Below are 72089 nucleotides of genomic sequence, written 5' to 3'. Positions count from 1 at the left end.
CCAAGGAGTAAGCGTCTTTTAATTTCATGGCTGCAGTCACCATCTGCAGTGATTTTGGAGCCCACAAAAATAAAGTCTGACACCATTTCCACTGTTTCCCTGTTTATTTCCCATGAAGTGATGGGACCGAATGCCATGATCTTCATTTTCTGAATGTGGAGCTTTAAGCCAACTTTTTCACTCACCTCTTTCACTTTCATCAAGAGGCTTTTTAGTTCCTCTTCACTTTCTGCCATAAGGGTGGTGTCATCTGCATATCTGAGGTGATTGATATTTCTCCCGGCAATCTTGATTCCAGCTTGTGTTTCTTCCCGTCCAGCGTTTCTCATGATGTACTCTGCATATAAGTCAAATAAGCAGGGTGACAATATACAGCCTTGACGTACACCTTTTCCTATTTGGAACCAGTCTGTTGTTCCATGTCCACTTCTAACTGTTGCTTCCTGACCTGCATACAGATTTCTCAAGAGGCAGGTCAGGTGGTCTGCTATTCCCATCTCTTTCAGAATTTTCCACAGTTTTTTGTGATCCACACAGTCAAAAGCTTTGGCATAGTCACTAAAGCAGAAGCAGATGTTTTTCTGGAATTCTCTTGCTTTTTCCATGATCCAGTGGCTTTTGGCAATTTGATCTCTGGTTCCTCTGACTTTACTAAATCCAGCTTGAACATCTGGTAGTTCACGGTTCCCGTAGTGTTGAAGCCTGGCTTGGAGAATTTTAAGCATTACTTTGCTAGTGTGTGAGATTAGTGCAATTGTACAGTAGTTTAAGCATTCTTTGACATTGCCTTTCTTAGGGATTGGAATGAAAACTGACCTTTTCCAGTCCTGTGGCCACTGCTGAGTTTTCCAAATTTGCTGGAATACTGAGTGCAGTGCTTTCACAGCATCATCTTTCAGGGTTTGAAATAGCTCAACTGGAATTTCATCACTTCCACTAGCTTTGTTCATAGTGATGCTTCCTAAGGTTCACTTGACTTCACATTCCAGGATATCTGGCTCTAGGTGGGTGATCACACCATTGTGGTTATCTGGGTCTTGGAGTTCTTTTATACACAAAGAACTTTTGTATAATTCTTTTGTGTGTTCTTGTCACCTCTTCTTAATGTCTTCTGCTTCTGTTAGGTCCATACCATTTCTGCCCACAATAAATTGTGCCCATTTTTGCAAGAAATGTTCCGTTGGTATCTCTAATTTTCTTGAAGAGATATCTAGTCTTTCCCATTCCATTGTTTCCCTCTATTTCTTTGCACTGATCACTGAGGAAGACTTTCTTATCTCTCCTTGATATTCTTTGGAACTCTGCATTCAAATGGGTGTATCTTTCCTTTTTACCTTTGCCTTTCACTTCTCTTCTTTTCTCAGCTATTTCTAAGCCCTCCTCAGACAACCAATTTGCCTTTTTGCATTTCTTTTTCTTGGGGATGGTCTTGATTGCTGCCTCCTGTCCATAGTTCTTCAGGCACTCTGTCAGATCTAATCCCCTGAATCTATTTGTCACTTCCACTGTGACTTAGGTCATATCTGAATGGTCTAGCTTTCTTCAATTTAAGTCTTTCCGTACTTTCTTTAATTTAAGTCTGAATTTGGCAATAAGGAGTTCATGATTTGAGCCACAGTCAGCTCCAGGTCTTGTTTTTGCTGACTGTATACAGCTTCTCCATTTTGGCTGCAAAGAGTATAATCCATCTGATTGTGGTATTGACCATCTGGTGATGTTCATTTGTAGTAGGGTCTTCTATTGTGTTGTTGGAAGAGGGTGTTTGCTATAACCAGTGAATTCTCTTTGCAAAACTCTATTAGTCTTTGCCCTGCTTCATGCTGTACTCCAAGGCCAAATTTGCCTGTTACTCCAGGTGTTTCTTGCCTTCCTAGTTTTGCATCCCAGTCCACTATAATGAAAAGGACATCTTTTTTGGGTGTTAGTTCTAGAAGGCTTTGTAGGTCTTCATAGAACCATTCAACTTCAGCTTCTTCAGCATTACTGGTCAGGGCATAGACTTGGATTACTGTGATACTGAATGGTTTGCCTTGGAAACTAGCAAAGATCATTCTGTAATTTTTGAGATTGCATCCAAGCACTGCATTTTGGACTCTTTTGTTGACTATGAGGGCTACTCCATTTCTTCTAAGGGATTCCTGCCCACAGTAGCAGATATAAAGTTCATCTGAGTTAAATTCACCCATTCCAGTCCATTTTAGTTTGCTGATTCCTACAATGTTGATGTTCACTCTTGCCATTTTCTGTTTGACCACTTCCAACTTGCCTTGATTCATGGACCTAACATTCCAGATTCCTATGCTACATTGCTCTTACAGCATCAGACTTTACTTCCATCACCAGTCACATTCACAGCTTTCTTTTTTTTGTGTATTGTTTTTGCTTTGGCTCCATCTCTTCATTATTTCTGGTTATTTCTCCACTGATCTCCAGTAGTATATTGGGTACCTACCGACCTGGGGAGTTCATCTTTCAGTGTCCTATCTTTTTGCCTTTTCATACTGTTCATGGAGCTTTCAGGCAAAAACACCTGGTCATTTGCCATTCCCTTCTCCAGTGGAACATGTTTTATCAGAACTCTCCACCATGACCCATCTGTCTTGGGTGGCCCTACATGGCATGGCTCATAGTTTCATTGAATTGGACAAGGCTGTGGTCCATGTGATCAGATTGGTTAGTTTTCTGTGATTGTGGTTATCAGTTTGTCTGCCCTCTGATGGAGAAGGATAAGAAGCTTATGGAAGCTTCCTGATGGGGAAACTTGGTCTTGTTCTGATGGGCGGGGCCATGCCCAGTTAATCTTGAGTCTAATTTTCTGTTGATGGGTGGTGCTGTGTTCCTTCCCTGTTATTTACGTGGGGCCAAACTATGGTGGAGGTAATAAAGATAATTGTGACCTCCTTTAAAAGGTACCATACAGGCACTGCTGCATTCAGTGCCCCTTATATTGCACCAGGCCACTGCCAACCCACACTCTGTCGGAGACTCCTGGACACTCCTGGGCAAGTCAGGGTCAGTCTCTTGTGGGGTCACTGCTCCTTTCTCCTGGGTCCTAGTGCACACAATGTTTTGTTTATAACCACCAAGAGTCTGTTTCCTCAGTCCTGTGTACATTCTGGCAGCTCTGTGGTAGAATTAATGGCAACATCCTCCAAGAGGGCTTATGCTACACCCTGGTCTACTGCACCCAGACCCCCTTCCCCTGAAGCAGACCACCACTGACCCATGCCTCCACAGGAGACACTCAAACACAATTATGTCTCAGTCTCTGAAGGATCTCTGGGTCCTTGGCAAAGCTCAGTTCAGTTCACTTTAATCACTTATTCGTGTCCAGCTCTTTGCGACCCCATGGACTACAGCACGCCAGGCCTCCCTGTCCATCACCAACTCCTGTAGTTTACTCAGACTCATGTCAATTGAGTTGGTGATACCATCCACTATCTCATCCTCTGTCATTCCCTTCTCCTCCTGCCTTCAATCTTTCCTAGCATCAGGGTCTTTTCAAATGAGTCAGTTCTTCACATCAAGTGAGCAAAGTATTGGAGTTTCAGCTTCAACATCAGTACTTCCATGAACATTCAGCACTGATTTCCTTTAGGATGGACTGGTTGGATGTCCTTGCCATCCAAGGGACTCTCAAGAGTCATCTCCAACACCACAGTTCAAAAGCATCAGTTCTTCGGTGCTCAGCTTTCTTTATAGTCCAACTTTCTCATCTAACATGACTACTGGAAAAACCACAGCCTTGACTAAATAGACCTTTGTTGGTAAAGTAATGTCTCTCTTTTTAATATGCTGTCTAGGTTGGTCATAACTTTTCTTCCAAGGAGTAAGTGTCTTTTTATTTCATTGCTGCAGTCACCATCTGCAGTGATTTTGGAGCCCCCCAAAATAAAGTCTGACACTGTTTTCACTGTCTCCCCATCTATTTCCCATGATGTGATGGGACCAGATGCCATGATCTTAGTTTCTCAATGTTGAGCTCTAAGAGAACTTTTTCAGTCTCTGCTTTCACTTTCATCAAGAGGTTCTTCAGCTCTTCTTCATTTTCTGCCATAATGGTGGTGTCATCTGCACATCTGAGATTATTGATATTTCTCCCAGCAATCTTGATTCCAGCTTGTGCTTCTTCCAGCCCAGCATGTCTCATGATATACTCTGCATGTAAGTTAAATAAGCATGGTGACAATATACAGCCTTGGCGTGCTCCTTTTCCTATTTAGAATCAGGCTGTTGTTCCATGTCCAGTTCTAACTGTTGCTTCCTGACCTGCATACAGATTTCTCAAGAGGCAGGTCAGGTGGTCTGCTATTCCCATCTCTTTCAGAATTTTCCACAGTTTCCTGTGATCCACACAGTCAAAAGCTTTGGCATAGTCAATAAAGCAGAAATAGATGTTTTATTCTAGAACTCTCTTGCTTTTTCTATGATCCAGCAGATGTTGGCAATTTGATCTCTGGTTCCTCTGCCTTTTCTAAAACCAGCTTGAACATTTGGAAGTTCACGGTTCACATAGTGTTGAAGCCTGGCTTGGAGAATTTTGAGCATTACTTTGCTAGTGTGTAAGGTGAGTGCAATTGTACAGTAGTTTAAGCATTCTTTGACATTGCCTTTCTTAGGGATTGCAATGAAAACTGACCTTTTCCAGTCCTGTGGCCACTGCTGAATTTTCCAAATTTGCTGGAATACTGAGTGCAGCACTTTAATAGCATCATCTTTTAGGATTTGAAATAGCTCAACTGGAATTTCATCACATTCACTAGCTTTGTTCCTAATGATGCCTCCTAAGGCCCACTTGACTTCACATTTCAGGATGTCTGGCTCTAGGTGAGTGATCATACCTACGTGCTTATCTGGGTCATGAAGATCTTTTTTGGATAGCTCTTCTGTGTATTCTTGCCACCTCTTCTTAATGCCTTCTGGACCAAATGGTAGGTCCATACCATTTCTGTCCTTTATCAAGCCCATCTTTGCATGAAATGTTCCCTTGGTATATCTAATTTCTTTAAGAGATCTCTAGTTTTTCCCGTTCTATTGTTTCCCTCTATTTCTTTGCACTGATCACTGAGGAAGGCTTTCTTATCTCTCCTTGCTATTCTTTGGAACTCTGCATTCAAATGGGTATATCTTTCCTTTTCTCCTTTGCTTTTGGCTTCTCTTCTTCTCACAGCTATTTGAGAGGCCTCCTCAGACAACCATTTTGCCTTTTTGCATCTCTTTTTCTTGGGGATGGTCTTGATCCCTGTCTTCTGTACAATGTCAGGAACCTCTGCTCATAGTTCTTCAGGCACTCTGTCTATCAGATCTAGTGCCTTAAATCTATTTCTCACTTCCACTGTGTAATTGTTCAGTTCAGTTCAGTCACTCAGTCACGTCCTACTCTTTGCGATCCCATGAATTGCAGCATGCCAGGCCTCCTTGTCCATCACCAACTCCCGGAGTTCACTCAGACTCATGTCCATCGAGTCAGTGATGCCATCCAGCCATCTCATCCTCTGTCGTCCCTTCTCCTCCTGCCCCCAATCCCTCCCAGCATCAGAGTCTTTTCCAATGAGTCAACTCTTCGCATGAGGTGGCCAAAGTACTGGAATTTCAGCTTCAGCATCATTCCTTCCAAAGAATACCCAGGACCAATCTCCTTTAGAATGGACTGGTTGGATCTCTTTGCTGTCCAAGGGACTCTCAAGAGTCTTCTCCAAAACCACAGTTCAAAAGCATCAATTCTTCAGTGCTCAGCTTTCTTCACAGTCCAACTCTCACATCCATGCATGACCACTGGAGAAACCATAGCCTTGACTAGACAGACTTTTGTTGGCATAGTAATGCCTGTGCTTTTGAATATGCTATCTAGGTTGGTAGTAACTTTCCTTCCAAGGAGTAAGCGTCTTTTAATTTCATAGCTGCAGTCACCATCTGCAGTGATTTTGGAGCCCAAAAAATTAAAGTCTGACACTGTTTCCACTGTTTCCCCATCTATTTCCCATGAAGTGATGGGACCAGATGCCATGATCTTATTTTTCTGAATGTGGAGCTTTAAGCCAACTTTTTCACTCTCCTCTTTCACTTTCATCAAGAGGCTTTTAGTTGCTCTTCACTTTCTGCCATAAGGATGGTGTCATCTGCATATCTGAGGTTATTGATATTTCTCCCAGCAATCTTGATTCCAGCTTGAGGTCATACCTGAATGGTCTAGTGGTTTTCCCTACTTTCTTCAATATAAGTCTGAATTTGGCAATAAGGATTTCATGATCTGAGCCACAGTCAGCTTCTTCTTGTTTTTGCTGACTCTATAGAGCTTCTCCATCTTTGGCTGCAAGGGATATAATCCATCTGATTTTGTTATTGACCATCTAGTGATGTCCATGTGTAGAGTCTTCTCTTATGTTGTTGGAAGAGGGTGTTTGGTATGACCAGTGCATTCTCTTGGCAGAAGAGACCATGCTCAGTAAATCTTTAATACTCCTTTTGAAGCAGGTTGCCATTATCTTCATTACTTCCACCAGAGCTTGGTTCAGGTCAAACAACAGGGAAGGAACACAGCCCCACCCATGGGAGACAGAAAATTGTATTAAAGATTTACTGAGCATGGCCCCACCCATCAGAACAAGACTGTTTCCTCAGGGTAATGATTCACAAATGATTCCTAGGACCTGCAGCAGGAGAATTACCTGGAAACTGTTAGGCATGCAAATTCCCAGGACTTCTCTAACACTTCTCAATCAGAAACTGTGGAGTGGGGACAAGCAAGCCCCACAAGAGATGCTGGTGAAATCCTCAAGTTTCAGAGCCACTGCTCTTTTAGTATGTTGTCTCTCAAAAACTCTACTTGGAACATGTTATTAAAATACATACAATTTTACACTAAACTACTGCAGAGGGCAAAAGAACTTAGTGTATTACCCTTTATACCAGAATATCATGACACAGATAGCCTACCACAAAATTTTGCTTTGGATGTTACATGATCTAACTGATTGACACTGAATTTTTTTGTTGAGAAAAAAAGAAAATTGAGAGCTATTCTGAATAAACAAATATTGGCAGTAAGATTCTGAGGCTGTTTTCACCTTATATCCAAAATAAATAAGATTCTTGAAACAAAAATCTCTGCCTGTCTTACAAAGATCCACTGAAGTTAACAAATACCAGTGCCTGACTTTATTATTACTTGCCATAATTAAAACTAGGTATAGGAAACCCAAGTAGGAATTTAGTGAATTACCTTGTGCAAAGTTTCAATTTGGAGGGTTTTCTTTTCCACCGTTAAAATATTAGTATCATGAAGGAAATCGTGTCATCATCTGAGTATTTCTCTACTCCAAACCCCCATATGAAAAATAAAAATCATTTATGTTACAAAAATTCATAATGTTCTCACTGGAGATTTTTGCCATTTCATTTTAGCATTTTGGCAAATATGCCTAACCAGAGAATACTAATTTCTTTTCATATGCAATTTTCCCTTAAATATACATCAATGATTTTATTAGCTGTCATTCTAACGTGTATTTCATATAGGAAATTTTATAGGAAAATTGTTTTATAAATGCAATGACATTAAAAGATGCTTAATTTCTAAGATACATAAAGCACAATTTTTTCTTAGAAAACAAAGAAATCACAATGAAAATAAGGTAATCATTAAAATGAGTTAAAATTGAAAGAGATTTAAATTATCATGTAATCTCGGTGACTGATGGCCAAAAGAAAAAAGTTTCATGTAACTTTAACAATAAATTCTCAGTGGTCATTGTTTGCTTCAACTTTATAATGAACCCTTTTTCTATCTCCAGTTTTTTAAAGGTTCCCAATATTTAAAAGGAAATTTCCTATAGAGTACATATAGAGTATGAGCTATGAAATACTTATTATTAATTTTTCCACAGATGAATGAAACTAATAGTATAAAAAAAGAAATGACGTGGGCCTAAAAATTGCAAGTCTGTGTAAAAAAAGTACCTCAATTTATCTAAATGGATTCTTTGTTACATGACATACTAAAGTAGAACCCTATACCTTCAAATTCTGCATGTATGCCTCGTCACTACTGAAGAAAAGTCAGCACACAATTACATTAGCCATATAAGTTAAATCTGAGATGTCACAGGTAACAGTGATTTCTTAGTTTTTTTTCTCTTCCTATATTATTATTTAGTAATAACTATCTCAAAAAGAAAGTAGGCAGAAATGATGCAGGATTACAACAACTAGAATTGCTTGATATAAAAATAACATTTCACTTATTTGCTAATATGATTCTGGGAAATATATGTTAAAATTAATTCCTACTTTATCCTTCTGTAAGGACATTTTTCTTCTTCAACCAGCACACTGAGAATTAGTGTTATAGATCTGACCTAAGTGCCTGACAAAAAACCTTGGATTCCATAGAAGTCATACCTTGCAACCCCAAATTGGCTCTGCACGATTGACTATAAAGCAGCATTAGCATTCTTCCTGAAATATGACTGTATAACTCTTAGAACATTCATTTTACCTTGTGAGCTCACTTCTATAGAAACAACGAATTTTATTCGTTTCCTGCCAGTGGAAAAATCAGCTTAAGGGGTTAATCATGCTGATAGAAGTAAATTAAAAAATCAATTAAAAAAATCAAAATTTATTTACAGGAATAATTATAGGTGTCTTATGTACCCCTTGTGTTTCTTCCAGTCCAGAGTTTCTCATGATGTACTCTGCATATAAGTTAAATAAGCAGGGTGACAATATACAGCCTTGACATACTCCTTTTCCTATTTGGAACCAGTCTGTGGTTCCATGTCCAGGTCTAACTGTTGCTTCCTGACCTGCATACAGGATTCTCCAGAGGCAGGTCAGGTGGTCTGCTATTCCCATCTCTTTCAGAATTTTCCACAGTTTATTGTGATCCACACAGTCAAAGGCTTTGGCATAGTCAATAAAGCAGAAATAGATGTTTTTCTGGAACTCTCTTGCTTTTTCTATGATCCAGCAGATGTTGGCAATTTGATCTCTGGTTCCTCTGCCTTTCCTAAAACCAGCCTGAACATCAGGAAGTTCACGGTTCACGTATTGCTGAAGCCTGGCTTGGAGAATTTTGAGCATTACTTTACTAGCATGTGAGATGAGTGCAATTGTGCAGTAGTTTGAGCATTCTTTGGCACTGCCTTTCTTTGGGATTGGAATGAATAATCTCAGATATGCAGATGACACCACCCTTATGGCAGAAAGTGAAGAGGAACTAAAAAGCCTCTTGATGAAAGTGAAAGAGGAGAGTGAAAAAGTTGGCTTAAATCTCCACATTCAGAAAACGAAGATCATGGCATCTGGTCCCATCACTTCATGGGAAATAGATGGGCAAACAGTGGAAACAGTGTCAGACTTTATTTTGGGGGCTCTAAAATCAATGCAGATGGTGACTGCAGCCATGAAATTAAAAGACGCTTACTCTTTGGAAGAAAAGTTATGACCAACCTAGATAGCATCTTGAAAAGCAGAGACATTACTTCGCCGACTAAGGTCCATCTAGTCAAGGCTATGGTTTTTCCAGTAGTCATGTATGGATGTGAGAGCTGGACTGTGAAGGCTGAGCACCAAAGAATTGATGCTTTTGAACTGTGGTGTTGGAGAAGACTCTTGAGAGTCCCTTGGACTGCAAGGAGGTCCAACCAGTCCATTCTGAAGGAGATCAGCCCTGGGATTTCTTTGGAAGGAATGATGCTGAAGCTGAAACTCCAATACTTTGGCCACCTCATGCGAAAAGTTGACTCATTGGAAAAGACTCTGATGCTGGGAGGGATTGGGGGCAGGAGGAGAAGGGGACGACAGAAGATGAGATGGCTGGATGGCATCACTGACTCGATGGATTTGAGTCTGAGTGAACTCCGGGAGTGTGATGGATAGGGAGGCCTGGCATGCTGTGATTCATGGGGTCGCAAAGACACAACTGAGACACTACTGAGCAACTGAACTGAACTGAACTATGTACCCCTTAATGGCTTTTTTAAGTTTCAAAAGTGTTCACCTAAGCTTTTAAGGCTGCCTCGTTTTTCGGTTTTCAGTAGAGATTCTGATGTTCATTTAACAGAAAGTCTGACAAAACAGCAGACTCCCTTTCATCAAGGTCATAATTTGAAACATTATACAATAATGGGATTTAAATTATGTATGGGAAGAAAAGTAGAAGACTGAAACAAGGTATTAGAAATCTCTATTTGTGTCTTTAGATTCAGAAAAATATAATCACAGGCCAACACTGTTCCAACAGAGATGAAGGACGTTAGCAAATATTTCAATGTAGCCTCTCCCAGTATTTCCACAGGTCCACAATGTGACTGCCGTCACACTGTGACAGAGCCCTGATACCTAGATTTCTAGGTAATCACAGCATGGAAGTAATCTACCATGACTATTTCTTCAGAAGATGAACCCTCAACTACAGAGATGCAGGAAGGAAGTCCTCAACTGCTCATCTGCCATGGTTACAGTATTCAAATATAAAAATCATTAAGATAGATATAACCAGGAGAGAAGATAATACTGCAAAGCAGTAGTAATTCATACTTTCAGGTAAACAATAATACTGCTTCCTTCTAAATGGGAATTCTAACATGTATACTGTCATGTAAGAATTGAATCGCCAGTCCATGTCTGACGTAGGGTGCAGCTTGCTTGGGGCAGGTGCATGGGGATGACCCAGAGAGATGTTGTGGGGAGGGAGGTGGGAGGGGGGTTCATGTTTGGGAACGCATGTAAGAATTAAAGATTTTAAAATTTAAAATAAATAAATAAATAAATAAATTAATTAATTAAAAAAAAAATAAAGAGGCTGTTCATTGATAAAAAGCATAATAGCCAAGTGGAAGAAGACTTCCTCAAGATTTTTCCAATATATTAACAAGGCTTACTACTTCTGGAATCCTGAGTGACAACACATGATCTGTATGGCATATGAACACAGAGCACATGGACAACTAAAAACTTCTGACTTCAACTTCTTTTCCTACCATAATTAGAAAATAATTTAAAGTTTTAATTTCACCATCGCTGTTTCAACTATTTCATCCTATAATTGCCAAGAGGTACTGGCAAACTGTCAAAGCAGCAAAAATAGAAAGTAGAGAGGTATACCAACAATAAATTTCAACCAAACTTAGTCTTTGAGTAACTGAAATGTTACTTCAGTAGTTCTTTCCAGGATAAAATTTCTTAGAGGTCCACATTTTTTACATGCCTTTAACCTGTGTCAAGCTAACAAAATCAATTATGATTTTCAGCATAAGATTTATTGGTGGCACCAATAAAAAAATAGACTTTTTAAAAAAATTTAATGTTAGCAAGAAACAATCTTTTAAATTAATGTAATCTAAAAGTTCTCAGGACAAGCTAAACTTCACTTTAGACTTATAGTGACACCAAAGCAATTTTAAGATCGTGAATAAGAAAAACTGAAGCTAACCATAACAAAGGGAATTCTTAAAAATGATAATTTTTTGACTTGAATCATAATTCAATTCTTAAGAAATTTTAAAGAGAAATGAACTAGTCTCACAAAACTTGAGAAGGAAATGGGTTCTGATTAATCAAAAGACTGAATGGATCCTGGGACATACATTCATCCTCTGAGGTCTACAGTGAGTAAAGTCCAGGAGCAGCTGCACAATAAGGATGTAAGTCTAAGAGTTAAATCAGAAGTATTTTATATTTAATTTAATCTTGGTAGAGGAAAAGTTCAACTGTAATTTTTAAAGTAGAATTTCTTCTTGCCTCCCTTCTTTGCTTTTTAACCATAAAAATTTAGGAAAATTAACATTATTTTTAAAAGAGGCATCCAGTTCTAGAACAATGTCATGTATTTATATATGAAAAAATCAGAAACCAATTGGTAGATCTGTAATACACACACACACACATATATATATAAACATTTTATTTTAATAATACTTTATCACTTCAATTTATATCATTCCATTATGAAAATGTTTAATTGAAGAGAGGATATTTCTTCAAAACTCTAAATAAGCAGAGCTTTATCAATTAAATTTACAGCATTACAGCCTTTAGAAATACATAATTCTTCATTTTACAGTAATACTTCCCCTTTAAAAATTCACCATGGTTTGTCACAGATTTAAAGTACAAGGCACCTAATGCTATGAAAGGATAATACAGTATATGCAGTGTAAATGAAACAGATCTTCTGTCAAACATTGATTCTTTTTAAAGTCCTACCATATTTGTGTGAACATATTTGTTGCATAAATTAAACATTTTTTGTTTTGTTAATTTGTAATATTCTACAAAACTCAAAAATATAATTCGTACCTATTATAGGCAGCTTATTTTAGCATTTTACCTGTAGGAAACACTGATCTATATACTTGATTTCTGAAAACATTTTCCTAATATAGTCCAGCATTTAACAAATAATAAGTGAAAATAAAGTTTCCAGAACATTAAAATTTTATCCTTTGATTAGTTCAAATTATTTCATCAGTTGAATTCCTTGAGATGTATAAGGCAGGTTGGTCCTTTAGATGGACTGTAGACCGAAACTTCCTATAACTGTAGTGGTATGTACACAGCTACATAGCAAAGTACTTCATTATGAAAATGAAGACAAAAGATATGAGGAAAATATGTTTTAGAGTTCCAAAGAACTGAAACTGTTATTTTTCAGACTAGGCACTGAAACATTTTTCTACAAAAACTTGCCAGAGATTGTCTCTTCGCTGTATACTACTCCATCATCAAGCTAAAAATAAAAACAAACACATAATAATCATTAGATTACAACTGTCAGCTTTAATTTTCTAATTTATGTTTTAAAAAGCAAATTATGTTAACATTGAAATATATATCAAACACAGTAAAACTGGATACTAGAACTTGAGGTGAGTACTAAGAACTGATGTAAGTGAGTTCTACATGTTGACTGACATCTAATGGCTATTTTAAGATCACAAAATAACAGTTTTATTCATAATACATCCTACTGTTATCCCTGTGGAGATAAAGACTCCTGCCTAACCCAGCCTACCTTATTCTACTCTATTGTAGTCTATCTTCTTTAGCCTTCACTATCTTCCCTTTATCCCACTCTCAGTTCCAAAAATTTCTGGCTGAGAGTGGGTATGAATGTGAATATGAAAATGATGCATAGCATACCAGGGAGGGAAAATGCATAAAATAAAGCATTAAAAAGATTTAAAGAGGGACTTCCCTGATGGTTCAGTGGTTAAGAATCCACCTTCCAATGTAGGGGATGCAGGTTCAATTCGTGGTCAAGGAACTAAGATCCCACATGCTGCGGGGCAACTAAGCCTGTGCCCTGCAACTAGACAGCCTGCACACTCTAGAGTCCATGCACCGTATCTAGAGAGAAGCACACATGTCTCAGCGATAGATTCCATGTGTAGCAACTAAGACCCAACATAGTGAAATAAATAAATAAATAAAATATTTTCTAAACAAGCTTTAAATAACTATTTGCAGTTTTTACAAAATTTAAATATGGCAAAATACATATTTAGTTCTACCGTCTCCAAAACCTCAGGAGAAAGACAATAAAGGGATTTTTTTTTAAAGGTTTAAACCACATGGACAAAGAACAGAGACAAGAATATAGCAGCTAATTCTTGGTTAGAATGAAGAAATACCATCAGGTATCTCTGTAGGGAGAGGTAAAGAAACAACCAAAAATAGGCAGACTAAAAATTTACAACTAAAAAACTAAAAAAATGTACAACTAAAAATGTACTAAGATTGGTACAAAGTTTATAGAAAAAGGCAATTAGATACTCAGATGCCCTCCCCTCACTTTTCACAGCTAGTCAAGTGCCTCTTCTCTATCCCAGGAGAAGATCTGAGGTTAATTCTCTAAAAAGGGTAGGAAGAAAGGGTCTTGGACTGGTTAAATGCCAGGCACAATTCTACATGGTTCAGGAAAAATAACATTTATATGGTCATAACTTGGTAAACACTGATAACACATCTATCCAAACCACACGGTAACTATCCTGGATGATGAGGAGGAAGGAAGGATACAGGGTTGGAAGGCAGGCAAGTGGAGTGGGAGCAGAGGAGGGGGAAGCTGAAAGTAACCTATCTTATACTGCCATGGTGGGAAAATCAACTGAAGATGCCTGAAACTGAAAAATCAAGAAATAGAAGTATAAGCATGTACTTAGATGGAGAGGAAAATACAGAAAGAATCAATGAGCAGTTTAAAGGGACTCCTCAGGGTAGGAAAAAAAATCGAGAGCAGTATAAGCAGGGCAGGAGACAGCTACACTGAACAAGAAGTCTTGTAGAACTCTAACTTTTCACACTATTACATGCATAGCCATCCTAAGAGTAAAAACTAGAAGAAAAAGGGACCAATCAGGGGTTCCCTGGTGGTCCAGTGGTTAGGAATCCGCCTGCCAATGCAAGGGACACAGGTTTGATCCCTGGTCTCGAAAGATCCCACACGCCATAGAACAACTAAGCCCATGTGTCACAACTACTAAACCCACAGGCCCGAGAGTTCTGTGCTCCATAACAAGAGAAGCCACCACAACAAGAGGCCCATGCATTGCAACTAGAAAGTAGCCCCGACTTGAGGCTACTAGAGAAAGCCCACTCATAACAATGAAGACCCAGCAGCCAAAACACAACAAAACTCTTTCTGTCATGTAAGAAATATAAAAGATACTATTTCTTAAAATTAAAAAAAAAATGTTCTCGAAATACTGTTAAGTGAAAAGCATAGTCAGAGAATCAGGATATGTTGGATGTATCGTGCCAGTTATAGCAAACACACACATGCATAGAGAAAGGACTGGATATACTTGGGAATCACTTATTTGGGTCAGGTACCATATTTCATGTTTTAAACTTACCAAGAATTTAATACTTCTAACAACTTTGTGAGAGAGGTTCTTCTGCAACTACCACTTCACAGAGAAGAAAACTAAGGCATAATGAGCTCACGAACCTTGCATAAGGTCACACAGCTAGTACACACAGAAGCTGGAATTGGATTCCAGGCAGTTTGACTCTAGAGTCGGACTTTCTCAGCCTCTAAGCTGTATCAACTCTCAAAAAAATTAATTATAGGAAATTGATTCTGTATTTGAGCAATACAAGAATGAGAACCTGGGCTTCCCTAGTGATTCAGTGGTAAAGAATCTGCCTGTCAATGCAAGGGACACAAGTTCGGTTCCTTATCTGGGAAGATCCCACATGCTGTGAGCAACTAAGCCTGTGTGCCACAGCTATTGAGACTGTGCTCTAGAGCTCAGGTGGTGAAACTAAGGAGCCCAGATGCTGCAACTACTGAAGCCTATGTGCTCTAGAACCTGTGTTGTGCACCAAGAGAAACCACTGTGATGAGAATCCTGTGTACTGCAACCAAGTAGCCCCCACTCACAACTAAAGAAAAGCCCGCACAGCAACGAAGACCCAGCAAAGCCAAAAATAAAAATAAATAAAATTTTTAAAAGAATAAGGACCTTATTCAATACTAATGTCCACTAACATACAAACCTGGACTATAGCTAACTAGCTCCATCCTCCTGAGAAACACCATGCATAGGAATGAGACTCTCACACTGTTCACTGTCTTCTGGAGCCCTTAAAAAAAAAGACAATAGTTAGGAAAGCTTTAGACCCGAAAGGAACTTTTACAAATGATCTATTCCACTGGCCAGTGCCTGAGGTCAGACCTAAGACTAGAGCAAGACTGCTCAACAAACTGTCCCAAGTTCTTTATAGAATGTAAGAAGTTCTTTACATTCTGTAATGTAATGTTTTAGAGAATATAAAATGGTTTCTCTCTTAAAAAAAAATGAAAAAGAAAATGAGGCAATGTTACCATATTTTATTATGAATTTTGTTCACATCAATAAATTTTTTCTACATTTAAATTTGTTACAGCAAAACTGTAAGCACTTTGATTTCATCTGTGAATTACAACATTTTTTAAAAAACAGCAGTTTTGAAGAAACTATCCTATCACCCATAGATCTGAACAAATTCTTTTATCTGGCATTGTACATATAATATTATAATCTTTTAAAAATTCTTCACAGAATCTCTAAAAGCTAGGTCAGCATGGTATGATTTCCATACTTAGCAAAAATTTGAAAAATTTATACTGGAACTGAACCTACTTCTGAATTCGATGTTTTCTGCATATAAAGGCAAAAATTCTTCTGATTCCCACCATCACAGGATCCCAATTATTGTAATGGCACAGGAGAGTTGCAATAAAAAATGAAAAAAATACAGGGATAGCGCCTGCAAAAAATAACCAAGAAAACTGCACCTAAAAATAAGAGATAGGAAAAAAGAAAAAAAAATACCCACAATTATCATTAAGACAGTTTTCCCTTAAACACAACTTTTATATTTGTGATAACTTGGACAAATAAAACACTAAGAAAATAATACTAAGCACTGACAATATATTGAGAATATTATTATTAAATATAAGGATTTACTTATACTAATCACTTGCTTCAATTACCAACAAAAATACTTCTTACTTAGAAAATATCCTAAAGGAAAGGCAGGAAACTGTGCTTTTCAGTTATTAGGCAGAATACATCAGAAATAGAATAGCGAATTTTTAAGCACCTGTCTTATACATCACACTACCCATTTGTTCTTTACTGATTACTGACTATTCTCAAGTTGATTCTTCCCCTCTAGTTTCTGAAGTCTTTTTTTTAAAAATTCCCATTTATAAAAAACTAAGTTATGCTATAGCTGTGATGTTGTGTTATGTTATGGGTCTTTTCTTATGACAGTACTGAAAACAGATGAAACTCTTTAAGTTAAACTTTGGCAAACAATTTACTGATGAAATATAACTTGAAAAGAAAAAGATTCCAAAGGAAATCATGACTAAGTAAAATAAAGACTATAAAGAGGAATATTTTTATTAGGAAATGTGAGGCAAAGGAGACAGGCAAAGCCTCAGTGGTGAGGAGCTCTGATTGCTAATCCTGACCCTCCAAACCATCATTTTACCTGGGTCATCAAGAAAATTAGAAATAATGAGATCCCATAAAGTTACCAAAAAAAAATTATTTCCTTTACCACCTAGATTCAACTTAGGATCAAAAACAATTGCCAAAAAATCCACACTGGTTAACTATTGAGACTCAGCTGCAACACACTGGTAGTTTGCTTTCAAAATATTGATGAAAACAGTAACTCCTATCTTTAAAATAGGGGAGAAAAACTGCTTACCCTTTCTAAGTATTAAAGAAATGAGGTTTAGAATCAAAGGCAAGACTCCCTCTTGTGGGAAACATATACTATTCCATTTCATATTAGTTTTAGTCAGAGTAAAGGAGTTTTGTGAAAATAATTATTTATTTATGAAGGACTCAATGCATAGGGGCTTCCCTGGTGGCTGAGAGGTTAAAGCGTTTGCCTGCAATGTGGGAGACTAGGGTTCGATCCCTGGATTGAGAAGATCCCCTGGAGAAGGAAATGGCAACCCACTCCAGTATTCTTGCCTGGAGAATCCCATGGATGGAGGAGCCTGGTAGGCTACAGTCCATGGGGTCGCAAAGAGTTGGACACGACTGAGCGACTTCACTTTCACTTTCACTTTCATAATGCACAACACAAGGAAAACCATTGATAAATTTCAGCATGCACATTCTTCTCATATGGTACATATACACAGGCTGAGTCAGCCTAAGAACACCCAGCGGTCAGTACTAAAAAGTCTTCACACTGTTATCAAACTATTGGTATAACATTCTTGGAATATTTGCAAGATATTTAATAATTTAGAAAAAACATGATGAATTTAAATGACCCATGAAGGAAATGGCAACCCACTCCAGTATTCTTGCCTGGAGAATCCCAGGGACAGCGGAGCCTGGTGGGCTGCCATCTATGGGGTCGCACAGAGTTGGACACGACTGAAGCGACTTAGTAGTAGTAGTAGTAGTAGTAGTAGTAATGAGAGTTAAAAACAGAAATATAGTTGACAGAATGATATCATGACTATTCAACTAAAAAAATGCTACTGAAAAAAACAAACTTCATAAAGGTAGGTAAAACTCTAGATGACTTTTACAGGCAAAGTTCACTTTTAATAATGCAATTCTTTTTATGTTGCCAAATAATAAAACACTTCTAATTTGATTTCCAGCATGCTATGAAGACAAATTTTTTTTAAAAAAATGAAGACATTTATTAACAATGAAAACTGCCCAAGTAAACAAAAAAAGTCTAATTTCTGAATATATCTGAATATAAGTCTGGATGCAATCAGGAATGCTTCCTATTATACCAAATATCAATTAAGTTAAAAAAAATGTATCTTAAGCACAATAAATAAAGTTAATGAATGCAAAAATTGCAGAAACTATTGATATATATAAATACGCTTGACTATTAGAATAAAAAAAAAACTAAGAAAGTAAGCTACTCCCACCTTGTTCCTATTGAAGCTCTGGGACACACCCTGCTACTTTTTCCAGAATGTATCTTCTGCCTTCAATTCCCACCAAAGGCCCAGCCTACTCATTTAACTAAATGCCTGATGTGCAATCAAGAAATGACTGTTGGTGTGTTTTTCTAATCAAATATATATACATATATTTTCCCTTCTGTTTTGCCTCCATCTTAAAATATCTGAACAAATTACAGTATCATTTACTAAAATTAAATTCGCTATTACAGGTCTTCTTAAAAATTCAAAAATAAAATTAACCTTCAATTTTTATTTTTCAAATCTGCAAAAAAGCTGATTTTTCAAAATATCAGTATGGTAAAGTTCATTTACACAGCAGCTACCAAAATCCTTTGATAAGTATCATTTCCCTAGTTTGACTAATTTTGGTTGATATTCAAGATTATGACCTGAAGATGTGGAAAGGCCTGGATATTATATGATGTATGATTTTAGTGTTATATATATTTTACAATATTCACATTCTTTTAAAATCATGATATATGTAGAATAATTAATTCTCAATTACAGAGATTTCCATTCTTAACCACAGCAAATAAATAATATACTGAATCAGAAAACAAAATTAAATAACAAAGAATTATTTTTTAAATAAAAAACTAAATGTGACTAAATTACAAAGATGACCATTTCTTTGATACTTTTTATATCTCTATGTAGTAAAACAGCTTGGAAGAGAAGGCACCAAGTATTATTCATGGTCATCTTTATAATTTAGTCACATACCTTAACTTTCACTATTAGCTCTGATTTAATAATATACTTAAAATATCTAGTAAATAGTTTGCCTTACCTTTTGCATACACATGTCAGCTATTATGGAAAGAGGTATTGTAAGGCTTAGTGCAAGTGTGCCTATCAATGATGAGGTAAGAAAGCAGCCCCTAAAAAAACAAAAGAAAGAAAGAAAATATACGTTACCATACCAAAACAACAAAAGAACCAACAAAAAACAATGACCAAAAATTATCTATCCTAGGGGGACTTCCCTGATGGTCCAGTGGTTAAGACTTCACCTTCCAATGCAAGCGGTGCAGGTTTGATTTCTGGTTGGGGAGCTAAAATCCCACATGCCTTGTGACCAAAAATCCAAAACATAAAACAAGCAATATTGTAACAAGTTCAATAAAGATTTAAAAAATGGTTCGCATTCAAAATATCTTAAAAAATAAAAATTATCCTACCATATAGGTAAGAGAGATCAGGATAAAAGCTTAGGATGGACTAACATAATAAAAAGTAAAGTTACTAAGATAATTCTCAAAATTCATCTTCAAATATTAAAAATCTAATATATAAATATACAAATTTCAAAAGATTTTATACTATTTTCTAAATCTGCTTACAGATGATATTCAACTTTGGATGTATAACTTATATTTTGTTAACATTTTTTTATAAAACTGTCAGAAGAATTCTTAGTTTTGTGATAATGACACTTAGATAACAAAGGAAATAGCTATAGTAAAAGTTCAGAACAATAACTTATAACACAGTAAGAAAGTGATAACCAACAGGTGAGTCTGTCATTAAAGCAAAAATATCTTGCCCTCATTAAAAATTAAGTGGCCTTTAGATGTTTGTTGCTCTTTTGGTTTGGCTTAGTATCTAAAAAAAAGAACTGAGTATTTTTTCAGGATACTTCCTTACTGTTTTTCATTTTTCTAGTAATTGATGTAATCAAAACATAAGCTCTTCATTTTATTCTCACTTTGAATTATCAATGTTAGTATCAAATTCTGACATACCAACTGCATACAATTTTATATAACTGAATGAAAAAAATAAAGAAAAGCATTGTATTGAATAGATATTGAGTGTATAAAAATTAATTATAAAGCTATCATATATATAGTTAGGACTACAGAACTATGGAAATTATAGGTAAGTAAATTCTAGCTGTTAGGGTTAACAACATTGTCCTGAAATAAAAGAGGCTAACTCTTGATAAAGTGTGTCACTTTAAGTGTTCAACAGAGGTTGCACAATTAGTTCTTATCGATGTGATAAAGAGAATTCAAGGGACAGCCCACAATTCATAAGCTTCTCTGTGAAAAGAGTACTTGGGGATCAAATATTGGCTTTAAAAAATTATTATTGGTCTTTTTTTTTTTGGCCGCACAACTTAGAGCATCTTAGTTCCCTGACCAGAACCAAGGCCTGGGACTGGAAGTGAAAGCACTGAGTTCTAGCCACTGTATCACCAGGGAATTCCCCGACCCTTTTTTTTTTTTTTAAATTATTTATTTGGTTGTGTCAGGTCTTAGCTGTGGGCATGCGGGATCTTTCTTTGTGGCTCGAAGGCTCTTCGTTGCGGCACATGGGCTGCTCTTTATATGTGGCATGTCGGGTTAGTTGCCCCACAACATTTGGTATCTTAGTTCCCTGACCAGGGATCCTACCTGGTCACTGCCTGCATTGGAAGGTAGATTCTTAACCGTTGAACCACCAGGAAAATCCTGGGTTTTTAAAATACATTTGTTCTTAGATTCATAATGCAAAGTAACATCAGACCGAGTCTGAGATGAAGTATTAAAAAACCCATTTGACTTATAGCAGGTTTCCCAATTTAGCTGATGGCTGAATTCATTTGATCTATTATCCATTCAGTACACTTCAGGAAATGCTGAGACGGAAGACTAGGTGGATAACCTCATATCTACACTAGCAGTACAGTATATGGAGTTAATGGTGCATTTGAAAAAATTTTTTTACATAAACAATGAGTGACAAGTACACATCTCTAATTTCCAATAAAATTTACAACTGCACTTTTAAGTCTTTAGTATGCTACTCAGTACATGATTATATATGCTAAAGTTAGTTGTCTATTTATAGTTAACGTGATAATCTTGCCTTCCTAAAAAGAAAGAAATCATCATAAATGTAGATTATGACTTCTGATTTAATTATTTTTAAGATATAAAATGATATAAAACATATAGATATGCTTCTTATAATTGTTTTGAGTTACAATAACACCTAGAATTTAAGGGACATGAAAATTGTTCCATTACAGATTAACTTATTGCTATTGACTTGTTACTAAAAGTACTCTTAAGTGCTTGAGTATAGAAGTATATCTGAAAAATATAACTTTTTTGAAGTCCTGAAAAATCCAGCCCAGGTAGCTTTGATCATAATATATGACTTTGAGTGTCTAGTTTTTTCAACAACAAAGATTCAAATACACAGTTGGGAATATAAACTGTGTTCCTTCTGTGGAGAATATTTTGTAACTCTCTATCAGAATCAAGTCCATGTGTTTGATTCAGTTTTTTCAATATTTATCCTATAGAATAATTATGTATACAAGCAAAAACATATATAAGGATGCTTAATACCATATTACTTTCAAAGCAAGAGACTATAAACAAAAACATCTCTCAAGAAGGAACTGGTAAAACACATTATGTTCTACGCATTGTTACATAATGGATTGGACCATAGCAGATTAGAATACTACACAAACTTTAAAAAAATGAATCTAGTGGCGGATATGTAAGGATTTACAAGACAACAATTTGTGGGAACAAAGAAAAGTATAGAATGATATCCATAGTTTGCATGTTAAAAATAAAACAAATTGGAGGGGGGAGGATCAAGAGATTGATACACACTTCTGTATGTAAAGATAATTCTGCATTGTAGAAGGCTAAGAAATTAACAGTGGTTGCCTTTGAGAAAAAGAAATGAAAATTTGGGGTAGTAGAAGAGAAAGATTATCTTTTCATTTTAATCCATTTTGTACATTTTTAAAAATTTATTACTCTTAAATTTTAAAAAAGTTAAATATAAAAAAGAATACTTCAAAACATGTTATTTTGTTATTTAAGAGTAAAATTTTCCAAGGGTGCAAACTTAGAATGCTCATATAAGAGAGCTTACATATGTCACAACTCGTATTTATTCATCCTCAAAGCCTACATTAAAATCTGCTGGCATAATGAAACTCTATTCTATATATTTATTAAAAATAAAAACTCTCAATAAGGAATGAGTATTTTAACTTTTGAAAGTGGCACTGTCCATGTTTACTATAAGTCTTAATGTAATATGAACCATATTAAACCTTTCTCTAGTCTAATATCCAAAATTTTTTAAATTATTTCTTTCAAATATGTAAGAACTCTGCTTTGAAATTTTCTAATTTAAACTAAACTTAGAATAGTACAGAATATAAACTTCTATTAAAATACAGTGAATGAATAATCATTTAAAGCATAGGGTTCACTGAGTTGAACCCTCTCAAACAGCCATCAAAAATGGTTGAAGATCAACAATTCTTTATGGTTCAACCGAGTACACTCAAAACATCACCAGTAAGTAGTTTCATCAGCCTAGAACCAAGAGTGGAAGGAGGCAAGAGAAATGATATAACAAAAGAAGTGACAGGCTAAAAGAACAAGACATATAATACATATTGATACATTAAAAAAGTAAGTCCTTTTGGTTAAAAAAAAATGAGCACCTAAAATAATTTATACAAAATGAGGAAATAGATTTTGATACCAAAGGGTTCTAGATCAACAAAGGATTTTAAGATAATTACATACATTGTGTGCGTGTGTATTACTCAGTCTAACGACCTCATGCTCAGTCTTGGCAACCCCATGGACTGCATCCTGCCAGGCTCCTTTGTCTCTGGAATTCTCCAGGCAAGACTACTGGACTGGGTAGCCACTCCCTTCTCCAGGGGATCTTCCTGACCCTAGAAGTGAACTCGGGTCTCCTGCACTGCAGACAGATTCTTTATTGTCTGAGCTACCAGGAAAACCCAACTACATGAATTACTACAATATAAACTAAACCTTTAAGTACTACATAAAAGGGAGTAAGAGTGGAGGACATCAGGGAAAGAGATACTTCCTTAATTGGAGAGGGGAGACAAGTGCAGGCAGAGCATTAAGCAAGACTTCACGGAAAATGCTATTTTTGTTGCAGTCTTTTGCAAGGGAAAACTAATCAGTAGTTTAAATGGCATGCAATAAAATTCATTCAGGAGCTTAAGTACAATTTGTGTTTCTAAGTTTCTATTTGATGGAAATAGAACTAAGCGTTAAGCTCTATATTTGAAGGTATTCTTAAACACTATATATGATATTGTCTTCAAACTACTTTAAGATTATTATCACATATCAACATAGTTGATATTACATCAAAGTATGTTAAAACCTCAAATTAATCAAACCCTAAAGCTTAGGGTTTATATATCTGCCTCACTCATCTGAAAAGTCCTGAGGATAAACAAAACAAAAATCTGAACAATCAAACAGACATTTCAAACACTCCTGACTAAGCAAAGTTCCCAGATTCTCACTTAGAACTCACATATGCATACCTGGGATACCCATCTCCTAAGGGTGAGTGTCCATTAGAAAATGATGCCTTTGATCTGCATAACACTCTACTTTATAAAACAGTTGTATAAATATAGGTCATTCATATCCATCTAATCATTCAACAAAGATTTATGAGCTTCTATATGCAAGCCACTACTCTATGCAATGGGAACACAGACATTAAAAAAAAATAAACAGTTCCTGCTCTAATGGAGTTACTGTATTAAGTTGTAAGTGTATAAGGTGAAAAGAGTACATAGGAAGGGCCACCAGAAGACAGAAAAAATAGAAATGCTTAAACTAGCCAAAAGTCAATAAATTCATAACTAATAAATCACAGGGTAATAAACAGTACATACCACAACCACAGGAACTCTGAGAGCACTGTTCCAATAAGGCCATTAATGACAATGCACATTAACACTACTTTATTGGGGAACTCAAAGTCCTCAAATCCAGTATAATGAAGTAAAAAGAAACCTGGCCATAAGAGCAGCAGATTAAAGAGACCTACAAAACCTAAACACATACAAAAGAGACAAAAAGTTAGTAACTGTGATTTATTTCAATCTTTCAAAACTGCAACTCTACAATCAGAAAACATTAGGTTTCCCATAATGAGCTTCATTAAGGTTTCCTTAACTGAAAGTTCTATTACTTTTGTTTTTAAGTAAGTCCTGTGGAGAGATGAACACAAGCAAAAACTTTATCAAGCGACTGGGGATCACGGAGTCTTCAAGGTTCAACTATCTCTACTGCATAGAGCAACTACTGAAGAAAAACATTTACAACGATTCAAAAAGACTGGGTGTCAACAGTAGATTATGATAATATAGTGTCCTGGAACTTAAAAGGAATAACTTGTGCATATCTGTGTGTGCATGTGTTCAGCGTAAATTATTACGAGGAACTACATACACTGTTAACTCTCTGATTCAATCTGTATTTATGTTTAAAGCACCCATGCTATGCTAGGGATAATGGAGGAAGGTTCCAAAAAAAGATAAAATTCTTGTTTCCTGCCTTCCTAGAGCTCATAAGCTAGTCTGTGAGATTACATACATACACAAACAGCTATAGAAGTATGAACTAAGCATGGACTATGTGTAAAGGAAGGGTATAACATTTAGTGGTTAAGTGCATGCTCTGTGTGACCGCCCTGGGATCCAATCCCACTCTACCATTCACTACTACTGTAATCTTTAGGCAACATGCTAACCTCTTGCAAACCTCGGTTTTCTAATCTATAAGTATAAAATAATATTTAATTAGGTTACTAGGAAGATTAGACAAAAATACAACACAGTACATGGCATAAGTAAACAGTTAACAAATGCTATTATTTTAAATATAGAAATATGAGCTTATATATGACTACACACATGAAAATATAAAGACACAAATGTTATAATTTTATAGTAGTTTTTATTGGACATTTTATACAGTTTAACATCACAATTTCACTGTGAGATCCAAAGGTAATTATAGAGCTTTCCTAAAAGAAAATTAAATCACAGTAGATATATATTTTATATTTGCTGCTAAATAATAAACTTGTATTTAGGATGCCTAGTTAAATTGTAATAGGGAGGGAATGCCCACTCTCTATATGCCACTAAGACTTACAGTACCTGCCTTCCCTGAAGAACTGTCTTGGAGAGCGAGCGACCAAGTCTGTCTTTCCCAAAAAGATCCCACCCTCTCCCCACTCCACACCCTCTGCAGCCAAATCCTAACGGCTCTAGGCTAGGACAGCTCTGAGGACTGCCTCTGCTCCCCCTATGCTCCCTGCCCAGGGACCTATAACAAGCTGGCCAAGCCTCAGCTGCACCAGAGATCACATGGTTCTTCCCCCTTCTCTATTCTGCTTATCTCACTCCCTTGTCAGTCTTTCCTGCAGAGCACCCCTTCCATGAATCTCCCACACCAAATTACTGTCTCATATCCTGCTTCTAGGAAAACCAACTTAAGACACCTAGTGATAAAAATAAAAATAAACAACACACACACACAAGGCTTGTATAACATTAAAAAAATCGTTGTAGTTAAAACACCAAACTTTGGGGTAAAGCATCTGCCTGCAATGCAGGAGACTTGAGTTTGATCCCTGGGTTGGGAAGGTCCCCTGGAGAAGGAAATGGCAACCCACTCCAGTATTCTTGCCTGGAGAATCCCATGGATGGAGGAGCCTTGTAGGCTACAGTCCACGGGGTCGCAAAGAGTTGGACACGACTGAGCAACTTCATTTTCACTTTGGCGTTATCAAGAAGCAGATCTCTTTTTGTTCCCTGAACTTGAAGCCTGTGCATTTCCGCATGAAGTGACAACCTTTGGATCTAGAGATGAAAGGTCCAAATCACTTCACGGGTTCTGCAGATTCTCATACGCCTCATATGCTTCTCCTCTTTCCTCAATTGAATGCTCCAGCACACTGGATCTACTCACCATTTCCTGCTATGCTCTGCTCACACCGTGATGCCCAAAGAACTTTCCACATCCCAATTCTAACTACTTCTTCTCTAATTCTGTCTATTCTAAAGCCCAGGTCAATTTCATATTGCTTTACATATCATGGCATATGTCTACACATACTCTCCAGTAAGAGTAAACAAGCAATTTTTCTTCAAAGCTGCCAATCTTAAAAAAAAAAAAATTGCAAAATATTAACATTTCAATCCATTCCAGATGGACTTTTCTATGACTTCAAAATAAGATGTCATTAAAATTATCTTCATATTTAAGGTATACTTAGGAATTCTCTACTTGAAAGCAACTTGAGTGATCACCCAGTCTGGTGGGTTTTCAAATATTTTATTTTTGTTAATCATTAGGTACAGATATTCAAAGTACTTTTAGTAGAAAAATCATTTCTACAAATTAATTTATAATGCTAAAAAAAACACAACAAAGCAGAGCCGCTTCAGTAGAAGCAGCAGAGCAGTCTGGAAACCAAACTCACACATGCAACTCCACTTCCTTCCAATCTTCCTAGGATCCTTCATAAATCAGCTACTAACCTAGTCTAATCTCCTCATTTTCAGATGAGTATGAGATAAAAGAAGTTACAACAGCTAGAGTTCAAGTCTCCTGGTTTCCTATAAGCTGTACTTGGAATTCTCAACCCTAGGCTCCATTATCTATTGATATTCAGATATTGTTTGGGACATGTCAATGTACTCTTCTTTTGTAATCCTAGATATCAGACTTCTTTACTGAGCTCATTTCAGGCAAATAAGAATTTATAAATTTTATTAGGCATTTACCAAAATTAAGAATTGATGCCTGAAACTGTAATCGAGTAATTAAAAAATCTATGTCATAAAAGAGTCTGAGTCTTAAAGTGCAAATGACCTAAAATTTTTAGTAAAAATTAGCTCATGGACAGAAATAGTATTAGACATCATTTTGGGGTGGTTTCCCCAATCCTATGCTTCTAACAATTCAAAAATGGCAAAATGTACAATACAACAGGTAAACCCTCACATGCTTATAACAGCATAACCCGTGATATCAATGAGGAAAATATCTGATTTACAGGTTAAAGATATTAATTTGAAAAAGGTACATTAGAATTTCTTTTACCTCACATTGGGAGAGTGAACATTTCCTCCAGGTCCACAATTATGCAGAACAAGATAAGAGAAAAACACTGAGAGTAGACTTCATAACCTTTAAAGTCTAATGGTTTTAAAGAATTACATCGGGGAGTGGGAAGGGAACCTTCCCTACTCTCTCCAAAAAACAAAAACAAAACTCTACGTTAATTATTCAGAGTACATAGTCTCAACAAGTTAAACATATTCTTACCAAAGAACATAGGAATATCCAACTTATCTTCTCTGTCTACTTTTCTCTTAATCATAACAATATAAACAGCATAGAGCATGGCTCCAACAAGAGACCAAATGGAACCTGTGAAAGTCAATATAATAAAGTATTTGTTCACGAACTCATTCAACACATTTAAAATCTGACACAGTCAGGTCCTATTTCAAGAAATGAGTACTATTCAAATATGAAAAGATAAAGTATAACCTACCTTATCCATGTCCTCCAGGAACACAGGAAGGACTTTAAAAGTATAAACCAACAAATACAAAATCATTCACCTTGATGATTTAACCAGTTATACACGTAATACCAACACTTTGGTATTTAATTTTTAAGTGCATACTTCCTATCTTCCTGTACATAAACAATTTTGAAACCTGACATAGCCAACTTAACAATGTTTTCTTCCCACTCTAGGCTATTTATATTGTTCTCCCCACTGCCATGTATCATTTTAATACACATTCTACCACCTTCTTCAAGACTCTTTTAAAGTTCCACACTGTCACCAAGCCTCCTCTTTCTACTACACTAAACTTCCATCCTACTTGTCTTCTATTTTAGATAATTTAATACTTACTACAGTTGAATCTAGTATGATTTTATTCTCTAGGGGTTTCATTTTGTCAATCATATAGATTAAAAGAAAAAAATTCTTGACAACTGCAGACACATAATTTATATTTTTTAATGTTCTAAAATATCTAACATAAAGTAGCACTAGCAGTTCCTTCCTATGTAATGAATACTGATTCTCTTTAATATATTAACTCACTCTCAAAAACATTTAAGTAAGCCTTTAAAAATAGTTATAATAAGGTGCTATTTCCCAAGTGACCACATTCAATGCTTTAAATCAATTATCCAAAAGTTCAACATTTATTTATTATTGCTATTAAAGAATAGCCTGTCAACAAAATCTCATACACAAAATACATGTATTGTTTTAAACATACAGAGCTGCTCTAGATGAGAAAGAGCTAAGACAGTTCAAGAGACACAGCTCCCTGGGCACTATCCAGGAATAGTTTAGAAAGCATTATTCTATTCAATGGACTTTAAATATCTGAAGAAAGTATACAGGAAACCAAGGAAGCTGGATTCTTCTGTTAAATCTAAACAATGGATCAAAAACTAAGTGCTTACCATAGTAGTGTTTCAGGTAAGAATCAGAAGAGAATGACAAAATTAGTGGCTGCAAGCATGATGGGCAGGATATATGTATTGTCTCCATGTCTCTAACAAGATGCTTATTACTTACAAAGGGAAAAACTAGGAGCTACATCGGAGCAACTGACAGACATCACTTTAAAATTAATGTCATTAGTAACAGAACAAATAAATATCATGAGCCTTCTTGATATGATGGATTTGTCAGGACACAGTATCACTTCCCTGGTATTCTTGCCCAAAATGAACAATATACATTTAACCATAAAGAAATACCAGAAAAATAAATTGAAGGACATTCTACAAAAAAAGTGGACAGTATTCTCCAAAAATATTAAAGTTATGAAAGACAAAAAATGGCAGTGGGATAGTCACAGATTAAAGGAAACCAAGGAGACATGATATCTAAACGCAACAAATGATCTTGGACCAGAAGAAGAACATTAGTGGGAAAAAATGGTGAAATTTGAAAAGAACCTACAGACTAAATAAAAATGACTGTAATTGCTGTTAATTCCTGATTTTTAAACCTGTACTATAGCTGCTGCTGCTAAGTCACTTCAGTCGTGTCCGACTCTGTGCGACCCTACAGACAGCAGCCCACCAGGCTCCCCCCGTCCCTGGGATTCTCCGGGCATGAACACTGGAGTGGGTTGCCATTTCCTTCTCCAATGCGTGAAAGTAAAAAGTGAAAGTGAAGTCACTCAATCGTGTCCGACTCTTGGCGTCCCCACGGACTGCAGCCCACCAGGCTCCTCCATCATGGGACTTTCCAGGCAAGAGTACTGGAGTGGGGTGCCATTGCCTTCTCTGTGTACTATAACTGTATGTTATAAACAGTTAAGAGAATCTGGGTGAAGGTTATATGAGAGTTCTGTGTTCTATTTTTTAATTTTCTTACATTATTTCCAAAGGAAAAACTTTTAAAATAAAAGCCTTATTAGTGCCTACCCTCTGTGCGTGTGTATGTGTGTGCACACGTGTGCATATGCATGCATGTGTGTGTATGTGCACACGCACAATGATATGCACAGGTCTTTCTTGTATACTCTAACAGGAAGAATTCAGAGTCAGATACTTACCTATTGTGTTTCTTCCAGGAGATTTTTCAGATCCTGACAGATTTACCAGCACAACACCTCCAATACTATGAGAAATAACCATCATTACTGATGAGTAACATAATAAATTCCTTTAAAAGACTAATCATAAAGATCAAAGTTATTTACAAGTAATAAAGACTAATCTTAACTTTAGGTCAAACCATCAAAGAATTGATGATTTAATTGATACTGAATAATATCCGTATACTATAAGTGCTGTTCTTGTATTAATTCATTTAATCCACACAAAATGACTGACATTACCTTATAAGAAAGGTATTATTATCATTACCATTCCCATTTTACACTTGAGAAAACTAACGTACAAAAAAATGAAGGAACTTGACCAAAATCACATAGCTGGAATTGAAACGCAGGCAGTCTACTTCCGGAGTCTAGTGTTCTTAACTTGCTATGCTTATCTTCTGCCTTTCAATTAGGAAAAAGTCAATTTGTCATCCCTCCTTCAATCTTTTTTTGAAATGTACATGTATTAAACCCATATAAACCTAGTAATAGTAATAACTCTTGCTATTGTTATGGTTGTTTAGTCACTAAGTTGTCTGACTGTACAGCCCCATGGATTGCAGCCTACCAGGCTCCTCTGTCCATGGTATTTCCCAGGCAAGAATACTGGAGTGGGTTGCCATTTTTTACTCTAGGGGATCTTCCTGACCCAGGGATCAAACCTGCATCTCCTACATTGGCAGGCGGGTTCTTTATCACTAAGCCACCAGGTAAAATCAAAATTAACAGTAAAATTATTCTTAAATATTTAAATAAACAATTCCATCATTTTAATGGATAAAATAAGACCAAACAAAGGAGGCAGAAAAATCAGAGGTTATTTCTTCATTCAACTGTTGCTTATTGAGCAATAGTTTGGGTTAAGCAAGGAACAAGAGAGATGTGATTCCCGTCCTCACGGAGCCTTATATTGTCTATTTCTGTGCATCTTTCTACTTTTATTAAAACAACGCAAAGAAAAGTTAGAAATAGGCATGAATTGTGAACAAAGCTGGATAAACCTCATTACTTCCCTAATATAAATATACTGTATTTTCCTAGTGTAAAAATTTGTCTGGCTAAATCATGGGCCAGTCATGTAAAAGAATAAATTTCTAGCATCCATGAAGTCTAAATGGTAAATCAGTTGGCTCAACCAGACTGCCCATGAAAACTACCACTGTCAATTTACCCTTGTATCTAAAAGAGAGAAATCCCACTTATGTGACTGCCAAGAACCAGTCTCTATTATAATCACTTTTTATATACATCCTTCCTAACTTCAAAACAAAACTGTAAATTAGATGATACTATCATCATTTTGTCATCAAGGAAATCCTCTCAGAGAGTTAAGAGGCAGTGGCCAGGGGCAAACAGAGCTCTGATTCAAAGCCAGCTCTGATAGCTCAAAAACACTAATCTTTCTGGTAAATTATTCTGGTACTTTCTCTGATTTCTGATTTTCTCTTACAAAAACAAGAGTTTCATCAAATCAATATATCTATTTGAGTACTGACTGTAAGCAAAGCCCTATGCTAGGCCTTTGATAACACAAAGAAGCAGAAAACAAGGATTTAGCCTTCAATGGTTTAAAATCTCCTAGGGAAGACAAGACAAATAAATACAAAGCTAAATAAAAATAAAAGATTTAAATTAGTTACTAACGGTACTTATGTATTGTATTGCAAACAGTAATACAAAATTGCCAGATGGCTTATACAGAAAATAACTAAAAGATTAAGGCTGAAACAATCAGAGAAGACTGCATGTTAGATTTCTATAAATGGGAGAAGTAAAAACTAAAAACTAAAAAAAAAGAGAAGTTTGCTTCAAGAACAGGAAACAGAAACTTGGGAGGTTATGAGGGTAATAACATGCAGTTAAGCATGAATGTCAGTACAATACTTAGTTAAGTTCAGTCTCATGAATGGGAACCAAAGATCCTCCCTTCAGTTATGCTCCCTAGGAAGTTTTGAAAACTAAAACTAGCCAAGGATGTGATGCAGAGCTGATGTTCATTTAAAACCTTCTTTTATCTTCATTTTCTCTGCCTAGATATTATATTATAATATAAACCCTCCTCTATCACTACCAGAAATGCTTTAAACACTGCATTTTTAAGAACAAACTAGCTATTATACTATATTCTTACCTTAAGATTACAGCTAAAAGTTTAGAAAGAGTGAATCTATCTCCACTGTTACTTGGAAACATTGCAGCAAGGATTAAGGTAAAAAGTCCTGTGGAAAGAAAAAGATTTTTAAAAAGATACATTTGCTTAAATAAATACTGCCAAAATTATTTATTGCCAACTTGATTGTTTAAATAAGTAAATTACTTATTACCTAACTTTTAAATCTTGTCATTTTTAAATGACTAAGAATACGATTATGACCTAGGCTGAAATGTTCAAAGACCATACATGGAAACAGTCTCCATATTAAACTATGTTTATCTCACCAATACAGATCAAGTACAGTCCTATTTATTTTAAAACTGCTAAGAGAGTTAAACTCAGCATTCACAGTAATATTCTGACCTCATCATAATCAAGCATGTGTGCTGAAGTTATTTTTACAGCTCAAAAATACTTTTTTTATCTTCTAGACCTGGAAGTTGATTTAATTTTAAAAATAAAACACCTTTCATAGGGCAAATTATAGATCTGAAATAAGCAACCACATTTAGCCAAAGGGTTGAAAAAAATATCCTTAGAAAGAATATGTGAAAAGAAAGACAACTACAAACAAAGGGTCAGCCTATAAAACTTTATATACAATGTATTTTTGTTGCATAGAAAATACTGTAAAGTATTAGAAGGAATATAAACAGTACAAGGCTATGGTATAAACTTAAAGATTAAGTAGTAGTTATAATACATTAATATATGTTAAAAAGAATGAAATAATTTATAACAAGATAAAAATATTTATATGTACACATATATATAAGAAATAGGCCTCGAGTTATAATACAGATAAGACAAATTTCTTACCCGAAGTTGAGGACAAAATATTAACTATAGCAACTTGTGTGTCTGAAAGTGCTTCTTGATATGATAAATTTGCCAAAAACCACTGAAGAAACAGAAAATAATGAAACCTAATAAATGACTTATTTGTATTTGTCGTTATAATTTGTAGTCCCCTCCTTCTTTTCTCCCGCTAAATACTATTATAAGAAGTTTTAAATTTTGTTTTGCATTGAAAAATCACAGGCCTAAAAAGAAGACACACATTTATATCAGACCAAAAATCTTTGCTGTCCAATTTTCCTTAAGAAATGAACAAATTGGTTAAAAATTAGCACTCTTCAGGCTTCTTTTAAAATTAGGATAAATTTAATATCAAATCAACATTGAAATCTGATTTTTCTAAGCATTGATAGTATTAAATTTATCTAAATCAAATTTAAGAGGAAATCAATTGAACAGGTGATGCTTAAGGAGGTAGAACTGGACAGACTGATACAGACAAAAGGCTGTATTCACTTTGGAAATTTTAGAATGTCCAAGAATACTGTGAATTTACTGGCTAACTGTGATTGTTTCTCTGATTCTCAGTTTTGAGACATAATACCAAAAGTTCTCATAGTTGGAGGTTTTCAAGTTATGGGAATTTTTTTCCCCCTTCTTTCTTCCCTTTTGCTCATCTAGGCTAGGGTATCCTTATATTCCCAACCCTGGGCCCACTTTGATTTAGAGAGTAAGAAATAAGGCCTCTTTTGATGAAGCCTGATGTTTGTGTGTATGTGCATACAAAGTTATTTTCACTGCCATCAGATATTCTAATGCAATTTACAACTTATCCATTTTCTGTTGGTGGACATTTTTTGACTATTCCAAAAATGCTGCAAAGACCATTCTAGCATATGCCTCCTGGGACACGTGCATGAGTGTCCCTAATGTAGCATACATTAAGAAGCAGATTGGTGGTCTAAGTAAATTAACTGCTTGTCCACCTGTTTTCTGTTGCTTAAACAGATGGACTGGATAATCATGTTCTGCTGGAGAATGATTTGTCTCTGTTAAGGGAGGGACATCTCCTGATCTCTTTCAGAACTTTTAGTTAAGTGAGTGGTATTATTACCAGCATTTATATTTCAAAGAAGCAGTATAGACACATGATCTTAGCACACTGCTAGAAGGCAGCAGATGGTTGAGAGCCTAGAAGTCTCCATTCAGTCTACACTGTACTCTAAGCTAAAGCCAGACTAGAAGCACAGCAGAGACTCTGATTCCATCTGTAGTCTTCTAACATCCTAATTTCACTTGACTATCTAAATAAAAAATGAGGTTAGCAACTGGTAAGATGGGTAATATCAAATATATATGGCAATAGGAGCCACAGTTGCTTGCAGTTGATCCACTAAACAAGAAGCAGAAGATTCTGCCCTTTAATTATCTTTTGGAGATTTTCTGCAAGAATAGGTAATGCTTATCAGATGATAATTAGCTTTCTTGATCTACTTTCCTTACCATTTTAATACTTAAATACTGTGCTCACTTTCCAAACAATCTCACTGCTCTCTGCTAATGCAAGATAAAGAAATAAAATAAGAACAATTAGATGGTAGGAATGCAAAGATTCTAACTACTCATCATTAGCTATGAACTCTTTCCAGAAAAATCTTCCCACTCTCTAGTTCTCCCCAAACTCCATTCTCTGGCTCTCAAACTCAAGACAGCCTCATCACAAAGGAAGACCATCTCAATTACCCTCCAGTAAAAATTATTTTTACAATGTTTCTCTTCATTATTTCAGAGTTGAGGACAACCACTTACTAATAATTGAGCTATCACAAATAATTTATATAATACTTCATTATTTCATGAGTGGTAATTAATTTTAAAATTAGCGTAAAAGCTTGTGAGACCTAAATTGTCTTTTACAGAAAAAAAACTATAACACCATAAGCCCTAATGAGACAAAATAATTAAAGGAGGGCTGGCAATTATTAACTCCTTTTGAACTGCAATGTCCAATACAGTAGCCACTAGCCACATGTCACTATTAAGGAAATGAAATATGGCTAGCTTGAATTGAAATGTTTAGAAATTGAAATAAAAACAGAAATTGAAATGAAATAGAAAAAATATTTTAAAATTGAAATGTTTAGAAGATTTTAGTACAAAAAAAAGAATGCAAACCATCTCATCCATCTTTATATCAATAGTATGTTCAAGTGTTTTATATACATACAGTGGATTAAATAAAAATATAGTATTAAAATTAACTTTACTTATGTGGTATGGATGGACCTAGAGTCTGTCACACAGAGTGAAGTAACTCACCAAGAGAAAAACAAGTATCATATATTAGCAAATATATATATGGAATCTAGAAAAATGGTACCAATGAAGCTATCTGCAGGGTAGAAACTGAGATGCAGACTTAGAGAGAGGAACTGTGGACACAGCTGGGGAGGGGAGAGTGGGACGAACTGGGAGGTGAGGATTGACATACATACACTTCCATGTGCAAAACATAGCTAGTGGAAAGTTGCTATATAGCACAGGGATCTCAGCTCAGTGCTCTGTGATGACCTAAAGGAGTGGGATGGAGTGGGTGGGAGGGAGGCTCAAGAGAGAAGGGATATATGTATACATACAGTTGATTCACTTTGCACAGCAGAAACTAACACAAAGTTGTAAAGTAATTATACTCCAATAAAAGAAAAACAAAGAATTAATTAAGGCCCGTAATGCCTTACAAAGGCCAAAGATGAAAGACATCATACTAAGTACAAATCCTCATTATGAGCCCTGCAGTTGATGGAATACAAAAACTCATTTATGGTTGGCAAAATTCTAAAACATCTAAATTTTCAAATAATTCTCAAATAAGGATACAAGAAAAAAAATAACTTTCTCTTTTTTAATGTGGCTACTAGAACATTTAAAAATACATATATGACCTATATTTGAGGCTCACATTATATTTCTACTGAATAGCACTGCTCTAGACCTCAACTAAGCTTATCACTCTATTGAGTCAGGTTTCTAAAAAGCTGAATTCCTGGACTGTACTACTCTTGACTTTCTACAGAAATGCCTTTACTAAAGATTAACATAGCTCCCTGCTCTTATATTAATTTACTTAAGGTTGATTTTTCAAAAAAGACTATTAAAAGCGGAAGCAATCCAAGTGTATATCAATGGATGAACAAATAAAATGTGGTATATACACAGAACGGACTGTTATACAGCCTTAATAAGAAAAATATTCTGACACATACTACAAATATAAACCTTGAAGAATAAGAATAATTTATTAAACTATGAAGTGAAATAAGCCAGTCACAAGAGGAAAACTGTTGTATAATTCTATTTAAATGAGGTACTCAGAGCAGTTAAGCTTATAGAGACAAAAAATAAAATGGTAGCTGTCAGCAGCTAAGGGAGGTGGGAAAGGGAAATTATAATTTAATGGGTATAGAGTTTCAGTTTTGCAAGATGAAAAAGTTCTCCTGACAGGCACTGGAGATGTTTGCAGAACAGTGTGAATGTATTTAATGCCACTGAGATGTATACTTAAAAATAATTAAAATAGTAAGCTTTGTGATATGTATATTTTACTTCAATCTTTCTAAAAGGTTATTATCTGCGCATATCTACCTGTAAATCTGCTATACAGAACAATGTCTTGCTGCCTATGAAATTTATTCTCTCAGTTTTGAGTTGGGAAAAAGTTAACTTTATCAATAAAGAGAAGTACTTCTTTTTAATAGACAACAAACTATGTAAATCAGAAAGGTTTCCTTCTTTCCTTCCTGTCAAACTGCCTAGAGATAAATTGTGTGCTTTCTTTTAGTGGAAGTTCCTGACATAATCAACCCATTCCACCACCAGTTTGCCCCCTATACAGACATTATCTGTTTAATCTGGTTCTTATCTCTCTCCTCCTTTTAAACTTTCACTATATAGATTCTTTGTGTTTCACCTCATGTCTCCTTTAAAAGTTAAGAGATAAAATTAATTAATTTTAGTCTTGGCTTACACATTTAAAACAAAGAAATGGAAATCATAATAGTATAATCTAAATACATGAGCCTTTAAGTTAACCTTATTACATATGTAGTTACCATATTACAACTCCCAAAGATTCTTTGATTTTCATTCCTGAATATATTAATCAAGGTATCACTAAAACAGAGGTTGTTCAGGCAGAGGATGGTGAAAAATTGGCTATGCAGTATATATGAAGCAAAACTGTAATGTAAAAAAAAAAAAATCTAATAATCAGGCTAATAATATTGACATTAGCACTGCATCATTACCTAGTTTTTTTAAATGCTCAGTATATATTTAAATCCTAAAGGTTCATACAAAACAACCTTGGAATAGGCTGAATACTAAAATTCATTTTTAAATTGTAAATCAGAGTTTTTACTAACTCAGACAAGTTGTCTAATCCAAGATTAGCCTAAAATAATATTTTATTTGCTAAATGAATTTTTTATGTGAAACATTAAGCATATTTTTCGGTTTCTTTATCAAAATAATCGAGAAGCTATAATACAATAAAATATTCTGAAAAAATGTTTACTATGAATACTTGTAAAATTTTGACCACATTTATATGGCTTCCCAGGTGGCACTAGTGGTAAAGAACCTGCCTGTCAATGCGGTAGACATAAAAGACTGGGGCTCAATCCTGGGTTGGGAAGATCCTCTGGAGGAGGAAATGGCAACCCACTCCAGTATTCTTGCCTGGAGAATCCCATGGACAGAGGAGCCTGGTGGGCTATAGTCCATAAGTTCGCAAAGAATCAGACACAACTGAAGCGACAGCACACATATGAATTTAAGATAAAACTAAAAAAGCAATTATTTGAAGAAATCAATGCTGTCAATGCAAACTCTTATCTAGATATTTACTAGCATTTGTATTAATATATATCATAGTATAAAATAACTATTTATTATTCAAATTATAAATATATATGAGTAGTTGTAGTATACAGTATTTATTACATTCTTTCACATATGACTAGTAATTATTAACTTTAATACTCTAATTTCCCTCCGATGACAGATAACAGAGTTTAGAGTCATGAGTAAGCAACCTAAATTGTCTTACACTTCCATAGTATATTGTTGGTATGTATACTGTCTTAAAATTCAAATTCCAAACATATAATATAGAGAAGACTTACCACAAAGCAAAAAAAAAAGCTAATTTTTGCTACTTGAGTTGCCGTAAGTTTCCCCACAGTTTTAAGTAAGGATTCTTGTTCTTTCACAGTAGGATATGACATGCGCGACAACTTAGCTTCCAATGCATGGCTTGATGGAAGTTGTCGAATCTCCATAATATTACTAAATCTTACACGAGACTTTTTGGGAACTTAAAAGGAAAAATATAGTACAAAATCATTAAACATTTCCCCTCACACCCAACAAAAGTTACAAGTTTTAATATAATGATAAATGCATATAATTTAATAAATCTATGATCACATTTGAACAGTAAAAAAAAAGTTACATTATTATATGGGACAGCTCTGCTTATTCAAAAGAGTTTGCAGGAAAAATGTTTCGATTTATAAAACATTTTGAAGATTTTAAAATGAGACCAATATTCAAATAAAGTTTCTTCAACTGTATACACACACAACTGACTGATTCAGGATATTGTATGAATATTATTTTGGCATCTATGTTGTTCAGTTGCAAAGTCATGTCCAACTCTTTGCAACCCCATGGACTGCAGCATGCCAGACCACCCTGTCCCTCATTATCTCCCAGAGTTTGCTCAAGTTCATGTCCAGTTAATCGGGGATGCCATCCAACCATCTTGTCCTCTGTGGCCCTCTTCTCCTTCTGCCTTCAACCTTGCCCAGCACCAAGGTCTTTTCCAATGAGTTGGTTCTTCGCATCAGGTGACCAAAGTATTGGAGTTTCAGCTTCAGCACCAGTCCTTCCAATGAATACTCAGGACTGATTCCCTTTAGGATTAACTGGTTTGATCTCCTTGCAGTCCAAAGGATTCTCAAGAGTCTTCTCCAACACCACAGTTCAAAAGCTTCAGTTCTTTCACACTCAGCCTTCTTTTTGGTCCAACTCTCACATCCATACATGACTACTGGAAAAAACATAGCTTTGACTAGGACCTTTGTCAGTAAAGTAATGATTTTAGAGCTCAAAAAAAGGAAACCTGTCACTGCTTCCATCTTTTCCCCTTGTATTTGCCATGAAGTGATGGGACAAGATGCCATGATCTTAACTTTTTTAATACTGAGTTTTAAACCAGCTTTTCCACTCTCCTCTTTCACCCTCACCAAGAGGTTCTGTAGTTCCTCTTCATTTTCTGCCATTGGAGTGGTATCATCTGCATATCTGAGGTTGTTATTTCTCCTGGCAATGTTGATTTCAGCTTGTAAACTCATCCAGCCCGGCATTTATAGTAAAAGCTTATTTGGATTTTTCCTCATAGATATTCAATTTATCAGAATTATTTTCCTAGTCAAGCATGCAGAACATTCTTCTATAGTTCCACTACTTGGAAGAGAATATCATGGATAAGTTCTGCACCTTACACAGAAGCTGCCTTTCTTTATCACATTCACAACTAGGAAAACTCCTGTAATTCACTATCAACATCTTTGATGGCCTGGTTAGAGAAAATATTGTTCATTAAAAAATAAATCTATGTTTATGATAACACCATAGAGATTTCTGGTATTTGGAAGCTATTTCCACTGAATTAATGAAAACTTCCAGTCAAACTACCAGACAACTATAGGTTGAACCAATACCACATGGAACAGAAGACCTGTCAGGTGATCTCAGGCAACCCACAGAACCACCAAGTTTTGGAATGGCTTGAATGAAAAGCTAAAATTTTCATCCATTTCTAAGTTATAAAATTTGAAGTTTTGCTTACTTTTTTCAGTATCAATGCTTGTGTTCTCAGGTTTTTCACTCGGAAGATCATGAAATTTCACAGGAACATATAGAGGCTCACTCTGGAATGCAGCAAAAACAGAAACAAATATAAACAGCAAGTATAATATCTGATACACTGGCTAAATTTAAGTGAACGGTTTATAGACACAGATACCACCCAAAACAGAGCCTTTCACCACCATGCTTATACAGCATAACTTTCCAAAAATGCATTTTCAAGACTTAAAAAGGAAACTCAAATGATCCACTCAGGTACAAAGACAGAAAGAATAAGTTTAAAGTTTAGAAATGTAATCGGACAGCACTGGCACATTATGATATTTAACATTTAAATATCATAAAAACAGACCTCTCTCAGCTAATAGATTATCTCCCATTCCTTTTCATTCATTCTTTTAAGATATATATATTGAGCTCCTACTGTGTCAGGTACTGTTCTAGGTCCTTGGGATAAAACAGTGAATAGAAACAAAATCTCTGTTCTCAATGATCAGTCTAATGGGGAAGGCAGAAAATGAACAGATAATCACATGTATAATATATATACAAATTTTCCAAATTGCTTCCCCTTACTACTTGAGTCACCTAAAACCAAAAATTCCTAAAAATCTTAACTAGATTAATAGATAGAAAAATAGCTTCCTCTTATCAGTTCTTACTTCTCATGTGCAGAGCAGGTAAGCTTACATTTCTCATTAGTCCTCACAACTTTATAAAATGGGATTTTAAAGGAACTTTTCTAAAGTTGAGATATAAAATAATTGAGTGGCAGACAACAGAATTAAAATCAGGTTTGTCTAACCATGCTCTAAAGATCTACATTTTTCAGTTCAGTTCAGTTCAGTAGCTCAGTCGTGTCCGACTCTTTGCGACCCCATGAATCACAGCACATCAGGCCTCCCTGTCCATCACCAACTCCCAGAGTTCACCCAAACTCATGTCCATTGAGTTGGTGATGCCATCCAACCATCTCATCCTCTGTCGTCCCCTTCTCCTCCTGGACTCAATCTTTCCCAGCATCAGGGTCTTTTCAAATGAGTCAGCTCTTCGCATGAGGTGGCCAAAGGACTGGAGTCTCAGCTTCAATATCAATCCTTCCAATGAACACCCAGGACTGATCTCCTTTAGGATGGAGTTGTTGGATCTCCTTGCAGTACAAGGGACTCTCAAGAGTCCTCTCCAACACCACAGTTTAAAAGCATCAATTCTTCAGCACTCAGCTTTCTTTCTACATTTTTAAGTGGTTCTAAATGCCTCAACTGTTCTTGCAAATGTTTCTCAGATGCTCTGTATTCAAGGTACAATTCTCCAAAGACACTGTTTCTTAAATCAACATAAAATATTTTTTATTTTTATTTAACTCCTGATACAGACTCTGTCAATTAAAAATATTCAGTAAATGAAGAGATAACAGGATTTGGAAATAGAGTCTCTTTATTGCATTATAGCATTTGACCTAAAACAATCTGACATGTCCATCTTACAGATAATGGCAAAACTTAGCAAAATAGTAGGCTTTCCCAGGTGGCACAGTGGTGAAGAAACATCTGCAATATTGCAATGCAAGAGACGCAAGAGATAGGGTTTGATCCCTGGGTCAGGAAGACCAATCCACTCCAGTATTCTTGCCTGGAAAATCCCACGGACAGAGGAGCCTGGAGGGCTCCACAGTTCATGGGGTTGTATAGTTCATGGGGTCCCAAGAGTCAGACATGACTGAGCACAGCACAGTAGCAGTAGAAGAGTAGGTTGCCATTTCAACTCTTGTCTTCTACACTGACAGAGACAACTGATATTAGTCTTGTGTTTTCTTTCCCTAGTTTTCTTTTTGCTGTTGTTATTGTGTGTTTTGTTTTTGTTTTGTTTTGTTTTTTGCTGCACTGTGCAGCTTTGTAATATCTTAGTTCCCTGATCATGGATCAAACACACACGTTCAGTAGTAAAAGCACAGGATCCTAACCACTCGACCATCAAGGAATTCCCAATTATTAGTCTTGTTGACACTAAAGATCTGAGAGAGAAAAGGAATGACACTTTCTCTAAGTTTAACAAACCCTGCTACTGCTAAGTCACTTCAGTCATGTCCGACTCTGTGAGACCCCATAGACGGCAGCCCACCAGGCTCCCCTGTCCCTGGGATTCTCCAGGCAAGAACACTGGAGTGGGCTGCCATTTCCTTTTCCAATACATGACGGTGAAAAGTGAAAGTGAAGTAGCTCAGTCGTGTCTGACCCTCAGCGACCCCATGGACTGCAGCCTTCCAGGCTCCTCCGTCCATGGGATTTTCCAGGCAAGAGTACTAGAATGGGGTGCCATTGCCTTCTCTGTTAACAAACCCTACACTGCACCAAATAACCTATCTTGCAAGCAACCGTAGTTCTAAGAGCCAGATGAACTAAAAGATAGTACTGTCAATAAGGTCACCAAGCTAGTACTTCATAAATTGGTACTAAATTTTAGAGTAACTTTAAAATCTTTCTCAAATAGAATACCACACTTGGAATGATACATTTTAAATAGATAACTTAGTAATGATCTAAAAAGAGTATTTTTACATACTGTCTCCAACAAAATTATAAAAGCTTAAATAGAGTGACTATGTTAATTCCTTTGTAAGCTTGTTTATTATCTGTCTCTCTTCCTTCCTCAAACACACACTGGAGCATAAGCTATATTTCAAGAGTCTAGAAGAACTGTTTAATATATTAATTGCTCTTAAAAATTTGTGAAATGAATACACAATCTGCTTACAGAGTCTGTTTCAAGTAAATGCATTTGCTTCTAAGTGATACAATATAACAAACATGATGTGACAAAGCCAGTAAGAAACAAAGGACTTCCTTTTCTCTTTTCACTCCTTAACTAATTTCCTCTTCCCTTCTCCCCTTAGAGGTGGCTGAATTGCTTGCTTCTAGGCCCCAGGTATCTTTAAGGAAAGAACGTACCAAAAAAAAGAAAGTACCAAATTACAACTCTTGTGGAGAGCACCTAACATGGAGATATAACTATCTTAACATAGCTGTGGTGCTATCAAAGTTATTTCAGTCCTTCCCGCCATGGTCAACTCCACCCAGTCTCTCCCTGACGAGAAAAGACACACTTACCAAAGAACTATTCATAGTTGTATCTGTTGTGCAAGCAGCAAAGTACCCTTCAGCATCTGCAAACTACAAATTATGAGACATAAATTTTGATTAAACTCATGTTACAAAGTAGAACTGATGTTGAGTCACAGCTCAAATCAGTAAGGAAGAGTCAATATAGAAAAATGGACAAGATATGGACAACTCACAGAAGAATTCTACTATGCAACAAATCATGAAAAAAGTAACCAAAAACATGCAAATTAAACAAGATATCACTGCCTACCTATCCTACTGGCAAATCATTAGGGTTTTGCTAACAGTTCAATCTTATATACTGCTAACAGACATGAATCAGATGAAACTACTATAGATACTAATTTAGTGAAAGGAATCAAAAGCTATAAAATCACTAGGTGTTTTACCCAGCAATTATGCTTTTAGGAATTCAGCCTAAGTAAATAACTACATATGAATACAAAGGCATTCCTATTTATTTATAACAAAAGAGAAAGTGAAAACACTCTAAAAATTGTTAGTTAAATAAAATAGGAAACAATGATAACAAATGTTTATTTGTCTGGAAAAGTATTCATGATATAGTAAATGAAAAATCAAGTCAGGTTAGAAAGCAATATATATACACCAAACCTATTTCTGCTACAAATCTTTATATATATATATATATATAAATAGGTATCTACGGATAGAATCAAATATTTATCGTGGTCTTAGAATGGCAAGAGTACAAATAGATTATTCTTATTCTTCCTGTTAACATAATTTGTCTCCAACAATGAACTTTATTACTACTGCAATTATAAAATACTTAACACTGAAACATGTTTCAGCAATGTTCAGTTTCATAAAAAGTTGTTCATGATATACTATCAAGCACAAAAAGCAAGTAATAAAACAGGAGGTAACAGTACAATTTCATTTTTATAAAAAGTGAAACAAAAGTACACACATGTAAAAGAGTGACAGTATATATGCCAAAATACTGTCAGTGATTATTCCTTGAATGGTAGAATTTATTATTTTGTTTTGTTCCTCTATATCTTTAAAATTTTCAACAATGTACATGTATTAATACACATGTAACATATTCCTACATGTAATACTACAATGAACGTGCATTTCTATAATGTATACATCTTAACTTTTACAAAGTAAAAACTACACACATTCATAATTTTGGTAAGCTTTTGTGCGCAGGAGTATAATTTCTAGTCTTTACCTCAAAAATTACTGAAAAGCCTGATAAAAATCTAAAAAGTTCATTTCTCAAGCAGGCATTCATTAGCTAAGACAAGAAATAATATTATTTTAATTCACAAAAAGTAGTACACATAAAAGAAAAGGATTTACGGAAATAGAAAATAAAACACAGGTTACCAGAAGCTGGGGGAAGGGAAGAGTGGGCATTCAAGCAGAGTTTCTGCTTGGGATGATAAAAAAGTTCTGCAGATGGATAGTGGTAATGGTTACACAGCAAAATAAGTGTACTTAATTCCACTGAACTACACATTTTAAAATGGTTAAAATAGTAAATTTTATGTTATATATTTGATAACAATAAAAATAGGATAAAAGAACAAAATGATTAAAATGGTAAATTTGATGTTATGTATATGTTACCAAAATTTTAAAAAGAAACAGAGGGATAGAGAATCTAAAAAAAAAAGAAAAAGAAAAGAATTAATGTAAGAGATAGTTTTATATTCTTCATTAACAAAAATTGAGTTTCCACTACAAGGAAGATGTATCACTATATAAACTGTCATTTTTTCCAACACTTAAAAACAAGCATGTATGTCACATTAATGAAAGAATATAATTTGATTAGCCAAACATCTGAAAAATGCCCTGAAATACGTTATTTTCATTTTAACATACAAACTTTGAATTATTTTTCTTCTATAATCAACTAATTAGATGATATTCATCTGGTCTGCAAATGACCAAAACTCTAGATACTCTTCTTATCCCTTCTCTTCCATCATTTTCTCCACATGTTCTGAACTGAACTGAACTGAACTGAAATAATATTTAACAACTCAGAGGATATCATGAGGTAAGGGAAAGAAACTGATTATGTACCTTTGATCTTTCACAAAATATTCTGATGCCAAGCTGATTAGAAAAAATTTAAAGTATCGACAAAAGTAAGTTTTTGTTATATCATGCTATTTTCATTCATGAACAACTTATAATCTGACATCTTTCAAGAAACTAGTACTTTGAAAAACTGAAAACCCCCTCTCCAACAAACACTTGAAATTTAAAACTTACAAAAGTAGCATGCTTTCCTCGAAATCCTTTTGTACACTGTTGTCTCCAAGGCTTCCAAACTATAAAGCCCAAAAGGTACAGAACAAACATAGATGTTTTTGCAAAGGTGCTGAAGAATGGTTTGTTGTACTGAGTAAAAACATACTGTGGAAGAAAACAGTTACACAAACTATGAGACAAACCTAATTACTTATTTCCAATAAAATAAGATTATAACATGATTTTTAACTCTAAATACTCGTTTGGAAAGATCAAAAGAGATTACAAAAATATTTTTAATTCATTTCTGAATATTGTCTTTTTCTTACATGCAAAGCATAATATTTCTAAACAACTTGCAAAAAAAAGTTTTCAGTTTGCACTGAAAACCTACTACTATGCAACAGCATCTATATTAGGGACTAAGGCAAAATAAGACAGGCTTTCCTGAGAGGAGATATAAAGATACAGATTTTATATATACAGATAGATATAGATACAAAGAATACACAGTGTAATATGCTAATACCATGACAGTGGGGTATAGGGTACTATGGGAATACCAAAGAAAGATCATTTTGAAGGTTATAGAAGTTTTTCAAAAGAAGCTATTCTTGATCCATATCTGAAAGGCTAAATAACAGCCCAAACAGAGGAAATAGCACAAAGAAAGCCAATAGAAAAGTATGGGCTAATAAGAAAACTGCATGAAGTTTACAGTTATTAGGAAGTTATTAAAAAAAAACCCTGCAATTATCATTTTTGTTTGATTTTTTTAAAAGTATAGTTGATTTACAATGCTGTGTTAGTTTTAGGTGTACAGCAAGATTATTCAGGTTTGTGTGTGTGTGTGTGTATATATATATATATATAAAATACATATTCTTTTTCAGATTCTTTTCCATTATAAGTTATTACATGGTATTGAATACAGTTCCCTGCGCTACATAGGATATCCTTGTACTCATCATTTAAATTGAAAATATCAAAAAGAACTCATAATTTTTATTAAAAAAAAAATCCTAGTTATGTGCATTGAAAGCCCTAGAAAAAAATAACCCATAAGAAACGAGCACCACAAGAATCCAGATGATAATCTGTACCATTTTGAAAACAAAAAAACCACTGATCCTTGAAGAAAGGGTCAAATCCAAGGCAGGAATGTATGACACAAGTCTAGGACATTTTGTGTCAGAAGGCAAACAGGATGGGGTCCTACTGAAAAAGGACACTAGAGACAATTTAAAGGTGCTCTCACTGGCCAAAGATAGGGCAGTTTAAGCATCAAAGGGATAATAAACACAATCTTATTTCTTTTAATTTAAATTTATTTACTTTTAATTGGAGGATAATTGCTTTACAATATTGTAATAGTTTCTGCCATATATCAACATGAATCAGCCATAGGTATATATGTATGTCCCTGCCCCCTTAAGCCTCCCTCCCACCTCTCACCCCATCCAATCCATTAAGTTGTCACAGAGCAGTGGATTTGAGCTCCCTGTGTCATAGAGCAAATACAGCAAATTTCCACTGGCTATCTAACTTTACATATAGTAATTAATAACCACAATTGTTTAAAACACATCAAACATACAAAAATCCATAAATGTATAATGATATACAAAAAATGCTCAATGGTTATTTCTGGAAGTTGCTAGGTAACATTAATTTAAAATGAATAAAGAAAAGGAATAAAGATTTATCCAAACTTTCCTATATGAACCATGTTTCAGGACAACCAAACAATAGTTGCAGAAAAGTTCTCCTTAAAGAATTCCAACTAATAAATGCAGAAGGAATGATCCTCAGAAAAATCAACATTTTATAACCTCTAGTGAAATACTCTATCTGGACAATAATCATATGGATATTCAACAACTACCTAAAGACTGATGAGGAACTTACAGTGCTCAAATTGGCATCATTCAAAGTAAGACTTGTAGCCATTACCGGCCTCATGTTGTGATGTCAAAGAAAGGAACCAACACAATAAAAAAAACTAAACTATTTAAAACTAAAATAAAATTTTAAAGATAAAGCTATTTCCTTATCAACATTAAACAGATTTCTTTGTAGTTAAACTACAGAATGCTAATCTTGAGGGAAAAAAAAAGTTTGTAGAAGAGTGAAAAATCAATGGCCTAATGTATTCCAGAGTCTAATTCCAAAAAGGCTAAAAATTTATTCATCAGATACAATGTCAATGTCAACTATTTACTTAGCTACCACATGGGATGACCAGCAGTATCACACTGCTTCCTTTGACATTTAAGTTCATTTTATAAATGCTAGTCTTCCTTTTGCCTTAAGATAGCAACATGTAATTTGAAACAGTAACTTCTGAAAATAAATTTTCGCAGAGATCATTAACTAAAGTGAATAAAGTACCTATACAAGTTGAAAGAAAAACTATCTTGTGAACTCAAAATACTACATTACTACCAATAGGTCATCAATAAAAACAATAAAATTTAATTACAGGCAATCACTCTATACATGTACTTCACAAGAACGTTTAAATCAGCAAGCACATAAATGTCCATGCACCAATGTATGTGTACAATAGTGATGATACATGAAAACTCAGATCACTTTCACTCATTTGTCCAAAAGTATTTTCACTTTCTACTAAATGGTGACTCCTGGATGGTTGTTCCACTAGAAAATAGTATTTATGAAAAAAGAAATAAATTTAGGGGAAAAAATAGGCATGTATCTCATTTTCTAAATAACCTCCTTTTAGGGATTTAAGAAAACTGCATGAAATAATAAAAACAGTATCCTTTCAGCTTCAACTTGAATTGATACTAGTTCGTTATAAAAGAAAATTTAACAATATTCAAAATACCGCTTAAGTGGGCATGAGAGACAGTAATGGCTAGAGATATAATGATATTTCAATAACACAGCAACATTCCTAGATAAGGCTTACATACCGAAGTAAGTTCTGAGGATGCAACCCATATCACATCAACAAGTAGGAGAATAACAATCCCAAGAGCCATTCGCTTTCGCTGAGTGAAACCACTGCTCTGGGAATTCATTCGGTTCATGATAAACACACACACCATTTGCAGTCTGTTTTTAGAAAAACACAGATCACATTAGAAAGGATTTTTAAAAAATAACCATATAAAAATGAGAATATAAGTACAACAGAAGTATGACATTTGTTAAGCTAATGTTCAAAGTCATACAGTTTTTGTTTTTTTAAAGTGTTGAATTTACCTTATTTTAAAGGCCTTTCTGAGATCTTGAAGAGCAATGCCTGAAAACTTAGCAGATCTGAGTCTAAACGGAGGTGAAGAACTCAGCGCACCTAAAAATCACCACAGAATAATGCTTGTGAAAACATCAACCACTCAAAATAAGACTCATAAGCTCTTTTTCACTCTTCACCTTTAAAATGAAAGCAAATGAAAGAATATCAAAGTATGTGAAATATAACTGACATTTTTCTCTACACTTATGTTATCTACTATACATTTCAAATTATACTCAAAGAACACGGTACAAAGAAAAAAAGCAAAATTCAACAAACAGCATATTTAAGAATACTTAACTAGTGAAGAACAGCTTCATAATAGTTTTATAAAGACAGAACTGGATTCGCTGCTCTTGCTACTCTCCAGAGGTACCCAACCCCGGGACAGTGTCTAGACACGCGCCTGTTTCTAAGTGTCTTCTCCGTCCCAGATCTTGAGTGATCTTGGCAGATTTGAGAGGAAGTGATTTGTTTTGAGTATTGAGGGCACGTTTCCAAGCACCTCACATGGTCAAGGGAAAGGATCCTCCACGCTTCCCCCACCCACCCCTGTCACTGTGTCTACTATTTCTATCTGAAATAGTCATTCACGAGGTGGGTGGGGTAACAGCTGTTCAAGGGAATCTTACTTTTTTACAGGAAGGAAAAAAAAAAAAAAAAAAGTTAAGGCAGTGACGTCTCCCCGGAGAAGATTAAAGCCCTGAGGCGGCGGCGCCGGGCAGCTTCCTCAACTACCAGAGTCTAGACTGGGCTCGCGCGCCCCTGTCAGCCTCCCCCTCAATAGGTCCCCAGACACTGTGGCCATTTCGGTCAGAGCACCTCGGCTGCTACCAGAGGCTGAAGAGCGGGGCTGTTCAGGGCCCTCGGTCCGCGGCTTCGGTTCCGAGTGATTTCGCGGCCCTCCTGTGCCTACTTACCTGGCCTTCCTGCCCCGGGATGGTGTCGTGGCGGCACCATGAGCGGACCCGGCCTGGACCCGCCGCCGCCCAGGGCCACGGCCGCGGCCTCAGACTCAGAGAGCTCTCTCACCGCCTGTCATTGCGCTGCGCGCAGGCCCAGCCCCAGAAGCCGCGATGGCCCTCGGGGCGACGCTGCCGATGCCAACCGGCTCCACTCGGTTCGGGAGGGCTGGGGGCGGGCGAAGGTAAGGAACCGCGCAGGCAGCGATGGCCGCGGAGGCCCGGAGCTGGACCCTGGCCCCGGCCCCGCCCCCGGCCGGCCAGCCTGCCAGCCCGGCCTGCGGCCCCGCCCCTCTCCCCGGCCCAAGGACTGTGGCGCACGGGTTTCGTCACGACTGCGCGACTGCAGGCCGCGGGAGGGTGTACCTCTAGGGTAGTTTGTCTATAGACAGGCGCTGGGCACAGAGCGAGAAGACGCCGCTGGGACGGCAAGAGAGGAGATGGGAAGAAGGGAAGCTGGGCTAGGTGGAATGCGAAGAGGGAAGAAGGCGTGGGTGGTTGAAATGGAGCGAAGGACCAGGGAAGTGCTTGAGCCTCCAGATGCCTCGCACCAAGACAACAGCTAACAACTTCATTTGTTACAAAATTCGGTCAGGAAACTCTCAATAGTTCTTCCTCGAGAAGAGGACGGAAGAGTAGAATGGCTTGGGAGAACTTTTGCGTTCTGGAGAGCAGACTGGCCTGGGAGAACTTTTGCTTTCTGGAAACTCGTGTATGTAAAATAGATCGCAGGTTCGGGAATTAGAAGTTCTGTCAGTAAGGGCAAACTATTTCATCTCCCTCGCCCTCAGATTACTGAAAAGTAGGCATAATAATAGTACCTGCCTCGTCTATTGATTTGTATATATCCTAGGATTACTTGAGCATACAAATGTGAAGGGTTTAGATAATTCATGCAGGTAGAACACAAATGTTAATAATTATTAAATTGTACAGATTTTTAAAATTAGCTTTTAAATATCCCATAAGAAAAAGCCTTGACCAGCGTCCTGATATGTATTTAGAAAACGAAAATGAGACCAGAAGTTTCTTCACTGGAGTTGTCTACTACCAGCACATTTGTAACATCTTTATGAGGTGGTGTGAAGAAATTTAAGTTTTCTTCTGTCACAATGTAGTACATTTCTTATCTTCTAAATTGCTCCTGTTTTATTGAAATTGAATATATTAAATTTGTTCCGTTAACTAGTAAAGCAATACCATTGAACATTTTTTGTGTTGACCCAGTCAATTTCTAATAAACTATCAGCATTAACGGAGAAGGCAATGGCACCCCACTCCAGTACTCTTGCCTGGAAAGTCCCATGGATGGAGGAGCCTGGTAGGCTACAGTCCATGGGGTCGCTGAGAGTCGGACACGACTGAGGGACTTGACTTTCACTTTTCACTTTCATGCATTGGAGAAGGAAATGGCAACCCACTCCAGTGTTCTTGCCTGGAGAATCCCAGGGACGGAGGGAGCCTGGTGGGCTGCCGTCTATGGGGTCGCACAGAGTCGGACACGGCTGAAGTGACTTAGCAGCAGCATCAGCATTAAGCTCCTCTAATAAATATTCAGAAAGATATCATGCAGAATAAAAAATCATAACCATTTAAATTACTTAGGGGAAATTTGTTTGCAGACATTGATCAAATTATTCCAGTAGATGCTTTATTCTTGTTTCTGTAGAGTGGCAGGCTGATAGTAGACTGAAAAAAAATAGTAGCATTATGAATACCTTCCAGGATCTAAGAATTAGGAAAATTAGGTTGTACTTCTTAATCTGACCACACTTTATCCTGTGATCTTGAGGACTATTATTCTCTCTACCTCAATTCATTAGAAATATGCTGATACTGTTACCTATTTCTTAAATAAATAATGCAAATGTAAATACTTTGTTGCTGCTAAGTCGCTTCAGTCGTGTCCAACTCTGTGCGACCCCACAGACGGCAGCCCACCAAGCTCCCCTGTCCCTGGGATTCTCCAGGCAAGAACACTGGAGTGGGTTGCCATTTCCTTCTCCAATGCACGAAAGTGAAGTGAAAAGTGAAAATGAAAGTGAAGCAGTGTCTGACTCCTAGGGACCCCATGGACTGCAGCCTACCAGGCTCCTTGTCCACGGCATTTGCCAGGCAAGAGTACTGGAGTGGGTTGCCATTAACTTCTCCAATAAATTACCATTATTACTGCTTATTTCCAGAGCATCTGCTAAAGGACAGTGCCTCTAGTCCTGGGTTAATCTTCCATTAACATGTTTTCCCAGCACACTCTGAGGAAAATTCCACTGGACTACTCTGAGTCAACAGACACTGGTGTGATTTCTGTGCTGTGGCATCCTGAACTCAGGCATTTCTTTCTTGTGTCCCCACATCTTGTCCAAAGCCAAGTCCTTGGTAACTTCGAAGTCTTAGAAAGCTGCTTTCTGGTATAACTTTAACTCTTATTTCCATGTGACTAATTCTTAGAAGCAAGAACTTTACATTTCCCTCCCTACAAAATCCCAACTGTCTACATTTTCAAATACAAATTCCACAAGAACAAGAATTTTTGCCTTTATTATTCTCCACTATACCCTCAGCATCTAGACTAGGGCCTAACACAGAAGTGCGGTCAGTGTTTTGAATGAACTGGAACATCTTGCTGTCTCGACATTTTGAAGCCTATTTTCTTCCTCATATCTTCATTTTTGTTGATACCACTATTTTTGTAGTCTCACAGTCTTAAAAGATTGATTTTTCATGTTTATTAATTTCCTTTTAACTCTTCAAAGTTGATCACTCTTTAAGTCCTTTTGAAATCTCTCAGTAGTAGACCCTTAAAATTCATGTTATTAAGTCCAAAATCTTTAAAAAAGTTACCTGAAACATAGAGAATATAATTTCCTCAGTAATTACATGTGTCACAATATGAATATGAAGGTAAGATCATGTGTGAGTGTACAGGGCAGTCAGCAGTTCACTCCTGTACACCAGTATCAAAGATTACATTTCAAATCCAAGCCTTAGTAAAATTACAAATGGCTATGTCATGAGTCTTTGAAGCTCCCAGTTAATAGTTGAAACCACTTATAATAGTTCTGTGAATTCCAAGCGTGGAAATAAAGAACACTCAAATGAGAACAAGCAGAAGACATTTATTCAGAGCTTGCTATAGCAAGGCAGTCAGCCCACATCACTTGCATTTGGCAGAGATTCAAAGACAGGGAAGTGTAAAAGCTTTCCAGTAGAAAAAGGGAAAGGCTTCGGGTATACCCTGATGGTTGGCATGGGGAAACAAGGAACGCTAACCAGAAACAAGGCATCCTTTGTGGTTGGAGGGATACATATTTACCTTTCTCTGGTTCTAATTTGGAAACAAGACAAAAACTTAGGAAGCTGGCAGTTATTGATCAAGTGCTGACCAACAGACTACTCTTGTCGCTTGTATTTATCATATTTTCTACTAGAATGCTGGGCACAAAAGCTCAATAAATAATTGATTTGATTTTTATCTAACACATGGTCTAATGGATTGGCGTTCATGATTTAGTTTTCATTACTGTACACAGGAGGCTGCTTTTGAATTTGAATTACTGCATTTTACCGGGTAAGTCAGAACCTTGGGAGGTTCTGAGATTTAGATCTAAGGTCCTAAGGGTTTATTGTGTACAGTCAAGTCCTACATTTTAAAGGGTTTACAGGCAGTTTGGGGGAGCAAAATATCAACAGAGAATTGAATAAAAGTTCTAAACACCCAGAAAATCGGCATCTTAAGACAATGCTTGACTAATGGCCACTCATTGCCATGCTCTTGAGGGTATGGACAGAGTTCTGCAGGCTTGATCTCTTCAGGTAAATATAAAGAAAGCTGTAGAAAACAGGTGGATCTGAACTTCATTTTAATAATGGGTAGAATTTTGACGGGGATGGAATAGAGGAATTATTTTTTTTCTAAAAATAAAAGAATATGAGCATAGGGGAGGAAAAGTTCTTTTTTCCTTTTACCCTCCTGGTTTTCCAGCTGGGGTCCTATAAAATTAGACTGACAAAAGGCTCTTGAACAAGGGAAAAACAAGCAGTTTGTTAACACATAGAGGGCATATCATTGGGGAGGAAACTAAATGAAGAGTAACTCAAATTGGTGGTTGGAAGGTGGGCTAATGTAGCATCTTTAACAAAAGAATAATTCATAGAGATGTGATAAAGGAAAAGAGTTTCAGACTTTCAGGAGTGGCAAACCATGGGAAGGTAAATATTAATATGTGGGGCTGCTAATAGAGTAAGGTTTGTTTGTGCAGCTCCATCTTGGCTTTCTGTCATCTTCCTGGCTGTAAAACTTCCTAAGGAGGGCTTCCCCCATTCAATCCCTGGTCTGGGAAGATCCCATCTCCTGTGGAGCAACTAAGCCTATGTGCTATAACTGCTGAGCTTGCATTCTACAGCCCATGAGCCACAACTACTGAAGCCCGCACGCCTGGAGCCAATGTCCACAACAAGAGAAACCGCCACAATGAGAAGCCCGTGTACCACAGCTAGAAAGTAGCCCCCATTCGCTGCAGCTAGGGAAAGCCCTCTTGAGCAGCAACAAAGACCCACCACAGCAAAAAAATAATAATTTAAAAAAAAAAAACTTACCAAGGAAAGGGAATGTATGTATGGCAGTCCTTTTCAGAAGTTTCTGCTTTTACTCACGAACTTAGTCCTCATCTATTGATTTTCATTTGCCTCCAACTTAAAATAGTCCTTATGCCAAAGTGACATATTCTCATCCTCAACATGAGCAAGAGAAAAAGACGTGTCCAGAGGCAACTTATAAAACACTTGGCAGGGAACTTGCCTGGTGGGCCAGTGGCTAAGACTCTGCATTCACAATGCAGTGAACCAGTGAAGCTGCTCAGTCGTGTCTGATTCGTTACACCACCATGGACTATCGTGTACCAGGCTCCTCCCTCCATAGAATTTTCCAGGCAGGAGTACTGGAGTGGGTTGCCATTTCCTTCTCCAGGGGATCTTCCTGACCCAGGGATCAAACCCAGGTCTCCCACATTACAGGCAGATGCTTTACCGTCTGAGCCACCAGGGAAGCCCTTAAAATATTCCTTATGTCAAAGTGACATATTCTGGTCCTCAACATGAGCAAGAGAAAAAGACATGTCCAGAGGCAACTTATAAAACTTGGCTGAGAACTTGCCTGGTGGGCCAATGGCTAAGACTCTGCACTCACAATGCAGGCCGCCCCAGTTTGATCCCTGGTAAAGGTCCATCTAGTCAAGGTTATGGTTTTTCCAGTGGTCATGTATGGATGTGAGAGTTGGACTGTGAAGAAAGCTGAGCTCCGAAGAATTGATGCTTTTGAACTGTGCTATTAGAGAAGACTCTGGAGAGTCCCTTGGACTGCAAGGAGATCCAACCAGTCCATTCTGAAGGAGATCAACCCTGGTATTTCTTTGGAGAGAATGATGCTGAAGCTGAAACTCCAGTACTTTGACCACCTCATGCGAAGAGTTGACTCATTGGAAAAGACCCTGATGCTGGGAGGGATTGGGGGCAGGAGGAGAAGGGGATGACAGAGGATGAGATGGCTGGATGGCATCACTGACTCGATGGACGTGAGACTGAGTGAACTCCGGGAGTTGGTGATGGACAGGGAGGCCTGGCGTGCATCGATTCATGGGGTCGCAAAGAGTTGGACACGACTGAGCGACTGAACTGAACTGAACTGAAGGGAACTAGATCCCACATGCCACAACTGCAAGTTCACATATTGCAACTAAGGATCTCACATGCCACAATTAAGACCTGTCACAAAAAGAAAAAAAAAAAAAAAAAGACCTGGCACAGCCAAATAAAAACTAAAACACTTGGCAGAACACAGCATGTATGTAGAGAAGCAATAGGAATTAAAATTCCGTCAAGGTTGCAGATATCATGGCAAGGTTTTACTAGCTGCAGAAACTAATTCAGGGAGTTTGGACTTAGCACTCTGCACTATGCCAGACACCAGATTGACACTGATGCTCTTTTTTGAAAATGGTCTCACTTGAGTATGACTTCATTTTATATCTTACTGTTGAAGGCATACTTGGTAAGGAATTAGATAAGGAAATAAGGGCCCCATCTGATTGGTGCTGAGGAATCTAATGTGGTGCTGTGCATGCTCACCCTGTGCTTTCAGCCAGCTGATCAGCTTCCTGCCAACTGAGTCACCCATGGCAGCAGGTTGTTGTTGTGGTTGTTAGTCACTCAGTCATGCCTGACTCTTTGTGACCCCATGGACTGTGGCCCACCAGGCTCCTCGGTCCATGGAATTCCAAGAATACTGGAGTAGGTAGTCATTCCCTTCTCCAGGGGGTTTTCCCAACTCAGATTGAACCTGAGTCTCCTTCACTGCAGGCAGATTCTTTACCATCTGAGCCACCAGGGAAGCCTCACCAGCAGGTTAGAACATAAGCAGCTCGTTGACAGCCGCATCCACTTCCCAACATGATCCTGACCTCCTCAGCGTCTCTTTTCTTCTCCCATTTTGGTCTTATGCTCTGATCCTGATACTTGATATCAATAACTTGATATCTGATACCACTTTCCCAGTACGACCTTGGGTCTTTCTTATCATTTCACCAACACCTGCACTCCCATCTGCTGCCAGGCCACAGGCAAACAACACAGCCTGTGCCTCACAGTACCTGGAACACTTCACAGCCCATGTGGCCCCTAAATAGCCCAGGTTGCCTCAATGTCCAAATGAGAAAATTTACAAAAAGCAAACCGAGGCTCTGATATATATAATAGGTTTTTAGATGTGACTCTTTGTATTGTCTCCTGCTTTGAGCAGAGGCCCCAAAACACAGAATAAAAATAAGTAGCAAAGACAGTCATGTTCTAAGGTGAGGTATTAGACTGCAGAGAGGGTGTCCTAACCCATTTTTACTGTCAGCACACTGCTTGTATCCAGGCTATATATGTAGACTATGAATTCCAAGAGAAGGATCTAAAGATGGGAAAATATGCATTTGTTTCTAGAGGGTTGCAACATGATCTGAATATTCCCATCAGTGTTCCCTGTATATATCCCTGTATTTGGGAGGTGTGTTTCTCCCCATCTCAAGAGAAGCAAGGGAGGAGGCAGGCACTTCAAGAGAGTATTCCACAGTCTTGGCACACGTTCTCTTAATTTAAGGAACACAGAGTATGGTGCCCAAGTTCAGGGGCAAGAGGATGTAACTAGGGTGTATAGGAGCCTTGCTGCTCGGTCTGCAGGACAAGGCAAGAGAATTCTGATGGGAATGGCCTATATTTCCAGGCACAAAAATTAAGAAGAATTCCTGGGCCAAAAGTGGACCACAAAGGAAGGAAGAATATTGGGTTTCTTTCTTTTTCTTCTCTTTTTCTTTCAGTTTTATTGGCATATAATTGACATATGGCACTGCATAAGTTTAAGCATAATGATTTGACTTACATACATCATAAAATTATTACCACAATAAGTTTTGTGAACATCTGTTGTTTCACATAGAACGAATATTAAAGAAACAGAAAAACAGTTTCTTCCTTGTGATGAGGACTAAGGATTTGCTCTCAACAACTTTCATATATAACATTCAGCAGTGTTAATTATATTTATCTTATTGTTACATCACATCCCTATTACTTATTTACCTTATTTTTTTTATATTATCGACAACAGGAAATGAGGTTTTATTGCATACTGGGCTTCTTAAGAGTGACTCTACCAACTAGGTCTGCCTAGAGAGATGAGGTCTGTAACAGAGAACTACTTGAGGGGTGGGGGGAATTGTAAGTGGTCAAGTAAATGAAACAGGACTGTGCCAAGGGAACTACAGGAAAATATTTCTCAGCAGAAGCATTCCATGAGATCAAGATCCACATTTGGAATATACCATGCCAGTTGTGTTCCAGTAAAGGTTTACCACCTGATTTCCAGGAAGAGTCCAGATTTGCAGCATTTCTGTCTTCCATGGTGTGATTGCTTGGCTCCTGTCTCCTGCCACAGCCAACTTATGTGGGAAAGATCCATGGTAGGACACCATTATTAAGTGTTTTTACCATGCAGATACAGTAGATGAAATAAACTCAAGACAAGAACAGAGATAAAGTGTGTGCTCAGTTGCTCAGTCATGTCTAGCTCTTTGCAACCACATGAACTGTAACCTGCTAGGCTCCTCTGTCCATGGCATTGTCCAGGCAAGAATACTGGAGTGGGTTGCCAAGCCATCCTCCAAGGGATCTTCCTGACCTAGGGATTGAACTTGCATCTTCGACATCACAGGCAGACTCTTTATCACTAAGCCACTGGAGAAGCCCCAGACATAATAGAAAAATGTAATCAAGTAGCTAGGAACTATTGCATATTATCCCTGACTTGTAAAAAATTATTTAACTGTAAGCATATATATATATATATATATATATATACACATGGAGGAGGAAATGGCAGTCCACTCCAGAATTCTTGACTGGAAAATCCCATGGACAGAGGAGCCTGACAGGCTACAGTCCATGGGGTCACAAAGAGTTGGACATGACTGAACGACTAAGCACATTATATATAATTTATTTTTTTAAAGTCTTTTATTTTATTTATTGTTGGCTGTGCTCAGTCTTCTATGCTGAACACAGGCTTTCTCTAGTTGCAGCAAGCAGGGATTACTCTCTAATTGTTGTGCAGAGGCTTCTCATTGTAGCGGCTTCAGTAGTTGTGGCTCATAGTCTCTAGAGTGCAGGCTCAATAGCTGTGGTGCATGGGCTTAAGTGCACCATGGCATGTGGAATCCTCCTGGACCAAGGATCAAACCCACGTCTCCTGCATTGGCAGGTGGATTCCTAACCACTGAAAAACCAGGGAAGTCCATAATTTCGTTTTTAATGATGACTGGATTTAACAACCATACAAAATTCCTAATAATTGAACAATGAGTGCTTGAGGGATGACTTAGGCAAACTTCAGCATGCGCCCCTGTACTATTTTCGGAAGTCACAGCTGTCATATAACAGCCAAGACCTTTTCTGTCCCTTCCTTGTCCTTTATCCATGAAGGCTTCAGAAACAGGATGACAATATACAGCCTTGCTGTACTCCCTTCCCAATTTGGAACCAGTCAGTTATTTGAGATCATTCTATTGTTTTTGAGATTTCACCCAAGTACTGCATTGCAGGACTCTTTTGTTGACTATGAGGGCTATTCCATTTTTATTAAGGGATTCTTGCTCACAGTAGGATATAATGGTTATCTGAATTAAATTTGCCCATTCCCGTCCATTTTAGGTCGCAGATTCGTAAAATGTCAGTGTTACACTCTTGCTATCTCCTGCTTGACCACATACAGTTTACCTTGATTCATGTACCTAACATTCCAGGTTAATATGCAATATTGTTCTTTACAGCATCGGACTTTCACCACCAGATGCATCCACAACTGAGGGCTATTTCTGCTTTGGCCCAGCTGCCTCATTCTCTCTGGCGCTAATTGCTATTAGTAATATGCTCTTTTCCAGTAGCATATTGGACACCTTCCGACCTGAGGGCTTCATCTTCTGGTGTCATATCTTTTTGCCTCTTCATACTGTTCATGGCTCTAGATTAGTGATCACACCATCATGATTATCTGGGTCATGAAGATCCTTTTTGTACAGTTCTTCTGTGTATTCTTGCCACCTCTTCTTAATATCTTCTGCTTCAGTTAGGTCCATACCATTTCTGTCCTTTATTGAGCCCATCTTTGCATGAAATGTTCCCTTGGTAACTCCAATTTTCTTGAAGAGATCTCTAGTCTTTCCCATTCTGCTCTTTTCCTCTATTTCTTTGCATTGATCGCTGAAGAAGGCTTTCTTATCTCTTCTTGCTATTCTTTGGAACTCTGCATTCAGATGCTTATATCTTTCCTTTTCTCCTTTGCTTTTTGCCTCTCTTCTTTTCACAGCTATTTGTAAGGCCTCCCCAGACAGCCATTTTGCATTTTTGCATTTCTTTGCCATGTGGATGGTCTTGATCCTTGTCTCCTGTACAATGTCACGAACCTCTGTCCATAGTTCATCAGGCACTCTATCTATCAGATCTAGTCCCTTAAATCTATTCCTTACTACTACTGTATAATCATAAGGGATTTGATTTAGGTCATACCTGAATGGTCTAGCAGTTTTCCCTACTTTCTTCAATTTGAGTCTGAATTTGGCAATAAGGATTTCATGATCTGACCCACAGTCAGCTCCTGGTCTTGTTTTTGTTGACTGTATAGAGCTTCTCCATCTTTGGCTACAAAGAATATAATCAATCTGATTTCGGTGTTGACCATCTGGTGATGTCCATGTGTAGAGTCTTCTCTTGTGTTGTTGGAAGAGGGTGTTTGCTAAGACCAGTGCATTTTCTTGGCAAAACTATTAGTCTTTGCCCTGCTTCATTCCACATTCCAAGGCCAAATTTGCCTGTTGCTCCAGGTATTTCTTGACTTCCTACTTTTGCATTCCAGTCCTCTATAATGAAAAGGACATCTTTTTTGGGTGTTAGTTCTAAAAGGTCTTGTAGGTCTTCATAAAACCATTCAACTTCAGCTTCTTCAGCATTACTGGTTGGGGCATAGACTTGGATAACTGTGATATTGAATGGTTTGCCTTGGAGACGAACAGAGGTCATTCTGTCGTTTTTGAGACTGCATCCAAGTACTGTATTTCAGACTCTTTTGTTGACCATGATGGCTACTCCATTTCTTCTGAGGGATTCCTGCCCACAGTAGTAGATATAATGGTCATCTGAGTTAAATTCACCCATTCCAGTCCATTTTAGTTCGCTGATTCCTAGAATGTTGACATTCACTCTTGTCATCTCTTGTTGGACCACTTCCAATTTGCCTTGATTCATGGACCTGACATTCCAAGTTCCTATGCAATATTGCTCTTTACAGCATCAGACCTTGTTTCTATCACCAGTCACATCCACAGCTGGGTGTGATCACTAATCTAGAGCCACACATCCTGGAATCTGAAGTCAAGTGGGCCTTAGAAAGCATAACTATGAACAAAGCTAGTGGAGGTGATGGAATTCCAGTTGAGCTTTTTCAAATCCTGAAAGATGATGCTGTGAAAGTGCTGCACTCAATATGCCAGCAAATTTGGAACACTCAGCAGTAGCCACAGGACTGGAAAAGGTCAGTTTTCATTCCAATCCCAAAGAAAGGCAATGCCAAAGAATGTTCAAACTACCGCACAATTGCACTCATCTCACATGCTAGTAAAGTAATGCTCAAAATTCTCCAAGCTAGCCTTCAGCAATACGTGAACCATGAACTTCCTGATGTTCAAGCTGGTTTTCGAAAAGGCAGAGGAACCAGAGATCAAATTGCCAGCATCTGCTGGATCATGGAAAAAGCAAGAGAGTTCCAGAAAAACATCTATTTCTGCTTTATTGATTATGCCAAAGCCTTTAACTGTGTGGATCACAATAAACTGTGGAAAATTCTGAAAGAGATAGGAATACCAGACCACCTGACCTGCCTCTCGAGAAATCAGGAAGCAACAGTTAGAACTGGACATGGAACAACAGACTGGTTCCAAATAGGAAAAGGAGTATGTCAAGGCTGTATATTGTCACCCTGCTTATTTAACTTATATGCAGAGTATATCATGAGAAACGCTGGGCTGGATGAAGCACAAGCTGGAATCAAGTTTGCCGGGAGAAATATCAATAACCTCAGATATGCAGATGACACCACCCTTATGGCAGAAAGTGAAGAGTAACTAAAAAGCCTCTTGATGAAAGTGAAAGAGGAGAGTGAAAAAGTTGGCTTAAAGCTCAACATTCAGAAAACAAAGATCATGGCATCCGGTCCCATCACTTCATGGCAAATAGATAGGGAAACAGTGAAAACAGTGTCAGACTTTCTTTTTCTTGGCTCCAAAATCACTGCAGATGGTGAGTGCAGCCATGAAATTAAAAGATGCTTACTCCTTGGAAGAAAAGCTATGACCAACCTAGATAGTATATTTAAAAGCAGAGACATTACTTTGCCGACTAAGATCCGTCTAGTCAAGGCTATGGTTTTTCCAGTGGTCATGTATGGATGTGAGAATTGGACTGTGAAGAAGGCTGAGCGCCGAAGAATTGATGCTTTTGAACTGTGGTGTTGGAGAAGACTCTTGAGAGGACCTTGGACTGCAAGGAGATCCAACCAGTCCATTCTGAAGGAGATCAGCCCTGGGATTTCTTTGGAAGGAATGATGCTAAAGCTGAAACTCCAGTACTTTGACCACCTCATGCGAAGAGTTGACTCATTGGAAAAGACTCTGATGCTGGGAGGGATTGGGGGCAGGAGGAGTAGGGGACGACCAAGGATGAGATGGCTGGGTGGCATCACTGACTCGATGGACATGAGTTTGAGTGAACTCCGGGAGTTGGTGATGGACAGGGAGGCCTGGCGTGCAGCAATTCATGGGGTCGCAAAGAGTCGGACATGACTGAGCGACTGAACTGAACTGAACTGAACTGTTCATGGAGTTGTTGTGGCAAGAATACTTAAGTGGTTTACCATTCTCTCCTCCAGTGGACTATGTTTTGTCAGAACTTTCCACCATGATCCATCCATCTTGGGTGGCCCTGCACAACATGGCTCATTGCTTCATTCAGTTACACACACCCCTTCACCATGACAAGGCTGTGATCCATGAAGGGGTTTGATTTTTAAATTTTTAACATTTTTAAATATTTAAAAGTACCTTTTTTATGCACAGGACATCCTTTAGAAAGTGTGCAATACAAGTATGTACAAATGTATGTATATATAATATTTACTACACTGAATATTTTATACCATAAGTTCATAACACTATAATTCTTGGTAATTCTGAGGAATAAAATATTCTAGAATTATAACTTAAAACATATTGTAAGTCTGAAAAGATATTGTTTCTTATCATAGGTCCTCATATGGCCATTGATCAAAAATTATTTGCTGATGCTCTCTTGTATGACCATTGCTAGCCAATGTGGGGAATATATTCATTGACTCACAAATATTTCTTGAGAGCCTGTTATGTTCCACCCTCTATTCAAGACAATAGACTATCTGAAAATGACCTTAACTTCGAAGTACTGGAGATATAACAGTAAATAAAATAAATAAAGCCCTGGGGACTTCCCTGGTACTACAGTGGCTAGGACTCTGTGCTTACAATACCAAGGGCCCAGGTTCAGTCCCTGGTCAGAGAAGTAGATCCCACATGGCCCTACTAAAACCAGCACAGCCAAATCAGTCAAGCAATCAATAAATAAATATTTAAAAATAAATGAATAATTAAAGCCCTTATATTCTGGAATTTATTTTCTAGAGGTGGGGAGTAGACAATAAATAAACAAAACCAAAAACAAGTAAACACAGACTGTGATAATTGCTCTGAAGAAAATAAAGATGAAGATGTGATAGTAAGTAGAAGAGAACAGTTTCCAGTGGATCTGTTAGGGAAGGCCAGTCTAAAGAGGTGACTTGTTTTCAGAAGACTGAGATTGAACCATAAATGTGAATAGCTGTGGGGAGAGCAACCAATGGAGGAAATAACAGGTAGTTTAAGAAGTAAGACCAGGTGTGGCTGAGGCCTCAGTGGGCGTGAAGAGGTATAAGATGGGTTAGCTGGTAAGCAATGGCCAACACAAAATAAAAAATAAAAAAAAAAAAAAACTCTTGCTGCCATATGAAGAATGAATAGGAGGGTGGATACAGGGAAAAGGGAGAAATTAAAAGATTATTTTCGGAGTGCTGAGGGAGATGACAGTCTTGGATTTGATAAGAAGTCCCTGTGGCTCATCGGGTAAAGAATCCTCCTACAATACAGAGACACAGGAGACACGGTTTCTATCTCTGGGTCGGGAAGATCCCATAGAGGAAGAAGTGGAAACCCACTCCAGCATTCTTGCCTGGAAAACTTCCAGGTCACAAAGAGTCGGACACAACTGAGTGACTGAGGGCACACATACACAGCAACCGAGACATGTCTTGCAAAAGGTAGGGAATGTAAATCCTATAGAAAATGTCCTTAATTTGCCTCCTAAAAGAATCTCTAGGTTGAGATTTTTTATGCACTGAGCAATTTGCTTTCATGGATATTGTTAGGTTAGATTTTAAAAGCTAAACCTTGCAAAATCTAAATTACCCACAGTCCTGTTTCACCTTCCCAAGCCCTCCGTATTGTGATTTCCAGAAGTGTTAATTGCAGTTCAGTTAAGCACTAAGATATAAAATAGCTACTTTTAAAATCAAGAATTTGCGGGTGGTGAGAAGACCAGGCAGCCAAAATTCTCAGAAAATCCTCATCTTAGAATGACCTTAACTTCAGATTCTCCCCCTGCCAGGAATTTGCTTCATTAATGGCTCCTTGAAGCAGCTGTTGTCACTGAAATAGACTTTTGAGGTCATTAGGTATGAGAAGGACACATAAACTAGGAAAATTTGAAAAATGTAGCTAGAGTTCACTAAACTTAGTATTAACATCTTAGCAAAGGTTAATTTTTTTGCTTTTTAAGAGCAGTTTTATTTTCACAATCAGATTAAGTAGAAAGTACAAAGAATTTCTCTGCAATCCTTCCACTCAAATTCTCCCCTCTACCAACATCCCTAAACAGATCAACAGTATTTTAAATTCTACATGAACACAATTTTCCATGCCTTTCTTGTCTGACAAAGATAAACAAGTGAAGATTTGTTTTTCACAACATGCATTTATTGCAGCTAAGATAAGTCTCTGGTATCTCATCATGATGACCCTTCGATTTTCCTCATAGACCAAGTCGATCACTGCCCCTTGGTCACTCAAAGCAGCTCCTATGCTATTTCACAGACTATCCTGTTATCAGTAGGATGTATCAGCTGCCTTCATTCCCCCACCTTCTCAGCCAGACTTACACTGTCAATGATCTTTTTTCCTTAGGTAAGTGAAAGGAATACAGTTTTTGAAACGAATGACATACCATGCTGGATGTATCTGCCTGTGCCTTATTGGTCAACTAATGCCTTGAACTTTAATCAAAATGTACCATCATATAGGGTAAAGTAATTCAGAAAGAGAAAAACATAGATTGTATGACATCATTTACATATGGAATCTAGAAAAATGGTACAGATTAATTTATTTGCAAAGCAGAAACTGAGACACAGATGTAGAGAAATAAATGTATGGAAACCAAGGGGGAGAAGGGGTGGTGGACTGAATTAGGAGACGGGGATTGACATATATTAGGGCTTCCCTGGTGGCTCAGAGGTTAGAGCATCTGCCTGAAATGCAGGAGACCTGGGTTCGATCCCTGGGTTGGGAAGATCCCCTGGAGAAGGAGATGGCAACCCACTCCAGTATTCTTGCCTGGAGAATCCCATGGACAGAGGAGCCTGGTGGGCTACAGTCCATGGGGTCGCAAAGAGTTGGACACGACTGAGTGAATATACTACTATGTATAAAATAGATAACTAATGAGAACTTACTATATAGCACAGGGAACCCTACTCAGTTCTCTGTGGTGACCTAAATGGGAAGGAAATTTAAAAAGTGGATACACATATAGCTGATTCACTTTGCCATACAGCAAAAACTAACACAACATTGTAAAGCAACTATACTCCAATAAAAAAATTAGTAAAATGAAAAGAGAAAGATTACTTGGATTCGACCCAACCCTTTCTCACACAGTTCTTGGAAAAAAAAAAAAAAAACAAACTGTTGTGGAGACAATTCAGTACAAACACAGTGGGGATTAATTAAACAAATTAGCAGGAATCTAGTGCTTTGATTCATTAGCTTACTCTTTATCCTGTACTTACTTTGTGCCAGGTGTGGTGCTTGCCACATAATAGTAAATAAACCAGCAATGGCCCCCATTCTTGCAGAGCTCCATCTAATGTGCTTGTTCTCAAAGGGCTAATTTTATCCCCCCACAAAGAATATCTGGCAACATCTGGACACAATTTTTGGTTGTTGCAACAGGAAAGTCACTACTAACCTCTAGTAGGTAGAGGCAAGAAAGGCTTCTCAACACCTCTAATACACAGGACAGCTCCATAATAATGCAAATGGTGCCCCCAAATAGCCACTGCCCCAAACATCAATAGTGCTGAGGTTGAGAGGCTTTGGTCTAATGAATGGAAATACGTTGCAGACTTACTGAACAGTCAACTAAATCCTCTGTGGAGGATTCCCAGCAGGAAATCATCACTTAGAATGAAGTGTTTGGGATTTATATTGACATTTCAAACCTGCAAACAGAAATAAGTCCAGCCAACATCAGAAGAAGGTACAAGAACATATAGGAGGTTTAGCTCACTGTAATGTTTTCCAATTCTAGTACAATGATTCTCAACCTAAGGACTGCTGTAGAATTCCAAAGAGTTTTAAAAACTTCTGGTGACCAGTTTGCACCTCTACTAGGTATACAGTAGGGAAATGTGAAACCTAACACAGAGTTGAGGGCTATCTCAGATCCTACCTGCAGGGAAAAACTGTAGCGGAGACAGTTCAGTAAACATTATAGGGATATTTAAACTTTCTTTCTTTCCTTTTTTTTCTTTCTTTCTTTCTCCTAAATTCCTTGAGCAGTTAGGTACAATCTACTTCACACTTTACTATATAAAGCTTAGAAGCTATAGTCTAATCATTTTATGAATGGAAATATTGTCTTTCCAAGAGATGATACAATATGAAATTTCATCTCATCTTCTTTTGGTCCTCCTTTGGCCTAATGTAATGCTAACCATTTAACAAGCGCTAAACAATTGGTGCTTAATGACTTAAATAGACGAAGAAAGACTCATAAAACTCCAAATACAGAGACAGGAGCAGAAGGAGAGTGTCCAATATGTCATAAGATAACAACTAAGCACAGTGCAGTGGATCAGAAAGGGAAAGCCCTAGAAAGACTATTATTGGGCCAGCTGGTATAATTTGAATACAGATTGACCATTAGATAGTATTATGGTGTCAAAGTTAAACTGACCACATTTGGTCATCATCCTGTGGTCATGTGTGAGAATGTTCTTGTTCATAGGAGACATGTTAGGAAAGGGTAAAGGGTTAAGATATCTGCAGCTTACTATTAAAAGATTCAACAACACAAATAGTAGTAATAATAATACACGTATATGTGCACTTGTATGTGCGGATAGATATAAAAAGTTGGTGATAAAGCAAATATGGTGGAATGTTAACCATTAGAGACTCTAGAGGAAGAGTGTATGACTATTTATTGTATTCTGCTTTGCAATTGTCCTAAAACGTTTTCAAAATAAAGACTTACAATCTACATATGTATAATATTGTGAGAAATATTAACCTGGGCTTGGTGGTTGCCTGAATGCCATAGAGCAAAGAAGATTGAAGATACTTTCCTGAAAGTTACACCTTGATAGCTTATACCTAAGTTACACCTAAGATAGCTTATAGCTATCTGCTATAAGCATGAATTACTTATGTGGCTACAATGGAAACAGCAAGGTTCAAGTGTGAGATGGAATTTAGCCAGTTAGGAAGTGTCATGCTTTTCTGATTAGGCGACATCTGCCAAATCTACAGCTGGACAAGAGCCTATAAAATTTGGATGGAGAGACTCTATAGTTCCCTATTCCAGCTGAAAGGGCAGTGTCCAAATGCTTATTCCTATACTCTCAAGAAAAAAAAATGTGTTTTTGTATTCCTCCTTCAACCTCTAAAATGGTAGATTAGTGGAAGAACATGGTCAAAGTACCCTGGAGGAGGAAACGGCACCCCACTCCAGTATTCTTGCCTGGAGAATCCCATGGACAGAGGAGGCTGAGAGCGTACACCATGGGCTTGCAAAGAGTCGGATACAACTGAAGCGACTTAGCATGCATGCATGGTAAAAGTAATTAGAGGCCTGTTTCTTTTTTTTTCCAACCCTCACCTCAAGCACTGAAAATATTCTGACTCCAGTGCAGGGCTAATTCTTTTAGACTACTAGTTTAATTTTTTTCTGTCATGGCATTTCTAAATACTCTATATTTCTTCAAAGATTTCTATACCCTCAATATCTGAAACTCCAAAAACTCTATCACAATCTAGAGTGATTCCAGACAATTATGTACTCTCACATCTCCTGACAGCAAAGAAGTAAACAACTTCTCATCCTCATCACCATAAGTTTGGAACATCATTGACTGAGTTATTGGATCATTCAACAAATATTTGAGTGCCAAACCCCCTCCTCTCCCAGCCTCTCACCATCTCAGAAAATGGGGCTACCATTCTCTGTGGAACAGTATTAATCTTGTTCACCTCTTTTCTTCATCCTAAGGATGTCAAGTTCTACCAGCTCCACTTTCAAAACACATTTTAAGTCCAGCTACTTCTCACACCCTCATCCAAACCACTATCATCTCTCATTTTGACAACCAAAGGCATTCCTACTATCTCTCCTATCATTTACCACCTAACTCACAAGATTCCAACCACACTACCTTCTATGATGATTGTTCTTCCATCACCCCTAGCCCTTCCTGCCACAGGGCCTTTGCACTGGCCATTGCTTTCCCCTGCAACACCACTCCTGAAGTGTTCCAGGTCATCTCCTCAGAGATTTTCCACAACCCATGCAATCTACAGTTATTCTCCCCACCCAACTGCACACCATCATCACTTTTCATTTTCCTACTCTGTTATATACTTTTTTTTCATAGCAATTATCACCAACTGGAAATACAGTATATATTTATGCATTTGTTTGTTTCCCATCAGAATATCAACTCCAGGAGGGCAGGAACTTTTTCTGTTTTGTTCACCACTGCATGCCCCACCTCTAGATGAGGGCCTCAGGCATACAAGGAGCTAAATTAATATTGACTGATGGAATTAATTCATGACTAATGCTTTCTGACAAAGTTTCTAAAAAAAGCTCTCTGCTCCAGAGTAGTTAGCCTACAGTTAATGTTTTTAGAACCACTGTCCTCAGAACTCTTGCTAACTGTTCACTTGCTCTCCTGGGCACTGGTTGTTGTTGTTGTTGTTTATTGGAGTATGACTGATTTACAATCCTTGGAGCTCATAGAGGCTACGGGTTCAAGAAGAGGGAAAAAAGAGAGTAAAAATTTGGAAAAGATTCATTTACTTTTCAAGTTTGACATTACACATTGGTGGTAGAGTAGATAGATGCTCATCTACTGAGGTGATAGAAACAGCAACTATGACAAAAAATACCTTCTTTACTGGAGTATTATATACCCTGAAATTCTACTGTTAAGGATTAAATTATCAAGTCATCAACATCAAAGCGCTGATTCTTCTTCAATTTTTCAGACAACAAATTCTTAATGACTAATGTTCTTCTCTGTCCTCTGTGCCTAGCACATGACTTGCATGTGTATGTATTCAATAAATATTTGTTGGATAAATACAGACTTTCCTCCTTGAGTTTACCACCTTGTTTTTCTTGCCATGCACTTAAATCTCTATTATGCATGTCTTTCTTCTACCAGTTCAAACTCTGATAGTTCTTTTCCAATTTTAATTATACACCTGGATTTTTTCCAGAAATAAATATGCTAGTTAACAGCAAATACCTTGGCATCTGGAATGAAGGGCACAGACAGTTTTCTGAATCTAATCTCTTCAGCCTGCCACTTAGACTTGCCAGATAACTTATTCTGGCCCATGTGTTCCAAATGTATTAATGCCCGCCCACCTTCCCTCCATAGTGAGGTGGCTGGCCTTCCCATGTCCTCTGTGTCATTTTTATTCTCACCTTTATAACTGCTTATTTGTTCCTCTACCCCCTGCCTTCTTAGCCTGTGGAAATAACACTCATTCTTCAGGGTTTGGATCAAAGAACATCTCAGACCACACTAAGTTAATTAATTTCGCTTGCCTCTGAAATATAGTAATAATAAGTGTTGGTACCACTTGTTTGAACACAAAATTACATATTACCCTGGAACATAATCTTCCTGCAATTTATTTTGTCTCTCCAGTTTGATTGTATGAGCAGGGAATATATTTTATTTTTCTTCTGTATTTCCTCTAAATTTCACACAGAGCCCAGCTGGTTGCTTTTGCATAATACTAGAGATCAATTAGTACTTGCTGAATTACACTGAGTACGAATTAAATACATTTGTGACAGGAGAAATATACCTGCTCTCTAAAACAGTTTGGATAAAGCCAAAGATAAGTTCCAGGTCTTGGCATTAATAATAAGCAAGACGTCCCATCTTAGGTCCCTGTTTCAAGACAGAAGAGAGGATGAAGCTACATAAGACATGATGGTGCTCTTCCTACCTTATTCTCCTGAAGTCAGTCCTCACCAAATATAGCTTGGCTTCTTTTTCTGAAATATAGGGAAAACAATCTCATCACCATATTATGTAATTGCACGCATGCTCAGTCGTGTCCACCTGTTTGCGACCCAATGGACTGTAGCCCGCCAGGCTCCTTTGTCCATGGGATTCTCCAGGCAAGAATACTGGAGTGGGTTGCCATTTCCTCCTCCAGGGGATCTTCCTGATCCAGGGATGGAACCCATGCCTCCTGCCTCTCCTGCATTGGTAGACAAATTCTTAACCACTTTACCACTGCGCCACCTGGGAAACCCATATTAAGTAATACAAACATTTAAAGCATGCTTTTTACGTAACTCATCCTGGTAACAAAAGCACTTAATCCCTCAACTATAAACAAATTCCAGATATATTAAAAATTAAGTTGGTAATTCCCAGGTGGTCCACTGCATGGGGCATGGTCAAGGAACTAAGATCCTGCATGCTGTGTGATGGGCCAATTTTTTTTAATTTTCAAAAAAGAAAGACTGGATTCTTGAAACTTCTGACCAGAGCACCTATGTGTGACCTGTTTGGTGTGGTGGTTTCAAGGTTGTCAGACTTTACTTGGCAGCTCAGTCCCCAAGAGATCTAGATAAGGCCTAACCTTGAAAATGCCAATCCAATATTTCTGCCATATTCATCTGGTCAAGCTAGTCACTATGGCTTAAATGCAAGGTGCAGGGAGTTAGATTCCACCTCTCAATGGAGGGAGTGGTAAAAATGTGGGATCATCTATAATCTACCATAGAAGTTATGTTTTCAAAAGAATAAGCTTTATTTTTAGACATATGTATCAAAGGGTTTACAGATGAAAAGTATGCTGCCTGAGCTTTACTTCAAAATGATTGGGGTGAGGAGGGGATAAGGGTGTTGATGAGACAGGATGTCATGAATATTACTGGAGCTGGATGATAGCTATGAGGGGTTCACTGTATTATTCTACTTTCATATATGTTTGAAATTTCCCATAAAAAGAAAGTTTTGTCACAGCATGTTTTAAATAAAAATTTTTTTAAGATTTATTTATTTATCTGGCTGTGGTGGGTTTTCGTTGCTGCACAAAGGCTTTCCCTAGTTGCCAGGCTACTCTTAGTTGCAGTGTGCAGGCTTCTCATTGCAGTGGCTTCTCTTGTTGTGGAGCATGGGCTCTAGGCATGCAGGCCTCAGTAGTGAGGAGCCTGGGCTTAGTTGTTCCAAGGCAAGTGGGACCTTCTGGGACCAGGGATTGAACCGGTGTCCCTTGCATTGCAAAGCAGATTCTTAACCAGTGGACCACCACAGAAGCTCCAGTTTTTAATTGTTTTATTTTTTTGGCCACACCTTGTGGCTTTGTGGGATCTTAGTTCCCCAGCCAGATATTGAACCTGAGTCCTCAGCACTGAAAGCACACAGTCCTAACCACTAGACTGCCAGGGAATTTCACAAAAAAAGTTATTTTTAAAAGTTCAAGTTTTCTTTTATCTGAAAGCTATGCAATAGCGAAAGAAAGAAAAGATCACTAGAAACATTTCTGTATGATGCATTTGGTGTATCTTTACTGATATTAAATATTGAGAAAACCGCAATAAATTACTTTTATGGCTAGGAACTTAGGTATTTGAAATTTGAAGGAGCAAATTTTATTTCCTTAGATTACTGGTGTACAATTGTATATATGATATGAATTTACAAATATCTTGTATTTGAAATATTGTCAATAATTTTAATGGTGTGTAAAGTGCTTTCAATACCTAGTACAGCACAAACCTCAACTGACTGCTTGATTATGTGGTTTTAAAAGTTTACTTTTAAATAGTTATAGTGGTAAAATCCTTCCAGGAAACTCAACTATTTTTCAGTTACAATTTTACCTGCTTTAGAAAACACATTTTTTCCCTTTAGGCATAACACTATGACTGCATTTTTTCCTTTTATTTAGATCTATCATTTGTGAAGTCTCTAATGCAAGCACAACTCAATGAAAGCTAGAAAACAACAGGAATTGCATGACATCTGAGTGCGTAAAATGTACCTTGGATTTTTTGTTTCCCAAATTCTGAATTAGTTTCATATTACTAGGTCTATTTTTAAACAATCTGCAATCCTTAATAATCAGATTTCTATACTGATCTCTCTCTATGTATAAAAATACAGAGGCCAGGTGACTAACATTTATATTACTATATAGCTAAATGTCTATGACTACCAAGTTGGTATTGTGCCTTACAGAGGATCCCAAATCTATCCAGTATCTGTACAAGATTTGATGCTAAAATTTATTGTTACACTACCAGGTGTGAGAGTCCTAAGCAGCAGATAGGGGGCATCCAGCCTTATTTGAGAAGTATGCAATGATTCTGAAGAAGAAATGCTTGAGGAAAAGACAAATATTTTTGACATTGATGGCTATGTTTGCATGAACCAACTTCCTT

General features: G+C 37.2%; 1 protein-coding gene across 1 annotated transcript; it reads right to left on the bottom strand.

Annotated features, from left to right (window-relative positions):
- SLC35F5 (solute carrier family 35 member F5) lies at positions 11892 to 49819 on the bottom strand. Its single transcript, XM_018062032.1, has 16 exons — positions 49365 to 49819; positions 48411 to 48501; positions 48119 to 48260; positions 45201 to 45344; positions 42927 to 42989; positions 39800 to 39881; positions 38070 to 38260; positions 32908 to 32989; positions 32065 to 32152; positions 29886 to 29950; positions 27610 to 27714; positions 24162 to 24321; positions 19254 to 19344; positions 16134 to 16288; positions 15508 to 15594; positions 11892 to 12733 (listed from the first exon to the last, which is right to left on the bottom strand). The coding sequence occupies exons 1-15, from the start codon at positions 49402 to 49404 to the stop codon at positions 15519 to 15521; spliced, it is 1575 nt and encodes a 524-aa protein (XP_017917521.1). The 5' UTR covers positions 49405 to 49819; the 3' UTR covers positions 11892 to 12733; positions 15508 to 15518.

Source organism: Capra hircus, chromosome 2 (genome assembly GCF_001704415.2).
Source record: "Capra hircus breed San Clemente chromosome 2, ASM170441v1, whole genome shotgun sequence".
Classification (NCBI taxonomy): Eukaryota; Metazoa; Chordata; class Mammalia; order Artiodactyla; family Bovidae; genus Capra; species Capra hircus.
This window is presented reverse-complemented; position numbering and strand designations above follow the sequence as displayed.

Coding starts and splice junctions, on each gene's coding strand:
- SLC35F5 (XM_018062032.1), bottom strand. CDS start 49,404: ATGGTGCCGCCACGACACCATCCCGGGGCAGGAAGGCCAG. Junction 38,261..39,799: donor AAGCATTGATACTGAAAAAA/GTAAGCAAAACT, acceptor TTTCCTTTTAAG/TTCCCAAAAAGTCTCGTGTA. Junction 15,595..16,133: donor AGAAAACATCGAATTCAGAA/GTAGGTTCAGTT, acceptor TTTTTTTTTAAG/GGCTCCAGAAGACAGTGAAC.